Below are 72,089 nucleotides of genomic sequence, written 5' to 3'. Positions count from 1 at the left end.
CATTCGGTTGGAAATATATATATACCGTTCGGTTGTTTGACTTCGGTTTGAAGTAAAAGCAACCGGTTTGTCCAAGAAGCTCAGTCAGCCTGTTGGTCAACCGGAGTTCAGTCAAGGAGTCCGGAACCGGTCAGTAAAGTTCAGTCAAACCGGATTGGTCAACCGACACTTAATGAAACCGCTCAGTAATAAATGCTCCGGTTGATTAAATGAAACCGCTCCAGTCATAAATGATCCGGTTGATTAAATGCAGCCGCTCTGTATTATCTGGTTGATTAAATGCTGTATGTTCCGGTTGATTAAATGAGTAATCCAAATCCAGAAGCAATCTCCAGGCAGTGGCAGTAGGTAGCTGTCAGGCATGCTTGTCCAAATCCAGAAGCAATCTCCAGGCAGCAGGTAGCTGTCAGGCAGGCGGCCGGCTAAGAGCTGCCATGTGTCCAAAATGCAAACCGGCTAAGCGCATGTCCGCCATGTGTCCAACATGCAAACCGGCTAAGTGCATGACTGCCATGTGTCCAAATTGATCTGTCCAAGAGGGAAGGCGTGCAAGCCTCTTGATCATTACCGGTTTCCAGCGGCCAATCTCCTGGAGAGAGAAAATATGACCGTTGGCTACTTTCAGCTAGCAGTGGCAGTAGGTAGCTGTCAGGCATGCTTGTCCAAATCCAGAAGCAATCTCCAGGCAGCAGGTAGCTGTCAGGCAGGCGGCCGGCTAAGAGCTGCCATGTGTCCAAAATGCAAACCGGCTAAGCGCATGTCCGCCATGTGTCCAACATGCAAACCGGCTAAGTGCATGACTGCCATGTGTCCAAATTGATCTGTCCAAGAGGGAAGGCGTGCAAGCCTCTTGATCATTACCGGTTTCCAGCGGCCAATCTCCTGGAGAGAGAAAATATGACCGTTGGCTACTTTCAGCTATAAACGGAAGACGGATCGTCTTCATTAAATGCACAAGCAAGTTACGAACACAGTTGAAAAGTCACGTATTACGAAAAGCATTGAGTTCTAGAGAGATAAAGTCCTATATACTGTAAAACCGGTGTGTCTAAAACCAGAAGCTTTTCATTGTTTGTGTTGAGTTGTTGTATTACATCAAAGTGTGAGTTTGGTGTAACCGGCGAGTAGCGAAGTTGGGCTCGACCGGAAGTGTTGTTGTAACTCTAAAGAGTTAGTGGAGATCTTTCTCATAACCTGAGAAGAAGGGGTGACGTAGGAGGGTTTGCTCCGAACATCCATAAACAAATCTCTTGTCTCGTGTTCTTTCCCTTGCTTTCATTTCTTGTTTACTTAACCTTAACCTCAAAACCAATCATACTCCTAAAACCGCTCACTCACATCCATAAAACCGACTCCTCCTAAAACATCATCTAAAGTCGCATTCGTTACTTCAACCTGAAACAGACATTTTCGCCCTTGAACCCGGTTCAAGAGTCTGTGACAGTTTGTGCAGTGCTGAGAACGGTTTTAGTCTTTAACCGGACTATCACCAGAGTTGTGTGTGTTGTGTAAGCGGCTACCCTTCCAGAAACCGGAAAATACCCCGGTCCTCCAAGGGCGTCCCCGATCCTAACACATTTTTAATTTTATTTTGAACAGTTTTCAGTTTATGGGCGGGGTCAACCCACAATCCGACTCAAGTGTTCATTTACTCTCACATATATCCAAATTAACCACAGCTCTCGACCCGACAATTTGGACACTTTAAAACATAAGCATCATTATATATATATATATATATATATATATATAAAAGGTTGTACTTGTTTTGTTAGGTTGCAAGTTCGAACCATACTTATAGTATTTTTTAATTTTATTTTTAACCGTTTTAAGTTTATGGGCGGGTCAACCCACAATCCGACCCAAGTATCCATTTACTCTAATATATATCCAAATTAACCACAGCTCTCGACCCGACAATTCGGACACTTTAAAAATTAAGCATCATTATATATATATATATATATATTAGTTAGTTAAAAAGTTGAGCTTATATTGTTAAAATGTCATGCGTTTATCAAATATTGGGTTGAATTTAAAATATAAAGTGTTATTAGCCTAGTTGGTTAAAAGGTTGTACTTTTTTTGTTAGGTTGCAAGTTCGAACTACACAATATTTTTAATTTTATTTTTAACCGTTTTAAGTTTATGGACGTTCAACCCACAATCCGACCCAAGTATCCATTTACTCTCACATATATCCAAATTAACCACAGCTCTAGACCCGGCAATCCGGACACTTTAAAAATTAAGCATCATTATATATATATAGATTAGTTGGTTAAAAAGTTGAACTTATATTGTTAAAATGTCACGCTTTTATCAAATTTTAGGTTGAATTTAAAATATAAAGTGTTATTAGCCTAGTTGGTTAAAATGTCGTATTTATTTTTGTTAGGTTGCAAGTTCGAACCATACCTATAGCATTTTTAATTTTATTTTTAACCGTTTTAAGTTTATGGGCGGGTCAACCCACAATCCGACCCAAGTATTCATTACTCTCACATATATCCAAATTAACCACAACTCTCGACCCGACAATTCGGACACTTTAAAAATTAAGCATCATTATATATATATATATATATATATATAAGGTTGTACTTGTTTTGTTAGGTTGCAAGTTCGAATCATACTTATAGCATTTTTTAATTTTATTTTTAACCGTATTAATTTTATGGGCGGGTCAACCCAAAATCCGACCCAAGTATCCATTTACTCTAACATATATTCAAATTAACCACAGCTCTCGACCCGACAATTCGGACACTTTAAAAATTAAGTATCATTATATATATATATATATATTAGTTAGTTAAAAAGTTGAACTTATATTGTTAAAATGTCACGCGTTTATCAAATTTTGGGTTGAATTTAAAATATAAAGTGTTATTAGCCTAGTTGGTTAAAACGTTGTACTTATTTTGTTGGGTTGCAAGTTCGAACCATACCTATAGTATTTTTAATTTTATTTTTAACCGTTTTAAGTTTATGGGCGGGTCAACCTACAATCCGACCCAAGTATCCATTTACTCTCACATATATCCAAATTAACCACGGCTCTGGACCCGGCAATCCGGACACTTTAAAAATTAAGCATCATTATATATATATATATATATATATATATATATATATAGATTAGTTAGTTAAAAAGTTGAACTTATATTTTATAATGTCACGCGTTTATCAATATTTGGGTTGAATTTAAAATATAAAGTGTTATTAGCCTAGTTGGTTAAAAGGTTGTACTTGTTTTGTTAGGTTGCTAGTTCGAAATATACCTATAGCATTTTTAATTTTATTTTTAACCATATCCATGTACTCTCACATATATCCAAATTAACCACAGCTCTCGACCTGAGAATCCGGACACTTTAAAAATTAAGCATCATTATATATATATAGATTAGTTAGTTAAAAAGTTGAACCTATATTGTTAAAATGTCACGCGTTTATCAAATTTTGGGTTGAATTTAAAATATAAAGTGTTATTAGTCTAGTTGGTTAAAAGATTGTACTTGTTTTGTTAGGTTGCAAGTTCGAACCATACATATAGTATTTTTAATTTTATTTTTAACCGTTTTAAGTTTATGGGCGGGTCAACCCACAATCCGACCCAAGTATTCATTTACTGTCACATATATCCAAATTAACCACAGCTCTCCACCCGACAATCCGGACATTTTAAAAATTAAGCATCATTATATATATATATATAGATTATATTTTATTATTATACATATAAATTATTATTTTATCGATTACCCTAACTTTATTACTTTATAAAGAGTCTACTATACATATTTTTATTATATTAAAAAATAAAAATAAATATTTTATAAAATTTATCTTTAAATAAATAAATTTTATATTAACCAAGTAAATAAGAGTATTTATAGTAAAATTATAATTACAAATATAATATTTTTTATTATTTATAATTTATATGTAATAAAAAAAATTATTTTATAATGAGATATAAAACAATATAATTATTATAATATCTATTTTAATTTAATAATCTTTTATAATAATAAGAATACATGTACTATATTATAAATATTTTTTCTCCATAATTATATATACACGGCGGTAGGCGGACAGCTTTATATCCATGCAATCGTTCATAAAAAATAAGAGGCAGAAGAGATCGAAAGAGAGAAAGTAGCACTCGAAACTCGAAATCAAATCTCATTGATTTCTGTCTCTCCTCGAATAGATATATAGATCATGACAGCGGTGGCTGCGACGACATCTGATGATACTAAAAGTGACGGGAGAAGAAATAACAGAGGTCAAGGGAAGAAGAAATGGTAAGTACCTCCACTTTTAAAAGGAAAATTGAGTACCTCCACTTTTGTTTTAACATTGTCCAAGTAAAATTTTCTTTTATAAGCATGATCCTCCGTTTTATTTCTGTGCAATTTTTCCAGACCTCGTTTACTCTCCAGCTGGAATTGCTTCGGATAATATAGGTCTTAGATTTAGGGGATTTCATCAGCTCCCTCATTTTTTCAACTGACCACTTTACTATCTTTTTATATTCTACCTTCTATATTAAATTTCAATCCTTCATATAAGTGTCTTTCAAATTTTAAATTCAATTAAATGAACAAGTCTGTTTTTCTTTTTCTTTGCTCACGGTCAATAAGCTTTTAAGTCCTTCCACCTTATCTTCCATGGGTTGAGTCTTTCAAATTCTTTGAAGTCCATACATTTTTCTTCTTTGCCTAAAAAAAACATTTGCAAAACTTATTCAAAAAGAAATAATTTTATTTATTAATACATATTGTTAAGCAAATAATACTAATTAATTAATTCAAATTCAAACTAATCTAATTAATTATAAACCAACTAATCTAATTAATTAATAATCAAATAAATTAATCTAATTAATATATAATAATCAAATTATATATATATATATAATACATATTAACGTATTAAAAGAAATTCTTACTTATTTCTATAATATTTTTTCTACATAATTATATAAGCGGACAGCTTTATATCCAAGCAATCAATCGTTCATCAAAAGAGAGAAAGAAGAGATCGAAAGAGAGAAAGAAGCACTCGAAACTCGAAAGAAAATCTGATTGATTTTTCTGTCTCCTCCTCCTCGAATAGATATATAGATCATGACGGGGGCGGCGACATCTGATGATAGTAAAAGTGACGGAAAAAGAAATAACAGAGGTCAAGGGAAGAAGAAGATTAACATTGCGCGAATCGAAAACAAATCTCAAAGAATGGTGAGTTTCTCCAAGCGCAAATCTAGTCTGTTAAAAAATGTGAGTGAGTTTCAGAAATTGACGGGACAAGAGGTTGGCGCCGTAGTCTTCTCCCCCGCCGGTCAAATGTACACCTCCATCAACAACAACAACGGGGGGCCCTCCTCCTTTGACGTTATTGTTGACCGAATCCTGCAAGTTGGCGATCCCACGATACAATTACAACAAGATATCAGGATGAGGACGACGACTAGGGAATCATCCGACAAGAGCGACGACGACTCTGCGTTTCTGATCGGATGGATTATCAATGCAATGGGTTTAGATGATGATCTTGAGTCCGATGATTTACAATTGTTGGCGTCCAAGATGGCGGATCTCGAGAGGATTAAATAGGAGGTCGACAGCCGCATAATTTCTTCTTAATTAAATCACTTTTTAGATATCTCATCTGATCCTAATGATTGTTGTTGTAGTAGAGATGTATTTCACTATTAGCTATATATATATATATATATATATATATATATATATATATATATATATATATATATATATATATATATATATATATATATATATATATATATATATATATATATATATATATATATATATATATATATATATATATATATATGGTTTTAACAAACCCTATTTTTCTTAAATTTATTTTTTTCCAGAATTATAGTACTGTTGTTTAATTAATAATGTGATTTAGTAATTGGGATTATATCCTCGCCGCTTGTTTGTTAATCATGCATAATTCTATCATCATATTATATATAATGTTTGATTAATAGTATTGTAATCTCTATTTAAACAAACAAACAAACAGATCTAATTTTCAAACAAAAATTCTAAACAAATCCAATTTAAATCCATTTTCAGATAAGAAACATATATACACATGTAAATTATTATTATTATTATTATTAACCAAGAATTCATGTAAATTAATTAAGCATCATACATTTATACTTACAACAAAATTAGTTAATTAATAAAAGAATATTCGGTTGTTTGTTAATTAACAAAATATATGACATGGGCTGCAAGTAGATACTGTAAATCTGTTCCTAAATTTAAGTGGATTTATTAAATACTTAAAATGGAACTGAAACTGTACAAGACTGAGATGTTAAATAAGGTTGTTTTTATGTGTTTTAGAATCGATTCAAAACAAAGTCAAAGAAACTGAATTGCTTCCAATTTAAATGGAGGTAAGCAAACAAGAAATAGGTTCCTCCTTTCTGATATTACAAACAATTTTGTTCTATAAAATCATCAGAATTACACTAATCAATTATAATTGAGAGACTTGCTGCAGTTTTTGAGCCTGAAAACATTTGCAACGCCCTTTTCCACTTGATTCAGTTTCTTCTGTTTTCGTAGTCTTCTTCAATCCGGTGAAGTCAACACTAGTTAGTTTCAATTGTTTTTTCCTATTATTATTCGTAGAATCATCATCTTCCATTTCATCAGATTCCCTATCAAACACAATGCAAAGACTCTCACAAATAGAAGTTATGAAATAACCATCACAATATAAACTAATATTCTATTTCATTGCGAGTTTCATGATTCAATGTACAATTTATACCTTATTTATATTTGTACCGTAAAATAACAATTACACCATCCCATCAAACATCACCTTTTCAATCTAATCATTCAAGTACACCAACTAAAAAATAAGGATAGTCTAATCTAATCAAAATGACATTGAACCTTAATGACAACAAAAAAGTCTAACCCATATGCCAAAAGAACACAAAGTAAAAGATAAAGTAACAAAGCAAGTGCTATATAAATTGTGTTACCAAAGAAATTCACCATATTCTTGAAGAAGGGAGTACATGTAACCCAGATGAACCTTACTAATTTTGGAAATCCAAATACTGGGTGTTTGTGATCACCCAACCAAGTTTTAGTTGCAGGGTCTGAATACAAACATATGCACAAAAATCATCCAACAATTTCGGTTTAAAACACTCACATTTAAATAACAAGCTTACTTGGAAACTGAAATTTTCGTAATCACGATAAGAATGAAAATGCCAAAGTTCTTTTTTTTTCATTTGGTATAAGTATTTTTTTGTATCATACTCCAGAATATAGACCGTAATTTTACTTGATTTCTATAGTTAGAATTAAAGTGTTTTTCTCATTCATTTGGCATATAACATTTGTTTTTTTTTATCATAATCCAGATTATTATAGGTAATTTTCTTCATTTTGTATAAAAATGATATTTCTGGATTATATTCCAAATTATAGTGCGAAATTTTACTTTGTTCGAAATAAAAATTATTATTTGGATATGATCCTAACTGTTTTCTAAATTCTTACAAATATAGATTTTATCGAATCATAAAATGTGACTACCAAGTGGCTCAACATTATCTAAATACACATATACAATAGTAAATAAAATGGTTGTGAAAATTAGAGAAGACAACCTAATGAACACTAAATCAATCTAAAGATGATAACTAAAAAAGGCTTCATTTCAGCATGCATCCAACCTTTTCCCCCTATTTCATTAGAATTTTAGTTTAACTACTCTCATGCATTTACCTTATTGCAAGCAAATGAAATAACTAATATCATCATAAATTACACAGTTAAATTTGTAATGGATATTTTCGAAACAAATAAACATTACTTTAGTTTCATTCTTTCTGTTGGGATGTACAAGGCATACTCTACCTTTTAAGATAGTACAGATACCAAGTTCTATAACTTGAATCTAAACACTAGGTTTTAAATAATGAAAGAGTATAGACTTGTACCTCGCCAAAATTTCTATTCATATTATCAGCAGTTTCATCTAGTTTCCAATTTCGAAGTGCTCGATCTCTTGTAAACTGACATGTCAAAGAAATGCTTTGGAATTGTTTCAACAAAAAGGATGTGTTAAGAAAATTTTAATCACCTTAGCGACAATGCTTGCTCCACTCACAACTGGATATAGACTATCAGCTTTTTTTGGGACTATAAATTTTATGAATGTAAATCGTTCAATCAATCTCACTCTGTATTTCTCTGGATCTCCAACTGTATCTACATAAACCTGAAACAGTAACCATAAACACAAGGACGTTTGATACCCTTTATAGTTTATCCAATCATTTGAATCAAATCATGGAAATAGTTGAAATTCTTTGACAGACAAAGTATCATCTTCTTAATTACTACCTCAGTCAGAAGAACTCCCATTTCTGTTACTCTTCTGATAAGGCTCATGGCAGATTCATGTGAGATCTCATTGAGGTTAATCTTGGTTCTGAGACCAAATGAGAAACAAATAGCTTAGCATCATCAAAGAAGGTGATTTATAGTAGTACATTTTAATATTAAACAGTCACGGACTAACTTCTTTAACATTTTTGCAGATAGTTCCTTTGGATCTATGACATTTACAGCCCACCCCAGAGATTCATCAGCCTTCAAATTATCAATTAATTCTTTCCTTTTTTCTTCCTTTAAGGTCTTTGAATCTACAATAAGTTGATAAATGATTATAATTGTCAAATTAGCTATATTGTATAGCTAACTATCCAACTTCATTTTAATGTTCAAGACCAAATATCATTGTTTTCGGTTATGCCTAGGTCTTTGATGTGCTATGTGAATGAGTGTATTGGATGGAACAATAAGCTAACTAAACTCAAGGATTATATATAGAATGATTATGATTGTTAAATTAGCTATATACAGTTGAGTATTCAACTTCATTTGAAGTGATTTATTTTAACCATTCAAAGCTATGAAATTGAAACAAACCCAGAAAGAAAAAATGATCAAGTAATGTAAGTTGAGGAAGTATGGTAACCTGCAAAATAATACAAGCAACGAGGAAAGAGTCTTTTGGTACGATGGTTGCATCCGTATACCATGGAACCTGTGTTCAAGTAAACAAATTCGTGAAAACAGAAAGAAATCGATGTGATGAAAGAGAGATGGAGGTAAAAGAAAAACCTAAGACAGGGCGGGCCTCGTCCGGTTTGGTCAGCAGCAGGGTTCAGAAGCCCATTTAGGAAGATGACTTCCAGATTCCATTGATGGTCTACTGAAACTAGCCGCCAACGAAAACTCTCTCTGTGTCCAGATTTTTGTGATTCCCGCCAGAAATTTAGCAAACGGTAGGGAAAAGGCAACGTGGATTAGTCGGATAAATTTTTCATAGAAACAAGTCCCTTAAATATAGTAAAAGGTTTAAATCGAAGAACAAAGTTAGATATCACATTAAATTAAATTAATCATTAAATTTAGTCTCATTTTATTTTATGTAACCATATTATCAACTTTTAACATAAAATATCTCATTATCAATTTATCTGGATTACTCTCAATTCAAATTAAATTATATTTCATTATTTTAAAATTAGCTTTTTAAAGTTAGTATTGTTCAGTAAAAGTCATTTTTATTTATATCACACATTTTTTCCAATTATGTGCAGGGCCGAAAGTGAAGACCACCTTAGAGTAAATGTTGAGTTAAATTATATTGACTAACGATATTTTGATGATGAACTTGTAGAAAACTTAAATAAGAATTAAGCTAAGCTGTCTAATTGCATCCAATGAATGAATGCCACGGAAGTAAATATTCTTTCCACTACTTGTTCTTTGCAGGATAGTCCTAAAAGAATGTTTGGCGCACTACCAGATTGGTACGATCACGATTCTTGTGCACAGAGCCTGTTGTACTCTTGTACTATGGGCGACTTTCTAATGGACGCTCGCCACTTGTCAATGTAGAAGATTCGACCATTGATGACTATCTTCTATATAAAGATCCTCTAGGACAACAGACAAGACGCTGGTTTTTCGCACTATCTCACGAATTTCTGTCTGCCTGCTTACTTACTGATTTTGTACATCATCTTCAAGAGAGAGATAAAATCAAGAACATTGTCTAGTTGAGTGATATTCTTAAAAATACTGTAAGTTGAACAAAGTCTAGTTTTTCAACAATTAGCTAGCCAGTAAACTGTATTTGTTTCAAAGAAGTATAGTAAATCATTCTGGTGGTTGGAAGAAAGGGTGACGTAGGAGAGTTTTCTCCGAATATCCATAAACAAATTGCTGTGTGATTTTCATTCTATCTTCTCTTCTCTCATTGGTTCTTAGCTTCAAAACTAAGCAAACGTTTCCACATTTGAATCGCTTCAAGAGTTTGCAAGGGTTTGTGAAGAATAGAAAGTGATATTGATCCCTAATAGGATTTCTATTAAACCGTTTTTCAAAAGTTGTCATCAATAGTTAGACCCCCGTCTATATTGATTACAACAATCTTATCAATTGGTATCAGAGCCCTGTTTCTATTCTCAAGCATCAAGAACATAAATCATGTCTATCATTAACAAGATCCCTCTACTTTCGAAAGAAAACTACAATTATTGGATGATGAGAATGCAAGCTCACTTAGCTGCTCTTGATTCTGATATGTGGAGTGTAATTACTGATGGTCCCATACAGATTGCAAAACCAAGACATGAGTGGACAACTGAAGATAAGATGACTAACAATTTCAACAACGTTGCCAAAGATATTCTATATCAATCAATCAACATGAATATATTTAGTGATATCAAATTCTGCTCCTCTGTTAAAGATATTTGGGAAAAACTGATTCAGATCTATGGTCGTAACATTCAAACTAAGAAGAACCAGAAAGATCAGAAGGGTCTTGTATGTGCTGAAAACAAGTACAAATAGGCCGATAGAGATTCAGAGGACTCACCTAGTGAAAATGAAATAGAAGCCATCACATGTTTGATGGCAGATGATCAATCCAAGGTAAATGATCTTCGCTTAAAAGAATTTACCAACAAAGAGTTAACTGTTGCACTCAATGACATGGACATTGAGTACAATAAGTTATCAGATTATTTTAATGAATTGAAAGCGAAATATGAGACCATATCTCCTCTTCATCTCAAATATCTAAACCAAACATTTCTAAAATTAAAATGGTTGAGCTCTCATCTGAGAATGAGATGCTCAAAGAACAGATTCAAACTCTTTCTTTTGAAAACAAAAGGTTAAACTATATTGTTAGCGCTTAGACAAAGTCTGGAGAAGTTATCAAGTATCAGATTAGTCTGTTGAAACTTGTAGGATCTAAATCTGGTTTAGGATTTGATAGCAATGACCCAAACCAGTCCTGTAAAAAGTTAAACTCAGCAATTGACAAGTTTAAACCAATAAGTTTTTTCAAAGAGAGTCTAACTGACATTGAAACTAATCCAATCCAAGAGGAGTTATCTTTGAAGGATGAAATAACTTATGTTCCGCCGATTGTTAGCTGGCTGAAAATTAAGTTAGATGCAACTAGCAAGTTTGTCAATCAAAAACCTGACAAGAATTCAAAGAGTTTTAAAAGAAAATTATCCTCCAAAGCTAAGGGATTAGTGGCTAGCAGAAAGACGTCTGCTAAGTCAAAAGTATGCTCATTAATCACAAAACAAAACGGGAAATCCATAAAAATAACTCAAATATGGATTTCTAATGGACTGATTTACCGAGGACCCAAGTGAACATGGGTACTAAACGATTGTAAATATTGTTTTGTGTAGGAACATACTAGTGACTGCTTGGAAAATTTTGTTTGTCCTGCTTTCCAGTTAGGAAAATAGGGCTGATCATCATTCAAAAGTAAAGGGAAATCTCAATTCAGCCGTTGCTTAAAACTGTTACAAATGGATCTGTTTGGTCCAATTCCTATAAAAAAACTTAAGAGGAATGAGATTTACCCTAGTAGTTATTGATTAAAATCTTTAGAATAATTTAGAACCAAAAATCTTTAAGTATTGCTTTTATTAGAAGTGATCAAGGGACTAAGTTCACCAAAAGACACATATCCTTTTATCTTGAGGAGTATGGTATTAGACACGAGTTGTCTAGTGCTAGAACTCCACAGCAAAATGGAATTGCTAAGATAAGAGTAAGGACACTGAAAGAAGCAGTGAGATCTATGCCTGCAGAATCAGGTGTTTCTTAGAGGTTTTGGGCAGAAGCTACAAACACAGCATGTTACACACAAAATCGGTCGATAATCAACAAATGTTTTGATAAAACACCCTATGAACTGTTTACGGAAGAATTCCTACAGTGTCTTACTTTAAAGTATTTTGATATAAATGTTTTATCCATAAAAATTGGAAGGATTATCTGATTGCCTTTGATGCTAAAGTAGATGCTGGAATCTTGCTGGGATATTTCATAGTAAGCAAGGATTACAGAGTATATAACAACAGAACACAAACTGTTGAGGAATCATTACATATTGTTTGTGATGAGTCTGTTGAAAGTAATCTCATTGATTCCATCGACCTTGTCAGCAGATTAGAAGCTACAAGTCTTAAGTCTGTGTGTGAGGATGAAGCTCTAGCTAAACGGATTCCATTGTCTGATCTTGTGGCTGATCCGGTTGAGAACCAACTAGACGTTCAAACTCCTGTTCAACAAGATGTTTATAGTTCGGACATCGCGGAGCCATTTGGTCAGAAGACTAATTCTTTAGAACCCAACTTCACATGGAACAAGAATCATCCACCAGAATTCATAATCGGTAATCCTAACTCTCCTCGTAGGAAAAGACGTCAATTAATGGATGAAATAGCCAAATCCGCCTTTATCTCTCAAATTAAACCCAAGAAAAATTGTGAAGCAGTGCTTTATCCAGATTGGATCAATGCTATGTAGGAGGAGTTAAACCAATTTGTGAGAAATAAAGTGTGGCAATCTAACTCCAAGACCGACTGATCAATCAGTCATTGGAACTAGATGGGTCTTTAGAAACAATCTTAGTGAAGATGACTTAGTTATAAGAAACAAAGCCCGGTTGGTTGCCCAAGGAAACAGACAGGAGGAAGGCAACGACTTTTATGAGTCATTTGCACTTGTAGCTAGACTAGAGGCAATTAGAATCTTCCTAGCTTATGTATCATTTAAGAATTTTAAAGTTTTTCAAATGGATGTGAAAAAGGCATTTTTAAATGGTAAACTAAATGAAGATGTTTATGTTGAGCAACCCATGGTTTTCTAGATCATACTTTACCAAATCATGTTTTTAAACATGAGAAAGCTTTATATAGTTTGAAACAAGCTCCAAGAGCTTGGTATGATACATTGACTAAGTTTTTGTTTGATCATGATTTCGTTATCAGAACTGTTGATAAAACATTGTTTAGATTTATTAAAAACTCTCACATTCTACTTGTTCTAGTATATGTTGATGACATTATATTTGGATCAACTAACCCCAAATTGTGTGAGAAATTTGCCAAGCTGATGCAAGATAGGTTTGAGATGAGCCTGATAGGATAATTAACTTTCTTTCTCGGTCTTCAAGTTCGTCAAGTGGAGAAAGGAACATTCATCAATCAAGCCAAATACACCAAAGAGTTGTTGAAGAAGTTCAGGATGGAGAACTACTTTGCTGTAGCTACTCCAATGACCTCCTCAACAAGCTAGACAAAGATGATGGTGTACAGGCTATAGACATCACTACCTATAGAGGTCTCATCGGATCCTTGCTCTATCTCACTACCAGCAGGCCAAACATTCATTTTGCTATTGGTGTCTGTGGAAGATTCTAGGCTAATCCTAAACTCTCTCACTTTACTGCCGCTAAACGTATTCTAAAATATTTGAAGGGAACTCAAAATATGGGACTGTGGTATCCGAAGGATTCCAGTTTCAATTTAACTAGTTTCTCAGATGCAGACTAGATAGGGTGCAAATTAGATAGGAAAAGTACTAGTGGAACTTGTTAGTTCCTTGGAGATCGTCTAATCTCATGGTTCAGTAAGAAGTAGACGTCCGTTGCTACGTCTACAGCTGAAGCAGAGTACCTTGTTGCAGGAAGTTACTGCTCTCAGCTCTTATGGGTTCAACAACAACTAATGGACTATGGGATTGAGGTAGAAGAATCTCTAATTTTCTGCGAGAACACAAGTGCTATAGTCATCACATACAACCTAGTTCTGCATTCTTGGACAAAGAACATCGAAATCAGACACCATTTCAAAAGAAAAAATCAATCATTTTTGGAATCTCAACTGTTCCAAAAATAATTCTTCATATTAATATTCAGTGCAATGAACCTGTATATGGATTTTGTATAACAATAAGCTCGAGCTTTATCAAATTTATAACCTATAAAATTGGGGAGTGAAAATGGAGTATCTATAGAATGTCCTTTTTAAACAAAGTTTGTAAAAATCACTTTGTTTGAAAAATGCATGTCCAAGTTTAAGAAATAGACATCATTTGAAAATTCTCAATTTTATAGTTCATTTCAGATTTATTCAACAAAGAGAGTAAACATGACGAATTTCATGGGAGACTCGTGTAATGATTATGTAACCACGAGTCTCATATGTGGTTGTTCTTCAAGATGTAGCATGAATAACATCACCACAATCACAATTCTACTTAGGAATTATGTTTAAGTGATGTAATTATTATTGTAATCACAAGTATACTTAATCATTACTATGCATATATGTAAATAGAGATTTTACAATATTTATTGTTCACTTCAACAAAAACACCTAAAATCAATATATACTTATTATTTATCTTTGTATATATACATATATTATTCTTGTATATTGTTGTATTTGCTTATATATTTTGTTTGTCACAAACATCACAAGAGCCATGATTTTGATGGAAACTTTTTTTCACAAGACTATTAGTTAGTGCTCTTTGATAAACGACCGACCGTATACATATAAATCAAACTTTATTACTAGAATTAGCACAATAGGAAAATTTTAACGTGAATTAAAAATATATAAAAAAAGAAAGTGTAAAATAATATTTTCTAAAAATACAAAAAATAGTAGTAGATATCGTCAAACTAGGAAAACGTGTGAAGTATAAAATCGATGCCCTTTTCCACACGTAACGAAACATCGAGACCTAAAAAAAATCATAATCTCCGATTCTTGGTGCTCATGCACCAAAAATTTCTTTTCCTAATTTCACAATAAATATTAGGTGACGAATTTTTTGTTGTTATAGTTATTATAAATATTAAAAAAAAGCTAAAAGAGACCTCGGTTGAGATTCGATCAAAAGATAAGTTATGGGGTTTGACTATAAAGTCTAATTTATTTTATAAGACTTTTCAATTTTTGTTAATATATTTTATCAAACGACGAGAATAATTTCTTTAAACGACTCTTTAATCTCAAAAAAGTTGATTGGTATTTTATCGTGTACAAAAAACATGTATTTGTGTTGGTTTTTATCTGGTCGAGAGAAGACCATGTCTCTTAAAAAAATTGTTATTCTAATTGATTTATTATGATAAAAATGATAAGCATGATAATATAAGCTTATAAAAAAATTAATTATAGACAACTAATACATATTTTGTTTAACTTCGAAACTTGGAGCGGTATATTAAAAAAATTATAGTTACCTCTCTAACATTAAGTCTTCTCATATATCTTATTCCACTCATGAAACTATTCGAACATTGATCGAACATGTCCTTGACCAAAGAATTTCTACAGATTACAGTTAAAGTGAGGGTTAAGAATGACAAAGCAAGACTTCTTATACTACACCAAATATTGTCCCAAAAGTTGATCGATAAGTCATTGCCTAACGAGAATCTGCATTGCCCATGAAAAGACTTTTACATAGTAGAGATGTCTCTCCAAACTCTATAACTAGTTGGTCGGGGTATCTTTGGTGAACAATCCAGACAATTTCTTTCAATACATGCATCTGATCATATCAACCCACAAACAGTTAGGCTCCGAAGAAAATTTGTTGCTAGAGAGGTTTGTTAAATGAATCTAAATCCTTGATTCTCGAGCTCCCTTGTTCTTTGAATTTTTTAACTTTATCCTAACTAATCAAATGACCAAAGGAGGACTCAAAAGATCCCCAAAGAAATTTGCACATAATATTTTTCATCTTCACGTCTACACTCCTAGGAAGAAGTAATAAGGATATCATAAAAGTAGACTTAGATATCAATGCACTCTTTATGAGGACAAACAACCTTTTTTGAAATTATCTTGCTCTTCCAAATAGGTAACTTTCTCTTCATTTTAGTGATAATCGGGTTCCAAGAGGCTTTGGAGCAGAATTTAGCATTGAGAGACATACCAAGATAAGTAGACAAAAATGTTATAAAACCGAAGCCCATAATACTTGTTAAATATGTTTTCTTCCTATTAAAAATATAGACTAAGATTAAAATATTAGACTACAAATATTGACCCGTAATATAGAACATGCTCTAAATAACCATAGAATATCATGCAAATGATTAACATTTTTGCACAATGTATTTGTCAACGATTAACATATGATAAATGACAAAAGGAGACATTTTTACCCCCACAATCTACTCCTCTAATGAGACAATTTTTTTCTGCAAACTTCAACAATCTAAAAAATGATTCCATGTCAATGACGAACAAGAATGGAGACAACGAGTCACCTTGTCTAATACCCTTTGAAATTAAAAAAAACCTTAGGACTTCCATTTATAATAATAGAGAACTTGGTTGTTGAATGGAATAATTTAATACAACCGATTCGCTTATCCCCCATTTTATTCTACCCATGACATCAAATAAAAATTCTCAATTCACGAGATAATATGTTTTTTCAGTATTCAACTTAATAAAATAATAATTATCCCCATTATAGTTTGCCGAGTCAATGCATTAATTTTCAATAAGTGATGCGTTAAAAATTTGACGACCCTTGATAAAAAGCCATATGATTATCCGAAATTATTGGTTCAAGAATCCCACACAAACTATTTGTCAAACATTTGGATCGAATCTTATAGAATGACAACACACGACTAATCAGTGTAAAGTTCCTTATGTCAATAGTTCTAGGAGCCTTACAGATTATACAAACTAACGTTGAGTTCCAACTCTTTTCGAAGGAAGATAATAAGAAAAAATGCTCAAACGCTTTTGTGATATTAGATTTAAGAATATCCACACCGTTTTGAAAAATGTTAATGTAAAGTCACCGCTTCTCGGAGCCTTATCACTACCACATTTCATATTTTAGCTTCTACTTTATCATTATGAAACGAGCTTCCAAAATACTATAATGCTCATCACTAATACCATTAAAAGATATACCATCCAATTTCAGTCTAACCAAGTACGGTTCATTGATCAAATTCTTATAAAATTACATGATATTATCCAAAATTATCGATTCTCAATCGTGAAGAACACTCTGAACATAAATCGAGTTAATCACATTATTTCTCGCTTGCACATTTAATACGCCGTGAAAATATTTTGAATTCCTATCCCCCTCTTTTAACTCGATAGACCTACTACATTTTTCGCCCCAATCTCCTCTTCCTTACAAAGATCTAAAATGTTATTCACCAAATAAATATGAGATTTGGTTTCCAAAGCCAATAAATCCCGAATATCTTCCTCCTCATCGATCTCATTAATTCATTACATAATTTGTTTTCTCAAACAACCAACAATCTTCAACAAAAGCACAAATTTGCAACAATTTCGTGTATTGTCTCATAAGCCCCTTGTGAACCTTTGAAAATTGTCTCCCTTGATGGAGGAGAATTTTTACCATCACTCGGTCTCCTTCTAATTCCAAATGTCTTCTCTTCTTGTCCTCCAATTTCTTAATTTTTTGGCAGCCTTACCAATTCACACTTCCCTTTCTTGAAGAGCGACTCCTTCAGTTGCCTCTTCAGCTTCTCCAATTTGAGAGGTTCCATGTGATAAAGGAGTGCCGCTAATGGTTTAGTACCTTCGAATAACTTTATTTTTTGATTCATCTCTATCTTAGATGAAGCTTCTTTGGTAATTCAGCGGGCATTACATACTGAAATTTCTCTATGATATTTGTAACTTTTGGAGGTTTCTTCTCTTGGGACGCATTTTTCTCCTCTTCATTCACGGTAACAAAGAATGTTGGGTGGGCCTTCTTCACACCTTTTGAGAGTTGCATGGAGGTGAGTTTCCTAGCTTTTATCTTACCCTCCATTGTTAAAGGTATCATGCAAGTATTGCATTGCTCTAGAATGTACATAGTATTGGCATAAGGGAGTAGGGAGACATTTATCTTGTCTAGGAACTCTATATCGATGACCATTTTGTAGTCATCCATGTCAACGATGTAAAAATTTAGGAGAACAGTCCACTCCCCCAAGTTCACATTTTCATTATGAGAAACTCCATAAGTTGCATTTGGTACCGATTTGACTATTTTAAGTCATCGTTTCTTTTTAGTGTACCTGATCCTTAGTCTTCCTGCCTCTTTTGCCTATAAAAAGTTGTTGTTGGCTCATGTGTCCAACAAAGCTTTAACCATGTGGTTTCTTACATTTATTTCCACGAACAGTCGTCATTTCTTCGCGGATTTTGGTCCCAATCGACACTAAGGAGGTGTAACGACCCCGATCGAGCCTCATCATGAAGGTGTTCTTACTCATCCATCAATGCGGATAGTTTGTTCTTCATAAGACACTCTCTTGCTTTATGTGGCCCTTCACAAAAGAAGAACTTTATCCGGGGTCTCTCCACTTTTCTCGTCCAGATCTCCTCTACCATTATGCTCTATAAACTTAACTAGGTCTTCCTTGTTGTAGAAATGGTCTCCACGATTTTCCTTCTTGTCACTCCTATCGTGGGGTGACTTTGGTTTGTCTTGCCTTCTCATTTCAACAAGAGATTCAGCCACGGCAATAGCGGTGTTTAGATCATGGATACCACGTTGTTCCAACTCTAGTTTTGCCCATATTTGTAGACCGTTAGTGAAGGAAAATAAGGGTTCATCGTCTGAGTAATTAGGGATCTCAAGGAGAGTAGCGATGAACTCCTTGACATACTCCTTGATACTTCCCGTATGTGATAGTCGCCGCGACTTGGCTCTTACTTCTCGAATGGCATTTTTGGGATAGAATTGCCTCTTGAGTTCCTCCTTGAATTCTCCCCATGTATTGATAAAAAAATATCTATATTTTTATGTCACTACTCCTTCGCCTCCACCACATCATTGTAGTGTCTTCTAGGTATGTCGTGGAAGTATCTATCTTTCTTGCCTCTTCCACTTGGCTGAGTACTTTGAAGTACTAATATAGACCACATAAGAAGTTGTCGATCTCCTTTGCGTTCTCTCACATAAATACACTTTAGGTCTTGTAATGTCTATCCTTGTCGGATTAGGGACTCTTATAAGTGTACGTCCACACTCTTGCGCAACCGCCTTCTTGAGTATCACCACTTCCTCTTCAGTGGCCTATAACTTGGAGACCATTCCCTCGAGCTTCTCGTTCAACGTATTGATCTCATAAAAAAGAGTCTGCTCCATGATCTGAGCTTGCTCTTGACATTTGGACAACACTAATTAAAGGCACCTTCCATCACTTCTCGGGGCTCATCTCTCTCTTTCTCAACCTCGGCGATGCATTCCTTTAGGTCCCTGAAATTATCTTGTCCGTAATCCATGTTGAGTTTTACCTTCTCCAACTTGGCGATAATGTCAAAAATTGCATCTCTTGATCTCCCCCCTTCTTTGGTAGTTGTGTTCAATCAATATTTTAATTATATAGATAATATATATTCAAATTTATTTTATTATATTCTTTTTCAAACATAAGAATTGAAATTGAATTACAATTCTAAAGTTTTTCCAAACATGGTAATTGAATTGTAATTGAATGTGAAATTTTATAGAATTGAAATTAAAATTTTAATGTCAATTCTAATTTAATTCATACAAATGTACCCAATAATCCATATAATCCTCTTTATGTGTTTAAAACCACTATTTTTCGATTATTTTCCATTTCTTTGTTTTCGACATTTTAAGGACGCAAAGTTCAATGCTGATGTATTTAAATGTTGTTAAAACATTCGCTAGCTAGATTTAAATAACATAAAAATTGCCTCATTATATATTAAGTGAATGGCTAGTTGTAAATAACATAAAAATTGTCCCATTATTCATGAAGTGAATGCAATTTATAAAAGCATACATTTTTTTTGTTTATTTTGCTGGTTTATATCTAGTAAAAAAAATTGTTATTCCAACTTATTTATCATGATAAAAATGGTAAGACATGATAATAAAAACTTACAAAAAAAAAAAAAAAATAATAATTAAAGAAAACTAATACAGACTTTCTTTAATATATATTACTTTTGTTTTTTCATTCACTCACGATGAATATATAATAATAAAGGTGTATGTCTTTATAAATTAAAAATACTATAATTTATATAATATATATATATATATAACAACTTATTTAAAAATTAATTTGTGATATATTTAAATAAAAATAAATTAATTTGTTTCATTATTTGTATCCCTTTAATATTAATTTTTTTCTTCATTTATTTTTATTTTTTTTACTTTTTTCTTCATATTTATGAGATACGTCTCTATATATATATATATTTTAATCTTATAAATTTTCTTTACTTTATTTTTTAAATAAATAATTATATATATATATATATAATGATTCTATTTTTATTTATTATTTTATACTATATAATTAAATTTTAAAAATATTCTTACTTCTCTAAATAAAATTTTCAAAATAATTTATTAAAAAAATATTTTTTTTATATATTTGAGTTTATATACAAAATATTTATATACAAAATTATAAATTGAATTTAATAATCACAAGTGGTGTATTCACATTCAAAATTTGAGATTATGTTTTTTTATCTTAGTTGATGCGCATTTTAAATGGTGCATTATAAAAATAAAATAATTATGATTATGATATATGTGAGTGTAAATTTGAGAGATTAAAAAAATTGTTAATTTTTAGATGGGATGAGTGTGAATTTAAAGGATTAAGAGAATAATGGTTCAAATTGAAACAAACGCACAAAATGAGTGTATAATATGATCGATAATGACGAATAAGTTGGAAAAAATGCCCAAAATGAAGGTAGATGTTGGTCGATAATGAGATGTAGCAAAATGTTAGTATTTTGTGTTAATTTTTTTTATTATTTGCTTATTTTCATTTATGTTATATAGTTACAATTGTACCATATTTAAATGTTTATTTAATAATTTTTCTTATTTTATAATGATGATTTTATTTAGAAGTAATCTCACTTTTAACAATAATTATTTTTTGTTTTAGTTAAATATTATTATTGTTGAAATATTTTATTTTAGTTTAATTGAAATGATCTATAATATACTTTAATTATATATATTAACAAATTTAATAACATTTTTTTTTGTTTAAATACAATTTAAAAAATAAATTATATGAATGTAATAAATTTAATTAAAACATTGACTGTACATTTAATTTGAATTAGATTAAAATTTATAAATTAATTTTGAAAATATAATCTTAATTATTAATTCTAAAATTTCTTTTTAAACTTTAATATAAATGATTTTGGTTTATAATAACGTTAATTTTTTTTAACTCTTTAATTTAATATATTTAATTAATATTTATAAATTTTAAAATATTTAATTAGCAAGGAATTTAAGATAGATGAAGTAATAATTGTACATTGATTTTAAATACAATCTTTTTTAATATATGAGATCAATATTTTGTAATTAAAGTATTTATTTTTCATAACACATCATCTTTAGTATCGCCCAGAAAATTGAATTGTCCTATCCTCGTAAAAAAAAAACATGAATTTATTTTTGACAATCATAATATTAGTTCAAAAAATTATTTAAAAAATTGTTTTTAATGAGATTAAAACTCATAATCAAATAAAAACTACATTTTTTTTATCGTAAATTAGCAAGTTATCCATTTTATTTTTTTAAAAAAAAACTTAATAAATTTATCTAAAAACCCGACACATTTACCTTAAGGTGGTCTGCCCGCACATAAGTGGAAGAAATGTGTGATATAAACAACAATGACTTTTACTGAATAATACTAACTTTAAAAAGCTAATTTCCAGATAATTTGATAATGATATATTTTACGTTAAAAGTTGATAATATGGTTACATAAAATGAGACTAAATTTCATGATTAATTTAATTTGCGGCTATAGTTGTGATATCTAACTTTATTCTTCGATTTAAACCTTTTACTATATTTAAGAGACTTGTTTCTATGAAAAATTTATCCGACTAATCCACGTTGCCTTTTCCCTACGTTTGCTAAATTTCTGGCGGGAATCACAAAAATCTGGACACAGAGAGAGTTTTCGTTGGCGGCTAGTTTCAGTAGAACATCAATGGAATCTGGAAGTCATCTTCCTAAATGGGCTTCTGAACCCTACTGCTGACGAAACCGGACGAGGCCCGCCCTGTCTTAGGTTTTTCTTTTACCTCCATCTCTCTTTCATCACATCGATTTCTTTCTGTTTTCACGAATTTGTTTACTTGAACACAGGTCCCATGGTATACGGATGCAACCATCGTACCAAAAGACTCTTTCCTCGTTGCTTGTATTATTTTGCAGGTTACCATACTTCCTCAACTTACATTACTTGATCATTTTTTCTTTCTGGGTTTGTTTCAATTTCATAGCTTTGAATGGTTAAAATAAATCAAATCAAATGAAGTTGAATACTGAACTGTATATAGCTAATTTAACAATCATAATCATTCTATATATAATCCTTGACTTTAGTCAGCTTATTGTTTCATCCAATACACTCATTCACATAGCACATCAAAGACCTAGGCATAACCGAAAACAATGATATTTGGTCTTGAACATTAAAATGAAGTTGGATAGTTAGCTATACAATATAAGCTAATTTGACAATTATAATCATTTATCAACTTATTGTAGATTCAAAGACCTTAAAGGAAGAAAAAAGGAAAGAATTATTTGATAATTTGAAGGCTGATGAATCTCTGGGATGGGCTGTAAATGTCATAGATCCAAAGGAACTATCTGCAAAAATGTTAAAGAAGTTAGTCCGTGACTGTTTAATATTAAAATGTACTACTATAAATCACCTTCTTTGATGATGCTAAGCTATTTGTTGCTCATTTGGTCTCAGAACCAAGATTAACCTCAATGAGACCTCACATGAATCTGCCATGAGCCTTATCAGAAGAGTAACAGAAATGGGAGTTCTTCTGACTGAGGTAATTAAGAAGATGATAATTTGTCTGTCAAAGAATTTCAACTATTTCCATGATTTGATTCAAATGATGGGATAAACTATAAAGGGTATCAAACAAGGACTTTGTGTTTATGGTTACTGTTTCAGGATTATGTATATACAGTTGGAGATCCAGAGAAATACAGAGTGAGATTGATTGAACGATTTACATTCATAAAATTTGTAGTCCCAAAAAAAGCTGATAGTCTATATCCAGTTGTGAGTGGAGCAAGTATTGTCGCTAAGGTGATTAAAATTTTCTTAACACATCATTTTTGTTGAAACAATTCCAAAGCACTTCTTTGACATGTCAGCTTACAAGAGATCGAGCACTTCGAAATTGGGAACTAGATGAAACTGCTGATAATATGAATAGAAATTTTGGCTTTGGGTATCCAGGAGGTATAAGTCTATACTCTTTCATTATTTAAAACCTAGTGTTTAGATCAAGTTATAGAACTTGGTATCTGTACTATCTTAAAAGGCAGAGTATGCCTTGTACATCCCAATAGCTGTGTAATTTATGATGATAGTAGTTATTTTATTTGCTTGCAATAAGGTAAATGCATGAGAGTAGTTAAACTAAAATTCTAATGAAATAGGGGGAAAAGGTTGGATGCATGCTGAAATGAAGCCTTTTTTAGTTATTATCTTCAGATTTATTTAGTGTTCATTAGGTTGTCTTCTCTAATTTTCACAACCATTTTATTTACTATTGTATATATGTATTTAGATAATGTTGAGCCACTTGGTAGTCACATTTTATGATTCGATAAAATCTATATTTGTAAGAATTTAGAAAACAGTTAGGATCATATCCAAATAATAATTTTTATTTCGAACAAAGTAAAATTTCGCACTATAATTTGGAATATAATCCAGAAATATCATTTTTATACAAAATGAAGAAAATTACCTATAATAATCTGGATTATGATAAAAAAAACAAATGTTATATACCAAATGAATGAGAAAAACACTTTAATTCTAGCTATAGAAATCAAGTAAAATTACAGTCTATAATCGGGAGTATGATACAAAAAAATACTTATACCAAATGAAAAAAAAGAACTTTGGCATTTTCATTCTTATCGTGATTACGAAATTTCAGTTTCCAAGTAAGTGAAAGAATAGGGAGAATCTTGTTTAATCTTCTTGATGTTTATATCAGGGAAATATTCAATATATATACATTATAAAAGATTAATAAGGAAACTAATAATATAATAACGATATTATTTTATATTCCTAATATAAAGATTATTTCCATAATCTTTGATATTATTTTATATGCCTAATATAAAGATTATTTTCATAATCTATCACACCTCCGCAGTCGAAACGGGAGCTTTGCAAATGCTGAGACTGGCCCGAAAATCATCAAATAAAATCTTAGGCAGTCCTTTAGTAAAAATATCTGCAATCTGGTATCGGGATGGCACATGTAAGACACGAACTTCATCCCGTTGGACTTTCTCACGAACGAAGTGAATGTCCATTTCAATATGTTTAGTGCGCTGATGTTGTACCGGATTACTAGAGAGGTAAATAGCACTAACATTATCACAATAAACTAAGGTTGCCTGTGTAACCGAACATCTGAGTTCTAATAATAAGTGTCGGACCCAACATGATTCCGATACGACATTTGCAACCCCTCTATACTTTGCTTCAGCACTAGACTTTGACAAAGTAGGTTGCCTTTTAAAAGACCAAGAAATCAAATTATCTCCAAGAAAGACACAATAACCTGATGTAGATCGACGAGTATCAGGACACCCGCCCCAATCAGCATCCGTATAAGAAATAAGGGAAGTAATAGATGATTTGTATAACTGCATACCATAATCAGCAATGCCTTACCTTGAATATAACGGATGATTCGTTTTAAGGCATTCATGTGAGCAACTTGAGGAGCATGCATAAACAAGCAAACTTGTTGTACAGCATAAGAAATGTCCGGACGAGTGAGTGTCAACTACTGTAACGCCCCACATAAAGAACGATAAGAGGTAGGATCTCCATAAGAAATGTCGGATTGAGTGCTCATTTTTCCTTTAGAATCAACAGGAGTGGAAGCTGGATTACAATCTGTCATGCCTGCTTTTTTAATAATGTCATGAGCATATTTCGTTTGAGACAAGAACAAACAATTCTTGTGTCGGGTAACAGCAATGCCTAAGAAATAACTCAAAGGACCCAAATCTTTCATTGCAAATTCAGTGTTAAGTTGAGAAATGACATATTTCCGAAGGGACTCTGATGAAGCAGTGAGCACAATATCATCAACATAAAGAAGAATGTAAGCAGTGTCATGATCATGGCGATAAATGAATAAAGAAGTATCCAATTTGATGTGATTAAAGCCAATTGATGCAGCAAAATCAGCAAAACGTTGATACCAAACGCGGGGTGCCTGTTTCAAACCATAGAGAGACTTTCTCAAAAGACATACATGATCAGGACGAGCCGGATCTTTAAACCCCAAAGGTTGATACATGTATACTGCTTCATTCAAGTTGCCATGTAAGAAGGCATTCTTCACATCCAATTGATGAATAGACCAAGACTTGGATAAAGCAATGCTAAGAACCATCCGTATAGTTGCCGGTTTCACAACCGGACTGAAAGTTTCATCACAGTCAATCCCTTTTCTTTCAGTTTTCTTATCACCAACAAGACGAGCCTTATGTCTCTCAAAAGAACCATCAGATTTCGTTTTATGCCGAAAAATCCAAAGCGAACGAATAATATTTACACTAGACGGACGCGGAACTTAGGCCCAAGTACCATTGTCAATAAGCGCATCATATTCTTCCTGCATAGCAATTTTCCAATTATGGTCACGTAGAGCATGTACGGGATTTTTTGGAATGGTTGATACAAAGGTAGAAGTGTGAAGAGAGTGGTCTTGGTATTTTTTATTGGGTTTGACAATTCTATGACGACTACGAGTGGCCATAGGGTGCGGGTGGGATGCTACGGGAGAAGGAGGAGTGGGAGAGTTTGAAGACTCGTTCGCAGGGTGAGTGTGGTATGTTATGGGAGAAGGAGAATAGTGGGGGGTGGTTGTGGGTTGGTGTTGGTGCTCGGGTGTGGTGAGAATTTGATGCAAGAGATGGGTGTTAAGGGCACCTGAATCATGACTCAAAAAATCGTATGTGTGAGATTTCGGAGTATGAATTTTGGAAAAAGGAAATGCTGACTCATCGAACCATACATGTTTGGCTATTATAATTTTTCGAGATGACATATCCAAACATTTATATCCCCTATGATTGGGCGGATAGCCAAGAAAAACACAAGGAGAAGACCGAGGTTCAAGCTTCTGTATTTTGGATGGTGGAAAAAGAGGATAACATAAACACCCAAAAACTCGAAGATGAGAGTAGTTAGGATGCTTTTGATACAAAATCTGAGTTGGAGAATTATAACCAAGAAGCTTTATAGGTAAGATGTTGTGAAGGTAGGTAGCCATTTCGAGAGCATGATGCCAAAACGATGGTGGCATGGATGCATGACAAAGAATAGTGCGAACAATATTATTGATTGTTTTTATTTTTCTTTCGGCCTTGCCATTTTGAGGAGAGGTATAAGGACAAGAAAGACGTAAAGTCATACCATGTTGGTGACCGAATTTTTCAAAACGAACATTTTTAAATTCAGTACCATTGTCACATTGGAATGCCTTAATTTCTCTCTCAAATTGAGTACAAATATATGTTCGAACACGAATAAATAACTTATAGACTTGAGACTTATAAGAGATCAGAAAAGTCCATAAAAAATTTGTGTAATTATCAAGAAAGAGAACATAATACTTATGGCCGAGAGAACTAGGAATAGGGGATGTCCACAAATCACTGTGTATAATGTCAAATGGCATAGTAGTATGAGACATAGAATCGGGAAAAGGCGATTTTATTAATTTACCCAAAGGACAAGAATGACAAACATGTTTAGCCTTAGGACATTGAATGAAATTACTACTACGCAATAAATTTAAAATTGCATTTCCCGGATGACCGAGACGGGAATACCATATATTTGGATAAATAACTGAAAAAGCTGACGGTGTGAAAGAAGAGAAGACTTGACGATCTGTGAGAAAAGGGTAGAGATTGCCACTACTATTACATCTCACTCGTTTGCTCCCCGTCTGCAAGTCCTTCACAGTAAACCTAAAAGGATCAAACTCAATGGAAACATTATTATCAATAGAGAATTTCCTAACGGAGATGAGATTTTTGACTAGTTTTGGAACATGAAGGACATTTTTAGTTGAAGTGTGTTTTGGTGTAGAGATTTGTGACCATAACCATGAATTGGAATTTTGCTACCATCACCAACAATAATTGAATTATTATGACTATTGGTCAAGGGAGATATGACGATAAATTACCTTGAGAATTTGTCATGTGAGAGGTAGCACCCGTATCCATATAGTAGTTTGGATCAGACAATGTCATTGTGTGCATTGCTTGATCAATATTGGTTGGCATATAACCTTGAGACGATGGGCCTGACGAATAGTAAGCTTGAGGTGGTTGTGGCCCGAGGATACCGGTCTGATGTGCAGGCTGACTGGGCTTCGTGGCGGACTAAGGAGATGGGCCTGGTGCCTGTGATGAATATGGGCAGGGAGGAAGAGCCCAAGGGCTTTGCTGCCAATATGCCTAAGGTGGAGGATACATCCATCCTACTTGGGTCTACTGCTGGTGCGAGGCGGAAGGACCACGCTGCGGGTTTTGCTGCTGCTGCGAGGCACCACCATTACGATGTTGATTGCCAGAGGCACCCTTACCCTTGTCGGAGCTGCCCTTTCCCTTGGTGGTTTTCCGGCTATTGCCACCATTACGTTGATTATTACCCCGAGAAGAATAATGGGAATTATCAGCATTATTTTGGGACGATAAATGGGATTGCGTGATGTGAGCCTCTACATGAGACTTAATAGAGAGATCAGCAGCATTCTCATGTTCTTCTAATTCAAGCATTGAACGAAGAGTATCAAAAGAGGGCAACGGGTTAAGATGAAGAACGGACGTTCGAAAGGGCTTATATTCCTCCGAGAGGCCTTTTAAAAGTTGTAGAGCCATTCGATTGTCAAAGACTTTATCTCCAATATTCCTCAAATTATCAGCTAGAGTTTTTAGCTGAGCGCAATAAGACTTAACACCATCAAAATGAGAAAGCTTGGTGTTTGTAAATTGCGCATCAAATTACAAAGCTCTTTCAGATTTGTTGTTAAGAAAAAATTGTTGCAATCTGTTCCAAGCATCAACTGCCGAGTCATCAGGATCGAGGATGGAATTTAGGAGATCATTAGAAATGGTCCCATAAATCCATTGACGAACAATGTCATCAAGTCTCTGTGTTAAAGCCTTTTCGGCTTCCGTCGGAGCGGGAACCACGACCGAAGGATTAACTGTTAGAGGTTGAATATGGTTGATCACCATATTAGCACGGCAATGAAGTTGAAAAAGGGTGGACCAGCTGTTGTATTGTTTTCCTTCATAATCAATGGTGATAGGGATGCACGCCTTTATGTTGGAAACAATGGTGGATGGATGAACCTTGTTTTCGGCCATAGATGAAGAAGAGAGAAAGAAAAGAAACGGAAGTTAGGTTTAGAGAAAAGAAGCGGAAGATGGGTTTAGAAAGGAAAGAAAAGAGAACCTAGGGCTCTGATATCATGAAAGAATAGGGAGAATCTTTTTTAATCTCTTGATGTTTATATCAGGGAAATATCCAATATATACATTATAAAAGATTAATAAGGAAACTAATAATATAATAACGATATTATTTTATATTCCTAATATAAAGATTATTTCCATAATCTCTGATATTATTTTATATGCCTAATATAAAGATTATTTCCATAATTATAAAAGATTAATAAGGAAACTAATAATATAATAACGATATTATTTTATATTCCTAATATAAAGATTATTTCCATAATATCTGATATTATTTTATATGCCTAATATAAAGATTATTTCCATAATTTATCAGTAAGCTTGTTATTTAAACGTGAGTGTTTTACACAGAAATTGATGGATGATTTTTGTGCATATGTTTGTATTCAGACCCTGCAACTAAAACTTGGTCGGGTAATCACAAACACTTAGTATTTGGATTTTCAACATTAGTATGGTTCAGCTGGGGTACATGTATATGACACTTGCTTTGTTACTTTATCTTTTACTTTTTGTTCTTTTGGCATATGGGTTAGACTTTTTTTTGTTGTCATTAAGGTTCAATGTCAATTTTGATGCAATCCTATGCTTGAATTCCTTCAAATAATTCAATAGCACCTTTTTTCTGTAGTTTCTTAATGAGACTTTTAAAGTTAATAATTCCACATCATTACATTTCCTCTCTAGGTTAAGCTCTGATTATCTGGAATAAAAGAAATTTGTTTGATGTAAAAGTGGTTTATTTTAATAAAATGATCAAAATATCCTTAGTTTTTAGTTGGTGTACTTAAATGATTAGATTGAAAAGGTGATGTTTGATGAGATGGTGTAATTGTTATTTTATGGTATAAATTATAAATAAGGTATAAATTCTACATTGAATAATTAACCTCGCAATGGAATAGAATATTACTTTATATTATGATGGTTATTTTTTAAAGTCCATTTGTGAGAGTCTTTGCATTGTGTTTGATAGGGAATCTGATGGAATGGAAGATGATGATTCTACGAACAATAATAGGAAAAAACAACAGAAACTAACTAGTGTTGACTTCACCTAATTGAAGATGACTACGAAAATAGAAGAAACTGAATCAAGTGGAAAAGGGCGTTGCAAATGTTTCTAGGCTCGAAAACTGCAGCAAGTCTCTCAATTCTAATCGAGAAAAGCTGATAGCATTAAAGTTTAGTTCTGGTGATTTAATAGAACAAAATTGTTTGTAATATCAGAAAGGAGGAACCGATTTCTTGTTTGCTTACCACCATTTAAATTGGAAGCAATTCAGTTTCTCTGACTCTGTATTGAATCGATTCTAAAACACATAAAAACAACCTTATTTAACATCTCAGTCTTGTATAGTTCCATTTTAAGTATTTAATAAATCCTCCTAAATTTAGGAACAGATTTACAGTATCTACTTGCAGCCCATGTCATATATTTTGTTAATTAACAAACAACCGAATATTCTTTTATTAATTAACTAATTTTGTTGTAAGTATAAATGTATGATGCTTAATTAATTTACGTGAATTCTTTAATAATAATAATAATAATAATAATAATTGTTAGATAAAATTAGAACGGTTCACATAAACCTAACTTAAATAAATATTCATGCAGGAACAAGGAACCGGACCGGTCAAACAAAAGAACCGGCTAAAGAAAACTAGCCGGTCAAGTCATTAAACCGACCAGGAACACTTGGAACAAACAGCCGAATATTCTTTTATCAATTAACTAATTTTGTTGTAAGTATAAATGTATGATGCTTAATTAATTTACGTGAATTCTTTAATAATAATAATAATAATAATAATAATAATTTACATGTGTATATATGTTTCTTATCTGAAAATGGATTTAAATTGGATTTGTTTAGAATATTTGTTTGAAAATTAGATCTGTTTGTTTGTTTGTTTAAACAGAGATTACAGTACTATTAATCAAACATTATATATAATATGATGATAGAATTATGCATGATTAACAAACAAGCGGCGAGGATATAATCCCAATTACTAAATCACATTATTAATTAAACAACAATAAAAAAATTAGGTTTAAGAAAAATAGGGTTTGTTGAAACCATATATATATATATATATATATATATATATATATATATATATATATATATATATATATATATATATAGCTAATAGTGAAATACATCTCTACTACAACAACAATCATTAGGATCAGATTAGATATCTAAAAAGTGATTTATGTTGAAATTAATATTTTTAATTAAAATAAATATTTTTAATTAATTATGGTATTGATTAGGATAATATTGGGAGGTTATAAGTTACAATATTTAATTCTAAGATAACGAAAAGATTTTTATTTTTATTATATATTTACCTTGTAATGGGATGATTGGTGAATCACAACAAAATAAGAATATTTTCATTTCCTTTTGTAACCTTCGTTCTTTATTTTTCTCTTCATCCCAACAAAGTGGTATCAGAGCTTCAAGATCGATCCATGGCGATGCTAGGAGATTCTTGGCCGATAAGAGGAGCGCAACTCATTTTCGACGGAGAAGATTATGATTATTGGAGTGTTATGATGAAGACACTCCTAGTCTCACAAGATCTGTGGGATTTGGTGGAGAACGGACACATTGAAGATCAAGATGCCACAGGATCATCAGATCGTTCATCCGATAAAAAGTTGAAGGAGAACAAAAAGAAAGATCCGAAGGCCTTATTTATTATTCAACAAAGTATTTCTCGTAAGCTTTTTCCGAGAATAATAGGGGTTAATACATCGAAGGAAGCGTGGGATATATTGCAAAAGGAATTTGAAGGGAGCGATAAAATGAAGATAGTGAAGCTCCTGACTCTCAAACGAGAGTTTCAAAATTTAAGGATGAAGGAGAAAGAAACTCTACAAGAGTACTTCTCAAGGGTGATCGAAGTTGTAAATCTAATCAAGTGTCTTGGCGATGACTTGATCGACAAAACGGTTTGTGAGAAGATCTTGATAAGTCTTTCTCCAAAGTATGACAATATGGTTGCCATTATTGAAGAAATGAAAGACCTCTCGTCACTCAGTATTCACGATTTGATGGGTTCTCTTGAGATGCATGAACAACGGATGAAGCGACATACCGAAGCTTCCATCGAAAGTGCCTTTCAATCAAAAGTGAGTGTAAAAGAAGATTCTACTGAAAGCTCAAGTAAACGTCAATATTCTTGTGGCGGTGGAAGTTATGGAAGAGGTCGAGGGCGTGGCCGAGGGGGAGGTAGAAACTTCCATGATAACAAATTTTTTCATCATTGTAAAAGATCGGGTCACGTTGAAGAAGACTGTTATCATAAAGGTAAACCTCAATGTTTTAATTGCAAGAGGTTTGGTCATATGCAAAAGAATTGTCGAGATCAAAGAAGAGAGCAAGCCAATTATACCGAGGAGAAAAGGAATTGTGAAAGTGATGGAAGCACATTTTTTGCATGTCAAGCGGCTATTGGAAAAAATGATAACGAGTGGTATGTTGATAGTGGGTGCAGCAATCACATGACCGAAGATGAGTCAATTTTTTGCAAAATTCACAAGAGTGACACAACTCGGATCACAATGGGTAATGGTGCTGTGGTGAAATCAAATGGAAGAGGTACGATCGCAGTAGATTCAAAGAAAGGTAAATTGCTAATCCATGATGTGTTGTTTGTTCCGGATTTAGCTCAAAATTTGCTGAGTGTTGGGCAGCTTATGCAAAATAATCATGCATTGTACTTCGATGATGATTATTGTAAAATTTTTGACAAGAAAAATAATAGAGAGTTGATTGCGGTTGTTAAGATGGAGAGGAATCGAAATTTTCCTCTTAATCTTAAACCTGCAAGTTGTGCATCGATGAAGACCGATGTTGAAGATATGTCATGGTTGTGGCATAAACGGCTTGGGCATGTGAACTTTGAGAGCTTGAAATTGCTAAGCAGAAAAACTATGGTGTATGGGTTGCCAAATATTGATGACAAGCATGATGTTTGCGAGGCATGTGCTCTTGGTAAAATCCATCGAGAGACGTTTCCGAAAGAGAAAGCCTGGAGAGCAAAATCATTGTTGGAGCTCATTCACACTGATATCTGTGGTCCGATGTCCAAAAACTCTCACGGAGGTAACAAATATTTTATCACTTTTATCGATGATTTTACAAGAATGTGTTGGGTCTATTTTTTGAGGCAAAAATCAGAAGCACTTTCTGTTTTCAAGAAGTTTCAAAGAATGGCTGAGAGACAAAGTGGTAAGGTGATTAAAAGATTAAGAAGTGATAGAGGAGGAGAATACAACTCGAAGGAGTTCAAGAAATATTGTGAAGATATTGGTCTTGAAAGAAAATTGACGACGAGTTATACGCCAGAACAAAATGGCGTTGCTGAGAGGAAGAATCGAACAATTGTCGAGATGGCGAGAACCATGATGAATGCAAAGGGGTTACCATTGACTTTTTGGGCCGAAGCAACCTATACAGCAGTTTATTTGTTGAATCGTTGTCCGACAAAGGCGGTTGAAAACAAGACACCATTCGAGGCATGGTCCGGGGGTAGAAAGTCGTCAGTCAATCACTTGAAAGTGTTCGGATCCATTTGCTATGCTCATATCCCGATGATTATGAGAAATAAACTTGAAGATAAAGGTGAAAAATGTATATTCGTTGGATATAGCACCAAGTCGAAGGGATATCGACTTTTTAGCTTGAAGAAAAATAAGGTGATTGAAAGTCGGGATGTGATCTTTAATGAAAAAGAACAATGTGATTGGAAAGAGAAAGGTGTTGAGGATGTACAGATGCCGGTTTTTGAAGAAGATCGGAGGGAGTCATCTAGACAAGTCAATGAAAGTGGTTATGAAGAAAGTGAGCATCAACAATCTCCGACAACACATCCCGGGGCTAGTTCATCCAGTCCGATCCTTACTCCGGTAAAAATGAGAAATTTGAACGACATATATGCTCGATGTAATTTCTGTGTTGTAGAACCTGAAAGTTTTGAACAAGCTATTCAAGAGGAGATTTGGGTGAAAGCAATGGAAGAAGAAATCAACATGATCAAAAAAAATGAAACTTGGGAGTTAGTAGAGAAGCCGAAAGAAAAAGATGTGATTGGGTTGAAGTGGATTTACAAGACGAAAATGAGTCCTGATGGTTCGGTTAAAAAATGCAAGGCAAGATTGGTGGCAAAAGGGTATTCTCAACAACCTGGAGTCGACTATCATGAGACATTTGCACCGGTTGCGAGACACGAAACGATAAGGATGTTGATTGCATTAGCCGCTCACAAAGGATGGATGCTTTACCAACTTGATGTGAAATCTGCATTCTTGAATGGAGTATTGAAAGAAGAGGTGTATGTGGTACAACCACAAGGCTTCAATGTTGAAGGAGAAGAAGAAAAAGTATACAAGTTGAAGAAAGCGTTGTACGGATTGAAGCAAGCACCTCGTGCTTGGTATGGAAATATCGATGAGTATTTCTCTAAAGGAGGATTTTTTAGGAGTCCTAGCGAGCCAACACTCTACATCAAGCATGGTGAATCCGGTATGCTCATAGTCTCTCTTTATATTGATGACTTGATTTTTACTGGAAATGATGAAAACATGATTAATGAGTTCAAAACTGATATGATGAAGAAATATGAGATTGTTATGATCGGGGACGCCCTTGGAGGACCGGGGTGTTTCCGGTTTCAGGAAGGGTGGCCGCTACAACACACAACACTCTTTGGTGATAGTCCGGTTAAAAACTAAAACCGTTCTCAGCACTACGCAAACTGTCACAGACTCTTGAACCGGGTTCAAGGGCGGAAATGTCTGTTTCAGGTTGAAGCAACGTATGCGACTTCTAGATGATGTTTTAGAAGGAGTCGGTTTTATGGATATGAGTGACCGGTTTTAGGAGTATGATTGGTTTGAGGTTTAAGTTAAGTAAGCAAGAAATGAGAGCGAAAGAAAGAACACGAGACAAGAATTTGTTTATGGATGTTCGGAGCAAACCCTCCTACGTCACCCCTTCTTCTCAGGTTATGAGAAGGATCTCCACTAACTTTTATAGTTACAACAGACACTGCCGGTCGAGCCCAACTTCGCTACTCGCCGGTTACACCAAACTCACTCTATGATGTAATACAACAACTCAACACAACACAATACAGAAAGCTTCCGGTTTTAGACACACCGGTTTGGAATGTGAAAGTTTATCTCTCTATAACTTATTGTTTTTATGATTCGTAATCTTGTAACTCACACAACTTGTCAACTGCCTCTTGTTGTATTTAATGAAGACGTTCCGTCTTCCTTTTATAGCTGAGAAGAGCCAACGGTCACTTTTCTTCTCTCTCCTTTGGATTGGTTAATCATTATCACGCCTATGCAGAAAGGTTGCTTGCAAGCTTCACCTTCCTCAACACTTGGCAGTCATGCACTTAGCCGGTTTGCATGTTGGACACATGGCAGACATGCACTTAGCCGGTTTGCATGTTGGACACATGGCAGACATGCTCTTAGCCAGCCGCCTTCCTGACAGCTACCTGCTGCCTGGAGATTGCTTCTGGATTTGGACAAGTATGCCTGACAGCTACCTGCTGCCTGGAGGTTGCTTCTGGATTTGGATTTGCATTTAATCAACCGGAACATTTATGACTGAGCGGGTGCATTTAATCAACCGGAGCATTTATGACTGAAGCGGCTGCATTAAGTGTCGGTTGACCGGAGCCTTCTTTCATTAAATGCTTGTTTGACCGATCTCCTAACTGGGCTCTAGTTGACCAACCGGTTGACCGAGCCGGTTTGACCGATCTCCTAACTGGGCTCTAGTTGACCAACCGGTTGCTTTTACTTCAAATTGAAGTCAAACAACCGAACGGTATATATATTTCCAACCGAATGGATTTTGCTCAATTTACCTGAAATGGCAAAACTTTAAATATTATTTGCAGCTAGTGGGATTTGATCGTTGGTCACCTGTACAGGCAGAGGTGTTAACCACTACGCTACAACAACTTCTTGTTATATTTAAACCAATTAATATACTTGATCTAACTTAGCGGTTTAACATATATATATTTGAACTTAGTTTTATCTATTCATTAAACTTTTCATAAGTTATAACAATTATTTTCTATCAATTTCTCCCTTTTTGATTATTTAGAATAAATATTCAAAAATCGTAATGTGTGGCCGGTTTAAAATTAATCTACTTAATTTTTCTATCAATTTCTCCCTTTTTGATTATTTAGAATAAATATTCAAAACTTGTAATGAGTGACCAGTTTTTTTTTTTTTTTTAAAAGGCTTATATTTGTTTGGCCGGTTTTAAAGAGCTTACACTTGTTTGGCCGGTTTTTGAAGAGCTTACATTTGTTTGGCCGGTTTTTGGAGAGCTTACACTTGTTTGGCCGGTTTTTGAAGAGCTTATATTTGTTTGGCCGGTTTTTGGAGAGCTTATATTTGTTTGGCCGGTTTTTGGAGAGCTTACACTTGTTTGGCCGGTTTTTGAAGAGCTTACACTTGTTTGGCCGGTTTTTGAAGAGCTTACACTTGTTTGGCCGGTTTTTGGAGAGCTTACACTTGTTTGGCCGGTTTTTGAAGAGCTTACACTTGTTTGGCCGGTTTTTGAAGAGCTTATATTTGTTTGGCCGGTTTTTGGGAAAACGATTTGGTTTAAAGAGATTTTTTTTTTTTAACAAATTTTCTTCAAATTTTGTAATCTAACAATCCTAAAATATTTCTAAGGGAAGAAAACTTAGACTCGAGAAGTGGCTTTGATGTTAGCCACTTCATTCTTGTTCCCTTCATATGATGTGTTCGTCAGCAGCCGGCTGTCCGGACGCAATGCTGTCTCTTCCAAGCTCCTGTCTTGATTTACCTGCATTCATAGACAATAGAGAATCTGTTCCCCATTTTTCTTTGGGTCCGTGGCTTATTAATCCCTTGGGAATCCATACTTTGATTATTTTGATGGATTTTCCGTTGTGTGTATGTATAGTATATCTACCTGATGATGATTTAACTTTAAAAGATGTTTTTCGGTAAACATCTCTAAACTTTCGGTCAAAATTTTCTTTTCCATACAAACTGGCTGCCCTTCTCTCAGGTTTCAGCCAGCTTAAAGTTGGTTTTACATAAATCATCTCATCCTTTGAAGTTAAAACATTACAGCTTATAATTTCTTCCTTGAGCTTCTCATTCACAGATGAGATCTCATTTATTGAAACATCAACCTCTTTGATTTGAGATGAACATTTTGAACTATCATATTTAATTTTTGAAATAGTTTGATTAAAGGATTTTGACAGTTTTCTATACTTAATGACCATGTCATTTAGTGCAGCAATTAGATCATCTCGTGTAAAATCATCAAAAGAGAGATCAAATACCTCAGATTCTTTCTTAGCCGTGAAGCAGGTTTCAACTTTATCATCATTGTCGATGGATGATGAGTTGTCCGAATCGCTATCGGCCCATTTTCCCTTCCTTTCAGCAGCCATTAGAGCTTTATGCTCTTTCTGGTTCTCCTTTGTTTGATCACTACCTTCAAACAGTTGGATCAACTTTTCCCACACTTCTTTTCCCGTTTCGCATTCCATGACTTTCTCGAAAGTGTTGTTATCCAAAGATTTGAAAATATGTCTCATGCAATGGTTGTCTAGGTTACTTCTTCTCCTATCTTCAGCCGTCCATTCTTCCGTCTCCTTGTTAATCTTTATCGGACCCTCCTTTAGGATGGTGCTCATTTCATCATCCAACGTGATCAGATGTAAATACATCTGTTTCTTCCAGCCGCTAAATGCCTCAATGTTTAGCATAAGTGGCCTATCGCTGTGGGTCATGCTTCCCATCTTCTTCGGTTGCTTGAGTGCTAAGAACCTCGCTCTGATACCACTTGTTAGGATCGGGGACGCCCTTAGAGGACCGGGGTGTTTCCGGTTTCAGGAAGGGTGGCCGCTTACAACACACAACACTCTTTGGTGATAGTCCGGTTAAAGACTAAAACCGTTCTCAGCACTGCGCAAACTGTCACAGACTCTTGAACCGGGGGGTTCAAGGGCGGAAATGTCTGTTTCAGGTTGAAGCAACGTATGCGACTTTTAGATGATGTTTTAGAAGGAGTCGGTTTTATGGATATGAGTGACCGGTTTTAGGAGTATGATTGGTTTGAGGTTTAAGTTAAGTAAGCAAGAAATGAGAGCGAAAGAAAGAACACGAGACAAGAATTTGTTTATGGATGTTCGGAGCAAACCCTCCTACGTCACCCCTTCTTCTCAGGTTATGAGAAGGATCTCCACTAACTTTTATAGTTACAACAGACACTGCCGGTCGAGCCCAACTTCGCTACTCGCCGGTTACACCAAACTCACTCTATGATGTAATACAACAACTCAACACAACACAATACAGAAAGCTTCCGGTTTTAGACACACCAGTTTGGAATGTGAAAGTTTATCTCTCTATAACTTATTGTTTTTATGATTCGTAATCTTGTAACTCGCACAACTTGTCAACTGCCTCTTGTTGTATTTAATGAAGACATTCCGTCTTCCTTTTATAGCTGAGAAGAGCCAACGGTCACTTTTCTTCTCTCTCCTTTGGATTGGTTAATCATTATCACGCCTGTGCAGAGAGGTTGCTTGCACGCTTCACCTTCCTCAACACTTGGCAGTCATGCACTTAGCCGGTTTGCATGTTGGACACATGACAGACATGCACTTAGTCGGCCGCCTGCCTGACAGCTACCTGCTGCCTGGAGATTGCTTCTGGATTTGGATTACTCATTTAATAACCAGAGCTTCACAACATTTAATCAACCGGAACATTTATGACTGAGCAGCTGCAGCTAGTGGAATTTGATCCCTGGTTACCTGTGTGACAGGCAGAGGTGTTAACCACTACGCTACAACAACTTCTTGTTATATTTAAACCAATTAATATACTTGATCTAACTTAGCGGTTTAACATATATATATTTGAACTTAGTTTTATCTATTCATTAAACTTTTCATAAGTTATAACAATTATTTTCTATCAATTTCTCCCTTTTTGATTATTTAGAATAAATATTCAAAAATCGTAATGTGTGGCCGGTTTAAAATTAATCTACTTAATTTTTCTATCAGAGATGAATGATTTAGGTTTGTTACATTATTTCTTGTGTATTGAGATTGATCAAAATGATGGAGGTGTATTTATTTGTCAAAATAAGTATGCCCAAAGTATTCATTCAAAATTTAAAATGGAGAACTGTAATCCCGTGATGACTCCATTGGTAGTAAATGAGAAGTTGGTGAAAGATGATGGTAGTGGTGATGCTGATGCGGTACAATATAGAAGTCTGGTTGGAAGTTTGTTGTACCTTACGATTACAAGACCCGATATCATGTATACTACGGGTTTATTATCTCGGTTTATGCACCGACCAAGCAAAATTCATCTTGGAGTTGCAAAGAGAGTGTTGCGATACATTAAAGGGACTATGGAGTATGGTCTCATGTTTGAAAAAAATGATAGTGAAGATATTGAGTTGTTTTGGTTCTGTGATAGCGATTGGGCTAGAAGCATGGATGACATGAAGAGTACATCCGGGTATTGTTATTCACTAGGTTCAGGTATTTTTTCATGGGCCTCGAAAAAGAAAGAGAGAGTTGCACATTCCTCCGCCGAAGCCGAATACGTATTGGCAAACGAAGCAACCAAACAAGTGGTTTGGCTAAGGAAGATTTTAGAAGACATGGGGGAGAAACAAGATATGGCTACAGTTCTCTTTTGCGATAGCAAATCGGCAATTTCTATGTCGAAAAATGCGGTATTTCATAGTCGAACAAAACACATCAACCTTAAATATCACTACATTCGTGAAGCAGTGGATGATGAAGAAGTAATGATCAAGCACGTAAAGACTGGAGATCAACTTGCAGATATCTTCACTAAAGCACTTCCTTTAAACAAATTCGTCTACTTACGAGATTTGTTAGGCATGACCAACAAAAATATTGAGGGGGAGTGTTGAAATTAATGTTTTTAATTAAAATAAATATTTTTAATTAATTATGGTATTGATTAGGATAATATTGGGAGGTTATAAGTTACAATATTTAATTCTAAGATAACGAAAAGATTTTTATTTTTATTATATATTTACCTTGTAATGGGATGATTGGTGAATCACAACAAAATAAGAATATTTTCATTTCCTTTTGTAACCTTCGTTCCTTATTTTTCTCTTCATCCCAACAATTTAATTAAGAAGAAGTTATGCGGTTGTCGACCTCCTCTTTAATCCTCTCGAGATCCGCCATCTTGGACGCCAACAATTGTAAATCATCGGACCCAAGATCATCATCTAAACCCATTGCATTGAGAATCCATCCGATCAGAAACGCAAAGTCGTCGTCGCTCTTGTCGGATGATTCCCTAGTCGTCGTCCTCATCCTGATATCTTGTTGTAATTGTATCGTGGGATCGCCAACTTGCAGGATTCCGTCAACAATAACGTCAAAGGAGGAGGGCCCTCCCGTTGTTGTTGTTGTTGATGGAGGTGTACATTTGACCGGCGGGGGAGAAGACTAGGGCGCCAACCTCTTGTCCCGTCAATTTCTGAAACTCACTCAGATTTTTTAACAGACTAGATTTGCGCTTGAAGAAACTCACCATTCTTTGAGATTTGTTTTCGATTCGCGCAATGTTAATCTTCTTCTTCCCTTAACCTCTGTTATTTTTTCTCCCGTCACTTTTACTATCATCAGATGTCGCCGCCCCCGTCATGATCTATATATCTATTCGAGGAGGAGGAGACAGAAAAATCAATCAGATTTGCTTTCGAGTTTCGAGTGCTTCTTTCTCCCTTTCGATCTCTTCTTTCTCTTTTGATGAACGATTACTTGGATATAAAGCTGTGTCCGTCGACCGCCGTATATATATATATATATATATATATATATATATATATATATATATATATATATATATATATATATATATATATATATATATATATATATAATTATGGAGAAAAAATAGTTTTTAATTTTTGTTGAAACATATTTGTAAGTGGTTTTTTTATGGTTTGAAATTTAAAAAAAATCAAACGGGAACTTTCAAATGAAGAAATTATGGAAATAAGTATATATATATATATCAATTAACAAATATTTTATATATATGAAAATTCGTTAATATGTATTTTATATATATATATGTATATAATTTCGGTTATTATATATTAATTAAATTAATTTCTTAGATTATTAATTAATTAGATTATTTGGTTTACAATTAATTAGATTAGTTTGAATTTAAATTAATCAGTTATTATTATTTGCTTAACAATACGAATAAATAAAATTATTTCTTTTAGAATAACAATAATTAACACTTTTATCATTTTTGTTTTGCAAATTTTTTTTTTTTTATAAGTTGGAAGGACTTAGAAGCTTATTGACCGTGATCACAGAAAAAGAAAAACAGAATTGTTCATTTAATTGAATTAAAATTTTGAATGACACTTATGAAGTCAAAATCTAAGGTATTCTTTAAATGAAATGACAGGTTGGAGTCTTATGATCTCTAGATCCTTCCAACCTTGTACATAAATACTTAGCCTCCCCACATAATTTTGTGTCCTTGCGCTGTCAAAAATTTCCCACAACTGAAATTCCTCCATGAAATCAAGAGCATGTCATCATTGTAAGATCATGAATTTCCCTTTCTTTGCATTTAATAACATAAAAAATATATTTGCATGCTTTTAAATTTTATTTGGTTTTAATTTTTCCAAATTCATCTTTAACTAATGTAACATAAGTAAATAAAAAAAAATAAAAAAAGAAAATTAAAACCTTAAGACATCAAAACTCAGACTGAAATTTAAAACCAAAAACAACTTCAAAAGGCTAGTTTTGGTTACATTTGGTCTAAGCTTTCTTGATCTGTTTTGCTATAGATAATTTAAAGTTCATTGAGATTAAGCCAGAGGTTTGAAAAAGTTGTTGGGTAATGATGATTAAGGATAAATAATTGGCTAAACAAAATCACTAGCCAAATTTAGGTTTATCGGTCATCTGTAGTTTTAAAAATAAAAATTGAAATTTCTTCTGAGCTCATATTCATCATTTTAAAAATAAAAACATTCTATCCAAACCAAAATTGAAATTAATATCTTAAAATTGAACAAGGATGATCTCTAATTTAAAATTTTTACCAGTTATGTGTTTTAGAAATAATTTGAATTTGAATTTGAATTTGAAATCGGGGTCTGGTCTGGTCTTTATTATTCATAAAACTAAATAAATTAACTTGAGTGCAATTTTATTCTAACGAGATCCAAGGTTATTTGACCGAAATAAAAGAAACAAAAAGTAAATCTCACATTTGTTCATAAAAAATTAATGTCTATGTTGATTAATTCTTAATTTTTATGTTATTATTTAGTGATTCTAATTTATAAATTATTTTATTTTATAATACTAATATTTGTATTTAGTTATATTGAAGTTTGGGGCAATCATGACCACCATGTAGTTAGAATATTCTTCCTTGTTGTAGCGGCACATACGACCAGGAACGTACTCAAGAGAGGGCTAAGCCCACCTTATTTCTTTTTCAAAGTGACTTGCATGTTAGTAATGGTGTCGCCTCCCATTGAATTACATCTATCTTCACAACATTACAAAACCTAAGTGTGACTTGTTTTTGTTGAAAAGACACTTTTGAATTGCGAGGTACCATTACGAGCTCAATAAATACAAGTGTTATTCTGTTAAATAACTCGAATTTCAAATCATTCACTTGCTTTAACTACTCATACACTTTTCATAATAACATATATATTTTTTAATATTAAATATTTGTAATATATACTAGAGAGTTGAACCTTAATTGATGTAAATTATAAGAAATTATTTTTAAACAACTAATAATATTTAAATTTCAATCTAATTTTTTTAAACTAATATCATTTTAATAATTAATAGTTAAATATTAAAATGACTTATTTTTTATTATATTCATTTACCCTGTTAATAAAATATGTTATGGATTCCCTGGTATAGTGAAAGAAAGATGTTGATATGATATATATGTTAACAAAAAAATATTTTTTTACGGTAAAAATAAAATATGATATCTAACATTTTCATTAATTTTTAATTTAATTCACTATTTTTTCTTATCTAATTTTTAAAAAATAGACAAAACTTACGTTTATTCACTCGTTCTATTCCTAAATTTCTCGTAATTTTCTTAAACACACCTCAGATATTTTTTAAACCCACCCCAATTCAAATTTCTTGGTCCGTTCCTACATACGACCGAGAGGAAGAGTCCACAGGCCAAGAAATGCACCAGCGGACCAGCTAGCAATCGAGAGAGCGAACATCAGATTTTCTGGCGAACTAGCCAGATTTCATATGTAGTTAGGCTTCCCGACACATCCGACAAAGGACCTCCTCTGCTGGCTCACTGTTGGCTTCTAGACTTCACACGTTTTCTGCAGCTTCTACCCAACGGAGGAACTTAGCAGCTTACTAAGTTTCCTGACGCTTACGACCAATAAGAGCTTCTCCTTAGCCTCACAATTTCTCCACCCGGTAACCAGCAGTTTCCAATCGACCTAGAGCCAAGTACGCTAGCTCATTTTCTTGTCTCTTCCGACTGAGAGCTACCCTGTTAGCCTCTAATTCAGCACCCGAGGGCTTATTTGCACAGTTGTCTACATCTTTCGGCGCATCCGACTGATGGTTCCTCTTCATTGCTGACTTTCTCCACTCGATAACCGACTAATGGTGATTGTTGTTGTTCCAAATGCTTATGACCGATGTTGATAGCTTCTATCTAGAATTTGAACATATTAGAAGACCACTAGTGAAGTACACCCGACCGTGAAAAAGAAAACGCTGGACAGTTGATCCTGCACCCAACCGTATCTTCTGCACCTATTGATGCTGAAGACCAAGACCGGTGTTTATGCACCCAATAGACCAAGGGACGGCGGTTGCCATACGATAGGACCGATGGCAGAATACTGCTGCATGCTAGGACCAACTGAAGGCTGTTACATGCTAGGACCGAGAGCTTAAGGTCACTGTACCCAAGGACCGCCAAAAGGGACGTGCTCTAGCATCCGACCTAGTAGGGCTCGATTTTTTTAGTAGTGATGACATGTTCTTTAACCGTGGAGGCTTCTCTATGGTCCAATTGGTTTTTATTTTATATTATATTTTTATTTTGCTCAAATTTTGGTTTACATTTTAATCTTTGTTTAATTTTTAGATAGATTTGTGGCTTGCTGGATCCTATGTTAGAATTAAATAATAATAAAAAATCAAAGACTTAACTAAAATTGAACCTATCACTAACTTAGACTTAGGATTATTTTTATGAGTTCTCTTGAACTAAATTTTTTTATAAACCCAAAAATACTATTTACGTATCATTTCTCTTTGTATATATACATATATTACATATGCATATATGTAAATAGAGATTTTACAATATTTATTATTTATTGGTCACTTCAACAAAAACACCTAAAATCAATATATACTTATTATTTATCTTTGTATATATACATATATTATTCTTGTATATTGTTGTATTTGCTTATATATTTTGTTTGTCACAAACATCACAAGAGCCATGTTTTTGATGGAAACTTTTTTTCACAGGACTATTAGTTAGTGCTCTTTGATAAACGACCGATCGTATACATATAAATCAAACTTTATTACTAGAATTAGCACAATAGGAAAATTTTAACGTGAATTAAAAATATATAAAAAAAGAAAGTGTAAAATAATATTTTCTAAAAATACAAAAAAATAGTAGTAGACATCGTCAAACTAGGCAAACGTGTGAAGTATAAAATCGATGCCCTTTTCTACACGTAACGAAACATCGAGACCTAAAAAAAATCATAATCTCCAATTCTTGGTGCTCATGCACCAAAAATTTCTTTTCCTAATTTGACAATAAATATTAGGTGACGAATTTTTTGTTGTTATAGTTATTATAAATATTAAAAAAAAGCTAAAAGAGACCTCGGTTGAGATTCGATCAAAAGATAAGTTATGGGGTTTGACTATAAAGTCTAATTTATTTTATAAGACTTTTCAATTTCTGTTAATATATTTTATCAAACGACAAGAATAATTTCTTTAAACGACTCTTCAATCCCAAAAAAGTTGATTGGTATTTTATCGTGTACAAAAAACATGTATTTGTGTTGGTTTTTATCTGGTCGAGAGAAGACCATGTCTCTTAAAAAAATTGTTATTCTAATTGATTTATTATGATAAAAATGATAAGCATGATAATATAAGCTTATAAAAAAAATTAATTGGAGACAACTAATACATATTTTGTTTAACTTCGAAACTTGAAGCGGTATATTACAAAAATTTTAGTTACCTCTCTAACATTAAGTCTTCTCATATATCTTATTTCACTCATGAAACTATTCAAACATTGATCGAACATGTCCTTGACCATAGAATTTCTACAGATTACAGTTAAAGTGAGGGTTTAGAATGACAAAGCAAGACTTCTTATACTACACCAAATATCGTCCCAAAAGTTGATCGATAAGTCATTGCCCAACGAGAATCTGCATTGCCCATGAAAAGACTTTTACATAGTAGAGATGTCTCTCTAAACTCTATAAATAGTTGGTCGGGGTATCTTTGGTGAACAATCCAGACAATTTCTTTCCATACATGCATCTGATCATATCAACCCACAAACAGTTAGGCTCCGAAGAAAATTTGTTGCTAGAGAGGTTTGTTAAATGAATCTAAATCCTTGATTCTCGAGTCCCCTTGATCTTTGAATTTTTACCATCACTCGGTCTCCTTCTAATTCCAAATGTTTTCTCTTCTTGTCCTCCCATTTCTTAATTTTTTGGCAGCCTTACCAATTTCACACTTCTCTTTCTTGAAGAGCGACTCCTTCAGTTGCCTCTTCAGCTTCTCCAATTTGAGAGGTTCCATGTGATAAAGGACTACCGCTAATGGTTTAGTACCTTCGAATAACTTTATTTTGTGATTCATCTCTCTCTTAGGTGAAGCTTCTTTGGTAATTCAGCGGGCATTACATACTGAAATTTCTCTATGATATTTGTAACTTTTGGAGGTTTCTTCTCTTGGGACGCATTATTCTCCTCTTCATTCACGGTAACAAAGAATGTTGGGTGGGCCTTCTTCACACCTTTTGAGAGTTGCATGGAGGTGAGTTTCCTAGCTTTTATCTTACCCTCCATTGTTAAAGGTATCATGCAAGTATTGACTTGCTCTAGAATGTACATAGTATTGGCATAAGGGAGTAGGAAGACATTTATCTTGTCTAGGAACTCTATATCGATGACCATTTTGTAGTCATCCATGTCAACGATGTAAAAATTTAGGAGGACAGTCCACTCCCCCAAGTTGATATTTTCATTAGGAGAAACTCCATAAGTTGCATTTGGTACCGAGTTGACTATTTTAAGTCATCGTTTCTTTTTAGTGTACCTGATCCTCAGTCTTCCTGCCTCTTTTGCCTATAAAAATTTGTGGCTCATGTGTCCAACAAAGCTTTAACCATGTGCTTTCTTACTTTTATTTCCACGAACAGTCGTCTTTTCTTCGCAGATTTTGGTCCCATTCGACACTAAGGAGGTGTAACGACCCCGATCGAGCCTCATCATGAAGGTGTTCTTACTCATCCATCAATGCAAATAGTTTGTTCTTCATAGGACACTCTCTTGCTTTATGTGGCCCTTCGCAAAAGAAGAACTTTATCCGGGGTCTCTCCACTTTTCTCGTTCAGATCTCCTCTACCATTAGGCTCTGTAAACTTAACTAGGTCTTCCTTGTTGTAGAAATGGTCTCCACCATTTTCCTTCTTGTCACTCCTATCGTGGGGTGACTTTGGTTTGTCTTGCCTTCTCATTTCAACAAGAGATTCAGCCACGGCAATAGCGGTGTTTAGATCATGGATACCACGTCGTTCCAACTCTAGTTTTGCCCATATTTGTAGACCGTTAGTGAAGGAAAATAAGGGTTCATCGTCTGAGTAATTAGGGATCTCAAGGAGAGTAGCGATGAACTCCATGACATACTCCTTGATACTTCCCGTATGTGATAGTCGCCGCAACATGACCCTTACTTCTCGAATGACATTTTTGGGATAGAATTGCCTCTCGAGTTCCTCCTTGAATTCACCCCATGTATGGATAAAAAATATCTATATTTTCATGTCACTACTCCTTCGCCTCCACCACATCATTGTAATGTCTTCTAGGTATGTCGTGGCAGTATCTATCTTTCTTGCCTCTTCCACTTGGCTGAGTACTTTGAAGAACTAATATAGACCACATAAGAAGTTGTCGATCTCCTTTGTGTTCTTTCACCTAAATACACTTTAGGTCTTGTAATGTCTATCCTTGTCGGATTAGGGACTCCTATAAGTGTACGTCCACACTCTTGCGCAACCGCCTTCTTGAGTATCACCACTTCCTCTTCAGTGGCCTGTAACTTGGAGACCATTCCCTCGAGCTTGTCATTCAACGTATTGATCTCATAAAAAAGAGTCTACTCCATGATCTGAGCTTGCTCTTGATATTTGGACAACACTAATTAAAGGCACCTTCCATCACTTCTCGGGGCTCATCTCTCTCTTTCTCAACCTCGGCGATGCGTTCCTTTATGTCCCTGAAATTATCTTGTCCGTAATCCATGTTGAGTTTTATCTTCTCCAACTTGGCGATAATGTCAAAAATTGCATCTCTTGATCTCCCCCCTTCTTTGGTAGTTTTGGATCCTCCCACTTGAACCTAGCAAGGGTTCCTAAGTTCATCTCCGATCTCTTGGGAAAGTTTCTCCATTTCATTCACGTTATTAGTAGTTGCACTTTCATTCTTTTTGTTCGTCATTCTGCTCTGATACCAACTGTCACGAACTCGGTTTTTCTATTAAAGATTTGTGCGGCATTAGTTACGATCTTCGGAAGAACTAGTAACTAGTCAGCCTTACTCGAAACAACACTCGATATTTGTTTTAGTAAGCATAAAAACTCTATAGAGAGAAAGCAAACTTTTACAAAGAATAGTATTATATTAATTGAATACTTGATGATTACAATGTAATACGAGGTATTTATATGACTTATTATAGCTGCCACATTAATAACGCGCTAATTTAGATCATTCCTTTTAATTGTCAATTAGTGACGTATTAATCTAGGATATGTCTTTAATTGCTAATTAATGATACACTAATCTAGACCATGCCTTTTAAATACCAATTAATTACACTAATTTATCACATACTTTCAAACTAGAATATTTCTTGGGTTGGGCATAATTAGACGATTAGGTCTCCCCTTGAGCTAGGAAGCTAAGGGCACCGTGGCACTATAATTTGAAATGCAATATTTAGACATTTAGTCCATACATTATTCAATTGATAGAAATGTTTGTCATAACATTATTCTTTAATTTTATTATTATATATTAAGTATTAATTAAATAATAAATATTTAATTATAATTTAGATTAAAATTCACTATTAATTCACGTTTGAATTCAGTGTGAATTTCATTTGATTTATTTACTCATATTCTTATTTCCAGTCATTAATAGAATTAAGTTAATTTCATCAATATCATCATGAGAAACATGACATGATCGATATTGAGGTGTAAACCTTTAATAAGATACAAAATTATCAATAGGAAGCTTAGTACAAGATTTATGTCATCTTCTCTAAACAATAGATAAGTTAAAAATATCATCACCAACATAATAATCTTTCTTTGATGAGATAATTTTTTTTTTTGTTAAATATAAATACTATGTAACTAGGTGAGATTTAAACTTTGATTCTTATTATAAAGTATGAATATTTTAATTATTTGATTAATTGATTTTTTAAATGAATACTAATAACTTAGTGACAAAGCATGTAAACTCATGTCTTCATGATCAGGGATGTGGGTTTTCACTCTTGATCATTTAAAAAAAATCAATTAATTACACAAAAATACAAGCTTTTAGATTTTTTTTTTAAGTTTTGTTTGACGTATAAATTAACTTTTCAGACGATAATTTATTTGTTTTTGTTTGTGTAAGAAAAAATGAAAGTAAAAAGCTGTTTTCTAAAATATATATATATATCACTACAACAATAATGACTATTGGCGACGCTTAAAAAGATTTCTCCCAACCTTTAAAAGCGTCGCCAAAAATATCACCGACACTTATTCATGCGTCGCCATAAGCAGGGTGGGCGCAAGTTATAACAACGCTTAATTAAGCGTCGGTAAAACTAATTTAAGCGTTGCTAAAAGTCTATTTAAGTTTTAACAATTTTATTTTATATTTTATTTTTAATTCTATTTTTTATTTTATTTTTACATTTTTTTTCAAATTACATAATTACTATAGAAAGGACATTTAGAATTTCATTTTCTTCTATTATCTCATTATATGACATTTTAAATAATAACAAAAGAATTATAAATTTTTTATACAATATTATCTTATAAAATTACATCATAGTCAAATATAAAAATTATGAACTAGATATTAATTTTTTTAATCATGTTCAAATAATTTAAAAATCAATTAAACTAAAAGACAAATTTATATACTAAAATACTATAAAAAAAAAAAAAAATATGTAAGATATGCAGTTCCTCTTATTAGTCCCCTTCATTTTCAAACTGCACCTCCTGAAGGAAGAAACATCAAACAACATCAAAACCAAAATCTATTAACCAAATCATTTAGTTCAATCATATTCCATAATGATTTTCCCATGTTCATGCCATCTTATCTTTATTGAAACCAATCTTAAGAAAAATAATAACACTAACTAAGAATGAAAAGAATTACTCATTTTTGTCAAGAATCACTTTTGTCAAGAAGTATAGCATGAAAACGCAATATATCCTGCAAATAAAAATCGAAAAAAATAAATAATTAAAATACATTGTTCTTAACAAATAAACCCATGTCTTCTTTCATAATTAAGTTTTAAATAAATAAAAAATAATAAAAAGTTAAAAACAAGATTTAGATTTTTTAGCACAAAATAAACATTGTGTTTACCAACCTTTAATAAATTTAAGCATGAATGAGTATCACCTTTCATATTAAGTGTAGTGAAGCAGGCAACCTGAAGAAACAACAAACAATCATTGTTGACATAAAAGGTGCAAGACCATGGTCAATTTAATAAAGGATTAAGTGTCTATCTCAAAAGGCATGGATATTAACTGATCTTATTTATGGGAATGTTTAGAAATAGGGCCACTAAGATTTATATGAGGTATCAAGACTTACAAGAGGAATTTACACCCTAAAGAACCAAATGGTTTGTGATTCACAACCCAATAAACAACTCCCATAGTGGAGTCTAATGCAATTGTTGCCTAACTTCACATTTGGTTAACATGTCAGCTTGTCCCTTAAAATTAATAACTATAATTCAGATACTAGGAAATGTAAGAAATAAGTAGGGAAGGACAAAATTATCATTTTGACTAACAGAGAATAAAATACCATTTTAACATTCTTGCAATTGTACCAATGCTCATTGACATCATTAATGGACCATTGTGGCTAAACGATATGGTTTTATCAAACTGCAAATAGTTACAGCCATAATTACCCTGCATGAAAAAAAGAGTCATCATCTAACAAAATACGATGCATAATTTGCATAGATGTGGAAGCAATAATTGGTTCAAGTTTACCATAAGTTAGTTTCAATGTGCCTATCCAAGCCAGAATTTTTAACCTGCAGGAGCCACCAGTGCCCATCAAACTAATAGCATGCGGCAAAGAAAACAATATTCAGATGTAAACAGAAGAGAAAAGGAACTAATGAATAATAAAATGTGAAGCTTCCAACAAAGGCTATATAGTTGGCAAGACAGAAACATACAATGAATGTGTGGTCTTGAGAAAACATACCCAAGAAACATTTAGGATATATGGGAACTTAATAATGAGAGCAGAGTAACAAGTATTAGCCAAGAAACTCACTTCAGAACCATTTAGTATCTCACTTTCAAGAAAATAATTGAAGGATCCAACTTCAAATGCTTGACGAAGATAGCCAAGATGATCAATTCCTGCAACAATATTAGGCATGTAATTACAATATGCATTAAATATTTTAGCCCAATATAGCATATTATTGAAGATCATATCATCATTATATTGTTTTCCTCTTTTCTAGAAGAGTCAACACAAGACAAAGGAACCATAACCATAAAAGAACCATAAAGAAAATGCAAGAACATAATAAACCGTTATGATCACCTAAAAGGATTTTTATCATGAATCATTTGGAAGAGGCTTTCAAAGTCCAGAGTTTCCATTAGAATTAGTAGAAGTTGCAGTCTGAGATGATATATGGACCGAACTACTTCAGATGATACTGCCCACTTTTCTAAATTAGAGGACTTAAATATGGCCCCATGTATTAAGGTTCAACTAGGTGAGTGTAGTCCAAAAAAAGAATGTAAAGCCAGACATTGCAAGAACAATTACTTCATATAGTTTATAGAACTGTTTCAATTGTTAGCCATTACAAACACTATAGAACTCATAATATAAGAGGAAAATAATATCAAGGATCAAACCTTTGAAATTAAGGTCCTTGTCAAGGATCAATGCATGTTTCTGCTATCACTCTGCCTCTGCCTCTCATTTAATACTGTTGGCACATCAAAAACTATAGAATCATCTACAAATCAAAATCAAAGGAAACAAGTTAAATGACAGTTTATAAACTGGTCCAAAGCTACTTCATAAAAAGAGAATACCAAATAATTTACTTTAATATATGAAATACTGGGAGAATTATCCTTATGACTATATTTTGCTTAATAAAAGGTAATTCAGATGATGTAATAGAAGGTGGTTCTAAAAGATAAAGAGTCCTTAAAGAATCTTCTGAAGTAAATAATGATATTCGAATTTCAGATCGAATCTCAAATAAAATTGAACCGCAATAACTTAATTTAAAGCTGGATTCCTTAAGAGTTCATTTTGGAATAAGGCAGAATCTGAAATAAGGATACATACATTTAAGAGCTTCAACTCTTTCTAAATCCATTAAAATTGAAACTGAAGTTCAAATTTCTTCGATTACCATGAATGGGGAAATTCCGAAACGCTGTGACCGTGAAACCTCGAGCGAACTGTCTCAGATCGTCGGTGATACCGAATATCTCAAGATTTACGGGAATTGGATCATCGGAGAAAGGCGATGAGGCATTGAGAAGAGTGATGGAGGGGATCTGCTCAGTAAGGGACTTAATGCGGTGGTCAGCAATGGCTTTGGCCTCGGCGGCAAACTCTTTGGACCGCTTTGCCGTCTCGGAGACAATATCGGCGATCCTTTTGGAATTACTTGCCTGAATTGCATCCTCTATCGATTGATCTATATTTTCAATCTCGAAATCTTCTAGGTGACAGAAATCTTTTGCTCCCGGAGTTAGGGTTTTCGAAGAGATAGAGAGCACTTGTTTCTTCTGTTTAATTTCGTAATTTTGGCAAGAATGAAAATGTCTGTTTTGGATTCAGTTTTTATTTGATTGATTTTTAACCTACAAAATTATAAATACATTGACTTTGAAGCTGAAAATTATAAATAAATTATTTATTAGTTATTATATTATTTATTTAAATATTTAATTTAATTTATTTTATTTCATCTAATAATAATTTTATTTAATTAATTTAATATAAATAAAAAATTTATATTTAATTGACTCATAAAATAAATAAATTTAAATTTTAAATAAAAATAATATATAATTTGATTTCAATTGTTAATCTAATATAGAATTAAAAAAAATTAAAAAAAAAACTTTTAATTGTAAAAAATTATCATATATATAAATATTAAAATAAAAACAAAATGTTACATAATCATTTATTTAGAAGAGTTTATGAAAATAAAAATAAAATAAAATAAAATTCAAAGGTTGTTATAGATAGGAAAGGTTGGCAAAGCCTTATTTTTCTTACAACTTTTACCAACGCTTAATATATGTTGGTAATTATATGTCACCATATACCTGTTTTGTTGTAGTGTATAGACGGAGGAAGATATGGATTATTATAGTTGTACAACAAAAACAACACCTCACGCATTTTCTTATAATACCTTTTCATATATTTTAGTTCAGACTTTATTTTATTTTTTTTAAATAAAATATTTTATTATTTATTAAAAATATATGATTAATGCGTTGAACTTATAATTTTTTTTAATATTTAGGAAGTTAATATTTAGAATTGAGGTTTTTTAATAATTTAATAAATTAAAATTTTGAACGAATTTTATTTTTTTTTAATTTAAGAAGTTAATATTTCGAATTGACATTTTGTTTTTGTAACGTAAAAGTTATATTGTCGATAATATATATTTCGAATTTAGGAAGTTAACATTTCTTATATTTTTTCATAATAAGAATCGAAACCTTAAAAAAAAAAAGTTTTAACACTTGTGTTATTATAATAAATTGTGTTCAATCAATATTTTAATTATATAGATAATATATATTCAAATTTATTTTATTATATTCTTTTTCAAACATAAGAATTGAAATTGAATTGCAATTCTAAAGTTTTTCCAAACATGGTAATTGAATTGTAATTGAATGAGAAATTTTATAGAATTGGAATTAAAATTTTAATGTCAATTCTAATTTAATTCATACAAATGTACCCAATAATCCATATAATCCTCTTTACGTGTTTAAAAACACTATTTTTCAATTATTTTCCATTTCTTTGTTTTCGACATTTTAAGGACGCAAAGTTCAATGCTGATATATTTAAATGTTGTTAAAACATTCGCTAGCTAGATTTAAATAACATAAAATTTGTCTCATTATATATTAAGTGAATGGCTAGTTGTAAATAACATAAAAATGGTCCCATTATTCATGAAGTGAATGCAATTTATAAAAGCATACATTTTTTTTGTTTTTTTGTTGGTTTTTATCTAGTAAAAAAAATTGTTATTCCAACTTATTTATCATGATAAAAATGGTAAGACATGATAATAAAAACTTACAAAAAAAAACTTAATTAAAGAAAACTAATACAGACTTTCTTTAATATATATTATTTTTGTTTTTTCATTCACTCACAATAAATATATAATAATAAAGGTGTATGTCTTTATAAATTAATAATACTATAATTTATATAATATATAATTATATATATATAACAACTTATTTAAAAATCAATTTGTGATATATTTAAATAAAAATAAATTAATTTGTTTCATTATTTGTATCCCTTTAATATTAATTTTTTTCTTCATTTTTTTTTATTTATTTTTTACTTTTTTCTTCATATTTATGAGATACGTCTCTATAAATATATATTTTAATATTATAAATTTTCTTTACTTGATTTTTTAAATAAATAATTATATATATATAATGATTCTATTTTTATTTATTATTTTATACTATATAATTAAATTTTAAAAATAATCTTACCTCTCTAAATATAATTTTCAAAATAATTTATTAAAAAAATAATTTTTTTATATATTTGAGTTTATATACAAAATATTTATACACAAAATTATAAATTGAATTTAATAATCACTTGGTGAATACATTCAAATTTTGAGATTATATTTTTTTATCATAGTTGATCACCATTTTAAAGGGAAATTGGACGAAATGACCCTAAAAATAGGGCTATTTGCCTCCGTGGTCAGGTTTAATAATATTTGATCTGATGACCACTTAATTTTTTTTGGACGAAATTACCCTTTTCGCGTAACGCGAAGGGACTTCGCGTTTCGCGAAGTGAGACGCTGTGCAAAGTCCAGAATACCCTTACTATATAATATAATCCGACCATATTTTTTTCATTTCTTTTCTTCCCTTCTCTTTCTTCCCTTCCGCTTTTCTCCTCCTTCTCTCTAATCTCACCAGCGACGGAGTTAAACGGCGGCACTCAATGAGCTCCACGACGAGCACAAGCACTGTAACACTTGGTAAATTTATGTATTTCAAGTTTATTGTTGTTCATTTATGCATTTTCGAATAACTGTGTTGTTTAGGGTTTCATCTGATGATACTTCCCGTTTCGCTAAGTACTTCCCGTTTCGCTAAGTACTTCCCGTTTCGCGAAGTACTTCCCGTTTCGCGACGTACTTCCCGTTTCGCGAAGTACTTCCCGTTTCGCGAAGGGTTTCCATTTCACAGGATTAATTATCCCGTTTCCATTTTTTCTTGCAGCCGAAGTTTTCGTTTTCTATAATGGAGAGTGGAAAGCTGATGCTAATGGAATATGGTATTTTGATGCCTCTTCAATCAAAACATTGGATTTACCCCAAAGTACTCGTTATGCTGAATTAATTGATAAACTCCATGAAAGACTTCAAGTGCAGAAATCTACGTATGATTTAGTGCTGCAAGTGAAGTATGATATTTCGAATATCACAAATCCTAAACCCGTTTTTATTGAAGATGATGAGGATCTGAACATATATTTATCACGCTTGATTTTGGGTCGAACTGTGTCACCATTGTGTGTGTCTGTAGTAGAGAAGTCACAATTTACTAAAGAAAAGATACCACTACTTACCTACCCAACTCAAGAAAGTATTCTCCCACAATTAACTCAGAAAATTGTACCAGAAGCTTTACCCTCGGAGGTCTTTGTTGAAAGTAATGAAGCCGGAGATAACTCTTTTCCTCACATCCCACTTACTCAGGACTTGAATGCATCGATACCTACACCACATAGTGCGAGAAGAGCATCAACGGGTACACCTACTAGTGCAAGAAGATCATCATTGGGTACACCATGTAGTGCAAGAAGATCATCATTTGGTACACCATCGACAGACATATCACCGACAGACATATCACCGAAAGACATATCACCGACAGACATATCACCGACAGACCCCTCATTTGCGTTGGCGTTAACTACTGAAACCGTATTGGAAGTCGGTGCCTTGTTTGAAAATAAAAAAGAACTACAACTGATGCTATATAAATATGCGATGACTAATCATTTTGAATTCAAGGTGGAGAAGTCAAGAAAACATCTTTGGTATGTGAAATGTTTGGATGATAAATGCAAGTGGAGATTGCGTGCCGTGAAAGGTAAATTATCTGAGATGTTTGAGATCCGGAAATTCGACCAACAACACTCATGCTCAGTTCTATCGAGGCTAGAGAAAAAAATGCAAACACCAGCATGGGTTATTGGGCAGTGCGTGAAGAGTAAGTATATGGACCATCACCATAATCACTTGCCTAAGAAAATAATTGAAGACATGCAGGCAACTTATGGGGTAAATTTGACTTATAATAAGGCTTGGAGGGCTAGGGAAATGGCATTAGTGGCGGTGCGAGGAACGGTTGAGGATTCATATGAAAAATTACCCTCATACCTTTACATGTTGGAGAAGCATAATCCTGGTACCATAACAGACATCCAAACAGACGAGGTCGGGCACTTCAAGTATATGTTCATGTCCCTAGGCCTCTCTATTCAGGGTTTCAAAGCCTTTTGTCGTCCCGTATTGTGTGTTGATGCCAGTTTTCTTAAGCACAAGGTGGGAGGTCAACTATTGGTGGCTATTGCATTAGATGCTAATGAACAATTATATCATGTCGCATTCAGAGTTGTCGATTCAGAGAATAATAACTCTTGGACTTATTTTATGCAAAAAAATGAGAGAAGCAATTGGATTAGTTGATGATCTCGTCTTCGTATCCGATAGACACTCAAGCATCGCCAATGCCTTATGTGATGTTTTTCCAGAAGCATACCACGGTGCGTGCACATATCACATAAAGATGAATATCAACGCGAAATTCAAAACTGATAATTGTCATATGGAGTTTGATATGGCTTCTCGTGCGTACACTATCCACGAATTCAATCGTTTTTTGACAAGATAAGGGTTAAAGATCATAGGATTGCTGCCTATTTGGAAGAAATTGGATTTCAAAGATGGAGTAGAGCATTTTTCCCCGGTAAGCGATACAATCAACTAACAAGCAATTATGCTGAGAGTTTTAATAGTCAGAGCAGGGAAGCCAGAAAGTACCTCATTTCCTCAATGGCCGAGTATTTAAGATTGACAATACAAGGTTGGTTTAATGAGAGAAGAGAAAGAGCGTCCAACCACCGAGAAGTGTTATCTCCAACATATGAAAAGTTATTACGTGAGGGATTCGAGAAGGCTAGATTCTATACAGTATCATCGCTTAACCGATACGAGTTTTATGTGCATGACAATCAGTCTCATTTTAAAGTCAATTTGAAAGACATGAACTGCACTTGTAGGGTATTTGAAGTTTCTGGTCTTCCTTGTACTCATGCAATGGCTGCTGCCCGTCACCGTAATTTGGTTTGTTATGACTTTTGTTCAAGGTATTATTCAGCTCACATGTTCAATCTATTTAACCAATTGTTTAATCGTTTTATTTTCCATTCTTACAGGTATTACACAACTGAATCTTGGATGAATGCATATGCGGAGACATGTTACCCTGCTGGTGATGAAGACGATTGGGATATTCCCGAAATGATCAAGGAACGCGTATGTCTAAAACCACCTGTCAAGGTTAAGAAAGGGCGCCCACAAACAAAGCGTAGGTCATCTAAAGGTAAGGTACATAAGGCTCCGAGACGATGCAACTCATGTGGTGGACTAGGACATAATAGGGCCACATGCAAAGCAGTCATGCCTGCACCATCTACTGCAAAAGCATCATCATCTAAGCATCATGACTCATCTTCTCAACAGCACGAGCCATCATCTCAACAATATGAGCCTTTAGATTGATTGGGATAAGTTGTATAAGTGTTTTGGATAAGTTGTATTATGTTTTGGATAAGTTGTATTATGTTTTGGATAAGTTGTTTTATGTTTTCGGATAAGTTGTTAATCGAATAAGTTGTACTCGGATAAGTGTTAATCGGATAAGTTGTAATCTCTTTGTTGTATCTAGTTTATCTGTGTACTGAAGGAGTACTTAACGTTTCGTTAAGTACTTAATGCTTCGTTAAGTACTTATCGCTTCGTTAAGTACTTATCGTTTCGTTAAGTACTTATCGTTTCGTTAAGTACTTATCGTTTCGTTAAGTAATTATCGTTTCGTTAAGTACTTAACGCTTCGTTAAGTTAAACTTGGTTTAAGTTAAAGTGAGTTTAAGTTAGTTACTTAGTATGATTTATGTACATTGATTTATATGTTCAATTCTTTGGTATGTAAATATCAGACTACCAACCAACCAGACTACATTAAAACTACAAATATTTTAACATGAAATGTAACTTAAGTTGAAGTTCTACCCAAAAAGTAATACAAGTTTAGAATACATAAGCACAAGTCAAATTCTATCCAAAAATCAATAAAAGATTACAATACAAACTAAGGTTCTGTAATTTGATGAAATAACCGGACCGCCATCTTTTGTCGAAAAAACTCCATTTCATTGGAAGTCACCTTCTCTACACCTAAACCAGCAGTCAAGTATTCCATGTGCATAAGCATAAATACACCACAATCCCCACTTTCTGCTGCTCTAGGGACTTCCCCATATTTGGCGACTGCATTTTTGGCTGGGTGTGGCAACCTTTTATATGTCAGTTTCTGGAAATTAAAATTAGGATACCTTTGTAGCTCAGCATCACTGGCTCCCATTGCATATATTCGTGGAAACATCTCACACAAAGGTCTCAGGTATGGATCGAGATTCCTATAAATACTCGAGTCGCAGTCATAAACGTCAATGTGATTATCTTGTAGACGAACGACGCACAGTACCCAATGTTCAAAGGCACGTAAATATCGTCTACTAGTGGCCATTCTGGCATATGTCTATGGTCCGCACCCCAGAAGTACTGATCAAATACCTCTGATATTGGAAAATTTTCAGGATCTTTTTTAAAGTTCGGGTACTCTCGCCTCATCATATCTGCTAATAAGCAATCCCCTATTGATACTTTACAATGTTTATATGTCTTGGGATATTGCGCAATCCTTTTGCGCAACAAGTGGCAGACTGCGTCGACTTCCTGCAAAATGGGGGAAAAGGCAGCATATATCAAAAAACTTATTCATAAGTTAAAGAATTAATATGAAATGCAAGACTTACAGGATCTTTAAGCCATGTGCACTTTGTTAGAACTCTAACAAACAACTTCTTTCGTGCTTCGCAAGTAAACACACTCTTTGTCTGATCATTGGTGGCTACATCTTTCAACCAATTCTGTAATTGAACCAACAACTCATCATCAAATTTTTGAAGGGGATTGATTGTTAATGGATTATTCGTCTTTGGCTGTTTTGACAAAGAACGGTTGGTGTAGTCTTCATCTTTCTTCTGCTACCTCACTCTTTTTTTGGAAACTACTCCTTTAGGTGGAGTGTTGTATAATTGGAAATCATCATCGTTCTCATCCTTCCCATCCCTCGAATCCTTCTCATCCTTCCCATCCCTCGAATCCTTCTCATCCTTCCCATCGTTCTCATCATTCCCATCCGTGGCATCTTTCTCAACCTTGACCTTGAGTTTAACCTTCCCATCCTTGGCTTTCTTCTCAACCTTCTCAACCTTGACCTTATCCTTCTTTTTCTCAATTATTTCTTGCATCATATCGGAGAGCAACATCTCCCCACCATCCACCTTCACATCAGTCTCAATCTCCCCAACATGCACCTTCACCTTCACATCAGTCTCAATCTCACCACCATCCACCTTGACATCATTCTCAATCTCACCACCATCCACCTTGACATCATTCTCAATCTCACCACGATCCACCTTCACATGAGTCTCAATCTCCCCACCATCCACCTCAACATTATTCTCAGTCTCCTCCACCTGCAAAAATAGAACAACAGTGTGGTCAACGTTTACTTCCCGAAACATTTGACTTCGCTAATCAAAACATACCTCAGTTTTATCCTCCACCTTCACACTCTCCTCCTCCACCTTCCCATCCTTCATCTCCATCTCATTCGTCTTCATCTCCTCCACCTTCCCATCCTTCATCTCCATATCATTTGTATTCATCTCCTCCACCTTCCCATCCTTCATTTCCATCTCATTCGTCTTCATCTCCTCCACCTTTCCATCCTGCAAAAAGAAAACAACAGTGTGGTCAGCGTTTACTTCCTGAAACAACATTTGACTTCACTAAGTAAAACTTACCTCAGTTTTATCCTCCACCTTCTCACTCTCCTCCTCCACCTTCCCATCCTTCATCTCCTCCACATTCCCTTCCTGCAAAAATAAAACAACAGTGTGGTCAGTTATGAACAACAGAAGATAAGTACTTAGCGAAGCGTTAAGTACTTAACGAAGCGTTAAGTACTAAACAAAACGATAAGTTTCTTTATTACCTCAGTCTTGCCCTTCTTTTCCAATTTTCTCTTCGTCTTCTTCTTCCTCTCCTCCTCCATACTATCTAATTTGCCTATTAACGTGGTCATCCTTTGGTTGGATTTGGCTAATAACTATTCGCACATACTAACAACCAACTTTTTCATATAAGCCTTGTGATGTGTTTGAGTTTCTTCGTAAGTTGTTTTCATCTCTTTGAGCTCCTCCTTCACCTCTCTGATGAGCTCCTCCTTCAAGGCTTTTACCTCCTCTTTCAGCTCTTCACATTTACATCCAACAGAAGATGTTGGAGGTAATCCAGGACTAGTATCGGATGGGGGACTAGGAATGTTGGCAGGACTAGATTCATAAGCAAGCTTCCTCTTCAGGTTTACTGCTTCTTTGAGATGAACCACAGCCTTTCTCTTCCGGGTGTTTGGTTTGGAAGTAGGTTCTTCATGTTCATCCTCAGGCTCAGGTTCACTTTCCGATTCATCATAATCCTCCTTCACTAACTTCCCTTCTGTAAATCCCTCAAAAAATTCATCAGTTGACTCATCTATTTGTTCAAAGTCCTCACCACTGTATAACCTCTTCTCCATGGAGGACTCTTCCATCTCAGTCAGATCCGTTGTCTCCAGGGCAGACTTTATCTCGATCAAGGTGTTCTTCCTGTTGGAATGATAGACTAACAACCTTGGGCGTAGAGGATCATTAAGCTCATTCTTTCTTGCAAATTTAGGGACAAAACCTTTGATGACCTCATATGTCCACACTTGAAATGCCAGTGCAAACCCATAAATGTTATAAGCAAAAGGAGCATAAGGATCAATACTCTTTTTCTTCTTCTTATAATATTTGTGAATGAGATGTCTCATGTTCTTGTTCAAACCCTTGAGGGTGGCTCTAAAGGGCACCTTCTCCCAAGGAAATCGGAGGAAACTTTCCTTGTCTTCGACCATGTGGAGGATTTTTGCAAATACCACCCTCCTTGGGTCAAATGAAAATAGGTACTGGCAAATCAGGCATACCAGCCCCATCTTCCAGGCATCTTCCTTATCTTTACATTTCAAAAAAGCAGTCTCCAACTCTTGCATTACTACACTCGTCTTCCCTTTAAAATATTTTACCAACAGAGGTGGACAACCTCGGCATTGTTCTTCGTTCACCTCAGGAAACCTTCCGAAGTTTAGGCCCGTCACCAAGGCGTACTCTTTCATACCAAACACAAGTTCTTACCCTCCTAAGCAACATGTGATGTACAATAGTTCCTGAGAACTGCAACACTAGCGCAGAGACTATATATCTGATTGAGTATTGTACACCTTCTCCACAAGACCCATTTCCTCAAACTTCATAACAATCTTCTTCAGGCAGAGGGCGCTTTTCCAAGATATCCGTCCAGGAAAATCAGGAACGGTGATTTCTGCCATCTACAAAAGGAACAACAACAAAAATGTAAGAACAAATACATAAACCACCGCAAACGTTAAGTACTTAACGAAGCATTAAGTACTTAACGAAGCGTTAAGTACTTAGCGAAGCGTTAAGTACTTAGCGAAGCGTTAAGTACTTAACGAAGCGTTAAGTAGTTCGCGAATCCCTAAACCAGAAACAATAACCAACAACCAGAAACAAACATGCAAATATAAGGCAATAATCAATAACCAGAAACAAACATTAAGCGCTAAACCTAACCAAATAAACTGAAACAGCCAAAACCCTAAAACTTAACATGCAAATATGAAAACCCAAAACCAAAAAAAGACATGCAACAACCAAAAAAAAAACAAACCTGAGATTTATGGGGAATCAATGAGACGGATAGAGAGAGAGGACACGAGGGGGACGGGCAGATCGGCCTTGTCAAAGTCTTCAGTGAGACAGTTATAGAGAGAGAGGAATCGAGAGGATAGAAGAGGGAAAATGGAAGAAATGAATGTCGAAATGTTTTATTTTTTAAAATATATGGTATGGCGCGTGCATATACGCGCGCCTCTTCGTCTTCCTACGCGCGCGTGCAGAAATGCTAAGTACTTAACAAAAACGAAACGTTAAGTACTTAGCGTTTCGTTAAGTACTTATCGTTTCGTTATGTACTTAACGAAGCGCGAAGTAACTAGCAGAAACGATATCATCTGCAAATATCATCACAGCCAAAAGAACAATCAATAAGATGAACAAACTAAATGAACCAATATGAACAAATATGAACATATATGAACAAATATGACCCAATATGAACAAATATGAACAAATATGATTCAATATGAACCAATATCACCAAAAAGAACATATTTAGGGTTAGGGTTTCATTAAGAAATACAAATAAGAACATAAATCTGTTATATAAACATAGATTCGGGGATTAGGTTTCTTATCTTGTAGATTTATGGTTTAAGGGTCGTCGTCGCCGGAGTTTACGCCGCCGGCGACAAACTCAGGAGGAAAGAAAGCTTGAGAGAGAAAGAAAATGAGAGAAATGAAAAAATTTGAGTATATATATCAATACTGTTTCACTTCGCGAAACGCGAACTCCCTTCGCGTTACGCGAAAAGGGTAAATTTGTCCAAAAAAATTAAGTGGTCACCAGATCAAATATTATTAAACCTGACCACAGAGGCAAATAGCCCTATTTTTAGGGTCATTTCGTCCAATTTCCCCATTTTAAATGGTGCATTATAAAAATAAAATAATTATGATTATGATATATGTGAGTGTAAATTTGAGAGATTAAAAAAATTGTCAATTTTTAGATGGGATGAGTGTGAATTTAAGGGATTAAGAGAATAATGGTTCAAATTGAAACAAACTCACAAAATGAGTGTATAATATGATCGATAATGACGAATTAGTTGGAAAAAATGCCCAAAATGAAGGTAGATGTTGGTCGATAATGAGATGTAGCAAAATGTTAGTATTTTGTGTTAAATTTTTTTATTATTTGCTTATTTTCATTTATGTTATATAGTTACAATTGTACCATATTTAAATGTTTATTTAATAATTTTTCTTATTTTATAATGATGATTTTATTTAGAAGTAATCTCACTTTTAACAAAAATTATTTTTTGTTTTGGTTAAATATTATTATTTTTTAAATATTTTATTTTAGTTTAATTGAAATGATCTATAATATATTTTAATTATATATATTAACAAATTCAATAACATTTTTTTGTTTAAATACAATTTAAAAAATAAATTATATAAATGTAATCAATTTAATTAAAACATTGACTGTACATTTAATTTGAATTAGATTAAAATTTATAAATTAATTTTGAAAATATAATCTTAATTATTAATTCTAAAATTTCTTTTTAAACTTTAATATAAATGATTTTGGTTTATAATAACGTTAATTTTTTTTAACTCTTTAATTTAATATATTTAATTAATATTTATAAATTTTAAAATATTTAATTAACAAGGAATTTAAGATAGATGAAGTAATAATTGTACATTAATTTTAAATACAATCTTTTTTAATATATCGATTCTGGAGATCACTATTTTTATTTTGTAATTAAAGTATTTATTTTTCATAACACATCATCTTTAGTATCGCCCAGAAAATTGAATTGTCCTATCCTCGTAGAAAAAAAACGTGAATTTATTTTTGACAATCATAATATTAGTTTAAAAAATTATTTAAAAAATTGTTTTTAATGAGATTAAAACTCATAATCAAATAAAAACTACATTTTTTTTATCATAAATTAGTAAGTTATCCATGTTATTTTAAAAAAAAAACTTAATAAATTTATTTAAAAACCCGACACATTTACCTTAAGGTGGTCTGCCCGCACATAAGTGGAAGAAACGTGTGATATAAACAACAATGACTTTTACTGAATAATACTAACTTTAAAAAGCTAATTTCCAGATAATTTGATAATGAGATATTTTACGTTAAAAGTTGATAATATGGTTACATAAAATGAGACTAAATTTCATGATTAATTTAATTTGCGGCTATGGTTGTGATATCTAACTTTATTCTTCGATTTAAACCTTTTACTATATTTAAGAGACTTGTTTCTATGAAAAATTTATCCGACTAATCCACGTTGCCTTTTCCCTACCGTTTGCTAAATTTCTAGCGGGAAGCACAAAAATCTGGACACAGAGAGAGTTTTCGTTGGCGGCTAGTTTCAGTAGAACATCAATGGAATCTGGAAGTCATCTTCCTAAATGGGCTTCTGAACCCTACTGCTGACGAAACCGGACGAGGCCCGCCCTGTCTTAGGTTTTTCTTTTACCTCCATCTCTCTTTCATCACATCGATTTCTTTCTGTTTTCACGAATTTGTTTACTTGAACACAGGTCCCATGGTATACGGATGCAACCATCGTACCAAAAGACTCTGAATCCTCGTTGCTTGTATTATTTTGCAGGTTACCATACTTCCTCAACTTACATTACTTGATCATTTTTTCTTTCTGGGTTTGTTTCAATTTCATAGCTTTGAATGGTTAAAATAAATCAAATCAAATGAAGTTGAATACTGAACTCTATATAGCTAATTTAACAATCATAATCATTCTATATATAATCCTTGAGTTTAGTCAACTTATTGTTCCATCCAATACACTCATTCACATAGCACATCAAAGACCTAGGCATAACCGAAAACAATGATATTTGGTCTTGAACATTAAAATGAAGTTGGATAGTTAGCTATACAATATAGCTAATTTCACAATTATAATCATTTATCAACTTATTGTAGATTCAAAGACCTTAAAGGAAGAAAAAAGGAAAGAATTATTTGATAATTTGAAGGCTGATGAATCTCTGGGATGGGCTGTAAATGTCATAGATCCAAAGGAACTATCTGCAAAAATGTTAAAGAAGTTAGTCCGTGATTGTTTAATATTAAAATGTACTACTATAAATCACCTTCTTTGATGATGCTAAGCTATTTGTTGCTCATTTGGTCTCAGAACCAAGATTAACCTCAATGAGATCTCACATGAATCTGCCATGAGCCTTATTAGAAGAGTAACAGAAATGGGAGTTCTTCTGACTGAGGTAGTAATTAAGAAGATGATACTTTGTCTGTCAAAGAATTTCAACTATTTCCATGATTTGATTCAAATGATGGGATAAACTATAAAGGGTATCAAACAAGGACTTTGTGTTTATGGTTACTGTTTCAGGTTTATGTAGATACAGTTGGAGATCCAGGGAAATACAGAGTGAGATTGATTGAACGATTTACATTCATAAAATTTGTAGTTCCAAAAAAACCTGATAGTCTATATCCAGTTGTGAGTGGAGCAAGCATTGTCGCTAAGGTGATTAAAATTTTCTTAACACATCCTTTTTGTTGAAACAATTCCAAAGCATTTCTTTGACATGTCAGTTTACAAGAGATTGAGCACTTCGAAATTGGGAACTAGATAAAACTGCTGATAATATGAATAGAAATTTTGGCTCTGGGTATCCAGGAGGTACAAGTCTATACTCTTTCATTATTTAAAACCTAGTGTTTAGATTCAAGTTATAGAACTTGGTATCTGTACTATCTTAAAAGGCAGAGTATTCCTTGTACATCCCAACAGAAAGAATGAAACTAGAGTAATGTTTATTTGTTTCGAAAATATCCATTACAAACTTAACTGTGTAATTTATGATGATAGTAGTTATTTCATTTGCTTGCAATAAGGTAAATGCATGAGAGTAGTTAAAATAAAATTCTAATGAAATAGGGGGAAAAGGTTGCAATTAGTAATTTTCACAACCATTTTATTTACTATTGTATATGTGTATTTTGATAATGTTGAGCCACTTGGTAGTCACATTTTATGATTCGATAAAATCTATATTTGTAAGAATTTAGAAAACAGTTAGGATCATATCCAAATAATAATTTTTATTTCGAACAAAGTAAAATTTCGCACTATAATTTGGAATATAATCCAGAAATATCATTTTTATACAAAATGAAGAAAATTACCTATAATAATCTGGATTATGATAAAAAAAACAAATGTTATATACCAAATGAATGAGAAAAACACTTTAATTCTAACTATAGAAATCAAGTAAAATTACAGTCTATAATCTGGAGTATGATACAAAAAATAATTATACCAAATGAAAAAAAAGAACTTTGGCATTTTCATTCTTATCGTGATTACGAAAATTTCAGTTTCCAAGTAAGCTTGTTATTTAAATGTGAGTGTTTTAAACAGAAATTGATGGATGATTTTTGTGCATATGTTTGTATTCAGACCCTGCAACTAAAACTTGGTCGGGTGATCACAAACACTAAGTATTTGGATTTTCAACATTAGTACGGTTCAGCTGGGTACATGTATATGGCACTTGCTTTGTTACTTTATCTTTTACTTTTTGTTCTTTTGGCATATGGGTTAGACTTTTTTTGTTGTCATTAAGGTTCAATATCAATTTTGATGCAATCCTATGCTTGAATTCCTTCAAATAATTCAATAGCACCTTTTTTCTGTAGTTTCTTAATGAGACTTTTAAAGTTAATAATTCCACATCATTACATTTCCTCTCTAATTTAAGCTCTGATTATCTGGAATAAAAGAAATTTGTTTGATGTAAAAGTGGTTTATTTTAATAAAATGATCAAGATATCCTTAGTTTTTAGTTGGTGTACTTGAATGATTAGATTGAAAAGGTGATGTTTGATGAGATGGTGTAATTGTTATTTTATGGAACAAATTATAAATAAGGTATAAATTCTACATTGAATAATTAACCTCACAATGGAATAGAATATTACTTTATATTATGATGGTTATTTTTTAAAGTCCATTTGTGAGAGTCTTTGCATTGTGTTTGATAGGGAATCTGATGAAATGGAAGATGATGATTCTACGAACAATAATAGGAAAACAGAAACTAACTAGTGTTGACTTCACCTGATTGAAGATGACTACGAAAACAGAAGAAACTGAATCAAGTGGAAATGGGCGTTGCGAATGTTTCTAGGCTCGAAAACTGCAGCAAGTCTCTCAATTCTAATCGAGAAAAGCTGATAGCATTAAAGTTTAGTTCTGGTGATTTTATAGAACAAAATTGTTTGTAATATCAGAAAGGAGGAACCGATTTCTTGTTTGCTTACCACCATTTAAATTGGAAGCAATTCAGTTTCTTTGACTTTGTTTTGAATCGATTCTAAAACACATAAAAACAACCTTATTTAAGGTCTCAGTCTTGTACAGTTTCAGTTCCATTTTAAGTATTTAATAAATCCTCCTAAATTTAGGAACAAATTTACATTATCTACTTGCAGCCCATGTCATATATTTTGTTAATTAACAAACAACCGAATATTCTTTTATTAATTAACTAATTTTATTGTAAGTATAAATGTTTGATGCTTAATTAATTTACGTGAATTCTTTAATAATAATAATAATAATAATTTACATGTGTATATATGTTTCTTATCTGAAAATGGATTTAAATTGGATTTGTTTAGAATATTTGTTTGAAAATTAGATTTGTTTGTTTAAACAGAGATTACAGTACTATTAATCAAACATTATATATAATATGATGATAGAATTATGCATGATTAACAAACAAGCGGCGAGGATATAATCCCAATTACTAAATCACATTATTAATTAAACAACAGTACTATAATTCTGAAAAAAATAGGTTTAAGAAAAATAGGGTTTGATGAAACCATATATATATATATATATATATATATATAATAGTGAAATACATCTCTACTACAACAACAATATTTAGGATCAGATTAGATATCTAAAAAGTGATTTAATTAAGAAGAAGTTATGCGGCTGTCGACCTCCTCTTTAATCCTCTCGAGATCCGCCATCTTGGACGCCAGTAATTGTAAATCATCGGACTCAAGATCATCATCTAAACCCATTTCATTGAGAATCCATCCGATCAGAAACGCAGAGTCGTCATCGCTCTTGTCGGATGATTCCCTAGTCGTCGTCCTCATCCTGATATCTTGTTGTAATTGTATCGTGGGATCGCCAACTTGCAGGATTCCGTCAACAATAACGTCAAAGGAGGAGGGCACCCCGTTGTTGTTGTTGATGGAGGTGTACATTTGACCGGCGGGGGAGAAGACTACGGCGCCAACCTCTTGTCCCGTCAATTTCTGAAACTCACTCAAATTTCTTAACAGACTAGATTTTCGCTTGGAGAAACTCACCATTCTTTGAGATTTGTTTTCGATTCGCGCAATGTTAATCTTCTTCTTGGCTTGACCTCTGTTATTTCTTCTCCCGTCACTTTTACTATCATCAGATGTCGCCGCCCCCGTCATGATCTATATATCTATTCGAGGAGGAGGAGACAGAAAAATCAATCAGATTTGCTTTCGAGTTTCGAGTGCTTCTTTCTCCCTTTCGATCTCTTCTTTCTCTTTTTGATGAACGATTACTTGGATATAAAGCTGTGTCCGTCGACCGCCGTATATATATATATATTATATATATATATATATATAATTATGGAGAAAAAATGTTTTTTAATTTTTATTGAAACATATTTGAAAGTGGTTTTTTTATGGTTTGAAATTTAAAAAAAAATCAAACGGGAACTTTCAAATGAAGAAATTATGGAAATAAGTATATATATATATATATATATATATATATATATATATATTAACAAATATTTTATATATATGAAAATTCGTTAATATGCTATAATTTCGGTTATTATATATTAATTAAATTAATTTCTTTGATTATTAATTAATTAGATTATTTGGTTTACAATTAATTAGATTAGTTTGAATTTAAATTAATTAGTTATTATTATTTGCTTAACAATACGAATAAATAAAATTATTTTTTTTAGAATAACAATAATTAACACTTTTATCATTTTTGTCAAAGAAAAAGAAAAAATGTTTTTTAATTTTTATTGAAACATATTTGAAAGTGGTTTTTTTATGGTTTGAAATTTAAAAAAAAATCAAACGGGAACTTTCAAATGAAGAAATTATGGAAATAAGTATATATATATATATATATATATATATATATATATATATATTAACAAATATTTTATATATATGAAAATTCGTTAATATGTTATAATTTCGGTTATTATATATTAATTAAATTAATTTCTTTGATTATTAATTAATTAGATTATTTGGTTTACAATTAATTAGATTAGTTTGAATTTAAATTAATTAGTTATTATTATTTGCTTAACAATACGAATAAATAAAATTATTTCTTTTAGAATAACAATAATTAACACTTTTATCATTTTTGTCAAAGAAAAAGAAAAACAGTCATTTAATTGAATTAAAATTTTGAATGAAAATTATGAAGTCAAAATCTAAGGTATTCTTTAAATGAAATGACAGGTTGGAGTCTTATGATCTTTAGATCCTTCCAACCTTGTACATAAATACTTAGCCTCCCCACATAATTTTGTGCCCTTGCGCTGCCAAAAATTCCCCACAACTGAAATTCCTCCATGAAATCAAGAGCATGTCATCATTGTAAGATCTTGAATTTCCCTTTCTTTGCATTTAATAACATAAAAAATATATTTGCATGCTTTTAAATTTTATTTGGTTTTAATTTTTCCACAATCATCTTTACCTAATGTAACATAAGTAAAACAAAAAAAAATAAAAAAAATTAAAACCTTAAGATATCAAAACTCGGACTGAAATTTAAAACCAAAAACAACTTTAAAAGGCTAGTTTTGGTTACATTTGGTCTAAGCTTTCTTGATCTGTTTTGCTATAGATAATTTAAAGTTCATTGAGATTAAGCCAGAGGTTTGAAAAAGTTGTTGAGTAATGATGATTAAGGATAAATTGGCTAAACAAAATCACCAGCCAAATTTAGGTTTATCGGTCATCTGTAGTTTTAAAAATAAAAATTGAAATTTCTTTTGAGCTCATATTCATCATTTTAAAAATAAAAACATTCTATCCAAACCAAAATTGAAATTAATATCTTAAAATAACAATTGAACAAGGATGATCTCTAATTTAAAATTTTTACCAGTTATGTGTTTTAGAAATAATTTGAATTTGAATTTGAAATCGGGGTCTGGTCTGGTCTTTATTATTCATAAAACTAAATAAATTAACTTGAGTGCAATTTTATTCAAACGAGATCCAAGGTTATTTGACCGAAATAAAAGAAACAAAAAGTTAATCTCACATTTGTTCATAAAAAATTAATGCCTATGTTGATTAATTCTGAATTTTTATGTTATTATTCAGTAATTCTAATTTATAAATTATTTTATTTTATAATACTAATATTTGTATTTAGTTATATTGAAGTTTGGGACAATAAATACCACCATGTAGTTAGAATATAATTCCTTGTTGTAGCGACACATACGACCAGAAACGTACTCAAGAGAGGGCTAAGCCCACCCTTATTTCTTTTTCAAAGTGACTTGCATGTTAGTAATGGTGTCGCCTCCCATTGAATTACATCTATCTTCACAACATTACAAAAGCTAAGTGTGACTTGTTTTTGTTGAAAAGACACTTTTGAATTGCGAGGTACCATTACGAGCTCAATAAAAACAAGTGTTATTTGGTTAAATAACTCGAATTTCAAATCATTCATTTGCTTTAACTACTCATACACTTTTCATAATAACATATATATTTTTTAATATTAAATATTAGTAATATATACTAAAGAGTTGAACCTTAATGGATGTAAATTATAAGAAATTATTTTTAAACAACTAATAATGTTTAAACTCATATCATTTTAATAATTAATAGTTAAATATTAAAATGACTTATTTTTTACTATATTCATTTACCCTATTAATAAAATATGTTATGGATTCCTGGTATAGTGAAAGAAAGATGTTGATATGATATATATGTTAACAAAAAAATATTTTTTTACGGTAAAAATAAAATATGATATCTAACATTTTCATTAATTTTTAATTTAATTCACTATTTTTCTTATCTAATTTTTAAAAAATGGACAAAACTTACGTTTATTCACTCGTTCTATTCCTAAATTTCTCGTAATTTTCTTAAACACACCTCAAATATTTTTCAAACCCACCCCAATTCAAATTTCTTGGTCCGTTCCTGCATACGACCGAGAGGAAGAGTAAACAGGCCAAGAAATGCACCAGCGGACCAGCTAGCAATCGAGAGAGCGAACATCAGATTTTCTGGCGCTTCTTCAAGACTCATAGTACTTGTAGCGGTTCTTCAACCATTCTGTGCTGCTGGCCTCGTGAGCAACTAATGAAACTAGCCAGATTTCATATCTAGTTAGGCTTCCCGCCACATCCGACAAAGGACCTCCTTTGCTGACTCACTGTTGGCTTCTAGACTTCACACGTTTGCTGCAGCTTCTACCCAACTGAGGAACTTAGCAGCTTGCTAAGTTTCCTGACGCTTACAACCAATAAGAGCTCCTCCTTAGCCTCACAATTTCTCCACTCGGTAACCAGCAGTTTCCACTCGACCGAGAGCCAAGTACGCTAGCTCATTTTCTTGTCTCTTCCGACTGAGAGCTACCCTGTTAGCCTCCAATTCAGCACCCGAGGGATTATTTGCACGGTTGTCTACATCTTTCAGCGCATCCGACTGATGGTTCCTCTTCATGGCTGACTTTCTCCACTCGATAACCGGCTAATGGTGATTGTTGTTGTTCCAAAC

General features: G+C 33.0%; 5 protein-coding genes, 1 long non-coding RNA gene and 1 pseudogene across 8 annotated transcripts; 4 read left to right on the top strand and 3 right to left on the bottom strand.

The window, feature by feature from the left end:
• Positions 1-5,141: 5,141 nt before the first annotated feature.
• LOC124939128 (MADS-box protein FBP24-like) lies at positions 5,142-5,630 on the top strand. Its single transcript, XM_047479638.1, has one exon. The coding sequence runs from the start codon at positions 5,142-5,144 to the stop codon at positions 5,628-5,630; it is 489 nt and encodes a 162-aa protein (XP_047335594.1).
• Positions 5,631-6,540: 910 nt separating this feature from the next.
• On the bottom strand, positions 6,541-9,136 carry LOC124939127 (ribonuclease H2 subunit A-like). Its single transcript, XM_047479637.1, has 9 exons — positions 9,073-9,136; positions 8,614-8,737; positions 8,436-8,523; positions 8,173-8,310; positions 8,024-8,104; positions 7,623-7,629; positions 7,071-7,177; positions 6,887-6,900; positions 6,541-6,724 (listed from the first exon to the last, which is right to left on the bottom strand). The coding sequence occupies exons 1-9, from the start codon at positions 9,134-9,136 to the stop codon at positions 6,541-6,543; spliced, it is 807 nt and encodes a 268-aa protein (XP_047335593.1).
• Positions 9,137-21,156: 12,020 nt separating this feature from the next.
• LOC124939126 (ribonuclease H2 subunit A-like) lies at positions 21,157-29,542 on the top strand. The gene is made up of 7 exons (XM_047479636.1): positions 21,157-21,192; positions 22,632-22,686; positions 23,037-23,160; positions 23,251-23,338; positions 23,464-23,601; positions 23,670-23,757; positions 29,451-29,542. The coding sequence occupies exons 1-7, from the start codon at positions 21,157-21,159 to the stop codon at positions 29,540-29,542; spliced, it is 621 nt and encodes a 206-aa protein (XP_047335592.1).
• Positions 29,543-39,295: 9,753 nt separating this feature from the next.
• LOC124939125 (secreted RxLR effector protein 161-like) lies at positions 39,296-40,069 on the top strand. Its single transcript, XM_047479635.1, has one exon. It carries the CDS (start codon positions 39,296-39,298, stop codon positions 40,067-40,069), a length of 774 nt encoding a protein of 257 aa, XP_047335591.1.
• A 9,585-nt stretch (positions 40,070-49,654) lies between these two features.
• LOC124940610 lies at positions 49,655-52,586 on the bottom strand. Of its 3 annotated transcripts, XR_007099491.1 has the most exons (8): positions 52,197-52,586; positions 51,685-51,788; positions 51,083-51,171; positions 50,791-50,834; positions 50,597-50,706; positions 50,148-50,210; positions 49,928-49,984; positions 49,655-49,764 (listed from the first exon to the last, which is right to left on the bottom strand). It is a non-coding gene; the product is annotated as an uncharacterized LOC124940610 (long non-coding RNA). The 3 variants fall into 3 exon arrangements; XR_007099490.1 differs by having other exon boundaries at positions 49,685-49,984; positions 50,791-50,861; XR_007099489.1 differs by having other exon boundaries at positions 49,685-49,984.
• A 12,021-nt stretch (positions 52,587-64,607) lies between these two features.
• LOC124940746 lies at positions 64,608-67,441 on the top strand (annotated as a pseudogene).
• A 769-nt stretch (positions 67,442-68,210) lies between these two features.
• On the bottom strand, positions 68,211-68,729 carry LOC124939124 (MADS-box protein FBP24-like). The gene has a single exon (XM_047479634.1). It carries the CDS (start codon positions 68,727-68,729, stop codon positions 68,211-68,213), a length of 519 nt encoding a protein of 172 aa, XP_047335590.1.
• Between the last annotated feature and the right edge of the window lie 3,360 nt (positions 68,730-72,089).

This window comes from Impatiens glandulifera, chromosome 5 (genome assembly GCF_907164915.1).
Source record: "Impatiens glandulifera chromosome 5, dImpGla2.1, whole genome shotgun sequence".
Classification (NCBI taxonomy): Eukaryota; Viridiplantae; Streptophyta; class Magnoliopsida; order Ericales; family Balsaminaceae; genus Impatiens; species Impatiens glandulifera.
The sequence above is the reverse complement of the archived record's forward strand: the minus strand, read 5'-3'. Positions and strand labels throughout refer to the sequence as shown.

What these genes read in the sequence shown, in the direction of transcription:
- LOC124939128 (XM_047479638.1), top strand. Translation starts at nt 5,142, where the DNA reads ATGACGGGGGCGGCGACATCTGATGATAGTAAAAGTGACGGAAAAAGA.
- LOC124939127 (XM_047479637.1), bottom strand. Translation starts at nt 9,136, where the DNA reads ATGGTATACGGATGCAACCATCGTACCAAAAGACTCTTTCCTCGTTGC. An exon ending in TTGCTTGTATTATTTTGCAG is followed by an intron (nt 8,738 to 9,072) that starts GTTACCATACTT and finishes AACTTATTGTAG; the next exon opens with ATTCAAAGACCTTAAAGGAA. An exon ending in TGGGAGTTCTTCTGACTGAG is followed by an intron (nt 8,311 to 8,435) that starts GTAGTAATTAAG and finishes TTACTGTTTCAG; the next exon opens with GTTTATGTAGATACAGTTGG.
- LOC124939126 (XM_047479636.1), top strand. Translation starts at nt 21,157, where the DNA reads ATGACGAATAAGTTGGAAAAAATGCCCAAAATGAAG. An exon ending in AGACTCTTTCCTCGTTGCTT is followed by an intron (nt 22,687 to 23,036) that starts GTATTATTTTGC and finishes AACTTATTGTAG; the next exon opens with ATTCAAAGACCTTAAAGGAA. An exon ending in TGGGAGTTCTTCTGACTGAG is followed by an intron (nt 23,339 to 23,463) that starts GTAATTAAGAAG and finishes TTACTGTTTCAG; the next exon opens with GATTATGTATATACAGTTGG.
- LOC124939125 (XM_047479635.1), top strand. Translation starts at nt 39,296, where the DNA reads ATGGAGAACTGTAATCCCGTGATGACTCCATTGGTAGTAAATGAGAAG.
- LOC124939124 (XM_047479634.1), bottom strand. Translation starts at nt 68,729, where the DNA reads ATGACGGGGGCGGCGACATCTGATGATAGTAAAAGTGACGGGAGAAGA.